The 72,089-nt window shown below is 45.7% G+C and overlaps 1 long non-coding RNA gene across 1 annotated transcript; it reads right to left on the reverse strand.

The window, feature by feature from the left end:
- Positions 1-9,432: 9,432 nt before the first annotated feature.
- Positions 9,433-29,245, reverse strand: LOC132386439 (uncharacterized). The gene is made up of 4 exons (XR_009509536.1): positions 29,194-29,245; positions 23,241-23,276; positions 20,858-20,890; positions 9,433-10,167 (listed from the first exon to the last, which is right to left on the reverse strand). It is a non-coding gene; the product is annotated as an uncharacterized LOC132386439 (long non-coding RNA).
- Between the last annotated feature and the right edge of the window lie 42,844 nt (positions 29,246-72,089).

Genomic DNA, 72,089 nt, shown 5'->3' on the forward strand with positions numbered 1-72,089 from the left:
AAAGTTGTGCCGAACACGTCATTACCTTCGAAATTACTACGGTTACCCATAGCCCTCCATTTTTTCTAATCTCCATGTACCTATCAAAAAATTATTAAAATAACCTATCGGATCCGCCTCCACCACCGTAGCCGGCATCCCATTCCACGCACTCACCACTCTCCGTGTACAAAAAAAACTTACACCTGACATATCCTCTGTACCTACTCCCAATCAGCTTAATTCTGGGGAGGAACGAATCTGATGGGAAAGGAAAATAGAAGAATCGGAAATAGTAGGAGACCCAACAGGAGGTGTTCAGCAGGCAACAAAACGTACGAGTCCAGAGTGGAGAATAGAAGAAGAGGGGAGGGGAACATTGTATGTTTACGGGAAGTAGAATTGTGGTTACCAGACGGAATATAAGTTGTTACTCCTCTTCCACCGTGCAGAAAGTGGAGAACCTGCTAGGGGTGGGGTGGGGGCAGGTGAAAGTTAAACATAATTTTATTGGCAGTATGCTTTTTGGAAATGACCACAAATGTACCCACAAATCCGCTGTTTTCACTAAATCTGTTCGCATCGCAAATCAGTTGCCACCCATATATCCCGAAGTAGCACTAAATCTGCGCAAACCCAAAATCGGTGCGCACCCCAAACCCGCTGACACGCCAGATGCATAATGGTTTATCCTAGACAAGCAAACATTTCAATCAATTCAGAAAATGACCGTCTCGAGGTTAGAAAGCCAAAATCCTTTTTCAGATCGGCGACACACCCAAATCTGCGTGTCATCCCAAATCAGTGTGCAGCCCCATTTTCAAGAGTACACTCCGAACTGGACACTGATCACTAAAATCCGCCCGCACCCCCAAATCTGAGCACATCCTCAAAGACGAGAGAACCCCACAGGCATATTAGATGACCCAGACGGATAATCATGGCAAACACAAAATGGCTGCCTTAACAGTAAAAACCACCACGTATCCCAAAGTCCCTACGGACGTAACAAGATCGATATGCGCTCACAAAAACGTGGGGACTCACATATTCGCTAACTACCCTAAATTTCCTATCCCTAAAAAGGTGCGCACCCTTATATCGGAGCACTCCCCTAAATCAGTTTGCAACCCTATCCGAGAGAATGCTCCTGAACATGCCCAGATCGATATGAACCACAAGACCGTGTAGAACCCGTAATCGACGATAAAAAATAAAATTGCGCAATCGCCAATTCAGTGCGAAAACGAAACCCACGGACTTGGCCACTTGTTCATCAGATGTCCCCGGAGTAACAATCAATAAAAGCAATTGGGAAAATGGCAGCCTCGACATTAATAATCGGCACGCAAATTTTGTTCTGTCAACTCACCAAATCTATGTGTGTCTCATGATTGAAAAGGCAACGCAAATCAGCGAACATCGTCGTCAACGTGCATCGTCGAATTGGTGCGCATCACCAAATCCCTGCGCAGCGCAAACACGCTGAAACCCCCACATTCATTTGTGGGGCTCGTTGTACACAAATTTTGTCTTCTTGTGTATGTCTGAAATTATTCTTTTGAGATAATCTAATTAGCGTGTGTGTGTGTCCACGGTTTGAAGTTGTGGGGATGTATTTGCATTTGGAGATGCACACGGGATTCTCATGTCTGCCGTTTGGAGGTGTGCTGAATCTCAAAGTTATTTCATTTAGATCACGTGAATAATGAATTTAATTGGAAATTTGACATGAAGTATTTTAAATGTTACTTCCTCTCGGATAATCTAATGTACAAGTGAGTTTCTCCGCGGTATGATATTTGCATGAATTTTACGGTGTGCTCCCAGTGGTGGTGCATATATTTGAGGTGTACATGGATTTGGGATTGTGTACATGTAAACACGGATATGGGGTGAGATAAAGATTTGGGCGTGTTGACGGATCAGAACTTGCACATGAAATTTGGGCTGTGTGCGGGTTTTAATGTTGAGGCATCCATTTTCTGAATTCTTGAAAGGATTCTAATCTGCAAGTCAGGAAGATAGCGGTTTTGGGGTGCGCACTGAATTGGGCCGCTCAGATATTGGGCAGTGTCTGAGAATAAGTGGTGCACACTGCTATGATGTGAATTTGAATTGAGAATACGCACGGATTTAAAATTCAATCCTCAATTATGGGGTAAGTACTGATTTTGGGTCTTCGCAGATTTTGGGGTTGGCGGCAAATATGCATAAGGATTTGGGGATACGCGCAAATTTTGGATTTTATGGTCAATTACGGGGGTGTAATTAGATGTTGTGATGTTCGTATATTCCGGGAGTGATTTGTTGAGCGATCAACAGTTGCGATCGTGTTTTGGGGTGCGTGCGAATTTTAAACGTCGAAACAGCCATTTTCTGAAATGTTGGATATGAATGCTGCCTTGGAATAATCTATCATATATGTGGTGTGTCGGCGTGTTTTGAGTGCGCACTGATTTGGTGATGTGCACAGGTTTTGTGAATTCATGGCGGGCAGTTTGGATTTATCAAGGCAAAGCCTCTGCTAAAGTGTATTCCGATAATCGGGTGCGCTGGGCTACTTTACAGAGTAATGGTCTAATCCTTTATCAATACTGTAAAATACTTTAAATTCACATTTAAAGGTACTGCGCTGTGCTTTTAGAAATTGCTGCAAGTTTGAAGGGAATGCGAGAAAAGAACCGCCGGTGAGATTTAAGGAAGAAACTCATACATCACTCGAACTTTAGTCTCAAACATGGCCATGCACACGTATTTGGAGATACACACAGATTTGGGTGTGTTGGCGGATCAGGATTTGCACCAGAATGTGTTGAATGCGGATTGTTAACGTCGAGGCTGCCAATTTCTCAACTGTTTCGAATGTATCTTGCTCGGAAGAATCTCAAGGCCATGTGGGGGTGTCAGCGGGTTTAGGGTGCGCGCTGCATTGGGCATTGCGCGGAAATTAGGCGTGTCACCGAAAATGGGTTGTACGGGGTCTCGGGGTGCACATGGATGCACACGGATTTTAGGGCTTCTTCTTGAATATGGGGATGAGCTCGTATTTGGGGATAGCATATTTGGGGGCTTGTAGGTGAATATGGAGTCGCCACATTTCTGTCGGTGTATCTGGGAGTTCATAAGGATTTGGGTTGATCTGTGTGTGTCGGTGGTTTTGATGATGTACCCACGACCTTTGAGATGATTGGGGCTTTTAGTATCAAGGCAGCCATTTTATGTTGAAATAATTCCTCGTCTGGGTCATCGAATGTGCGTCCTTACATGAGGAAGTGCGCAGATTTTGGGACTCACACGCATTTTCGAGATACTTTCATACTACAGCTGAGTATGAGTTTGACCATCCTTGACCATGATGATAATGTTATTGTCTCCGGAGCCTTAACACGGACGAGTATGATCATGTAACAGCATGTCCCGGTCATTCATAGGAATGCATTCCTAAGACACCCATATTTTAACTTGCTCCGCTGTCCATGGAATTCAACTGGAGATTAACTTAATGCCTTGAGTCGGCTGAATGCGATTAGCTGGATCAAAGGCACGAGTATATGCAGTGTTGAATGCTGTACATTAATGCCCCATATAACTGAATACCTAACAAAACGTGGGGCGGGGGGTGGGCGGGATTAGTCCAAATGCTGGAGAAGGTGCCATGCAGCATCTTTGGAAAAGAACGCAGTCGACGTCTTGGGCCAAATCCCCTCAGCAGGACTGGAGGGGAAAAAAAGCAGAGGACTAGATTTGAAAGATGGTGTGAGGGGAAAGAGAAACTCCAGACGACAGCTGAAACTTGGAAGTGGATGGATGAAGCAAAGTGCTAGGAAGCTGATTGCTGAACGAGACAGAAGGCTATGGAGGAAAGAAAAAAATGGGATAAGGGGAGCAGGACCATAGGGAGGCTATGGCAGGCAAGGAGATATTAAGTGAGTGTAACAAAGGGTTGAAAAATGGTGAAGTAGAGGTTTGACAAAGCAATGTTCATGCCATCAGTTTGGAAGCTAACCAAACGGATTATAGGCTGTTGTTCCTCGCACCTAAGTGTGGCCTTATCGTGGCACTGGAGGAACTCATGAATGGACATATCGGAATGGGAATGGGAAGTGGAATTAAAATGGGTGACCACTTGGAGATACCGCCTGTTCGGCGGATGGAGTGCAGATGCACAAACCCCCAATCAGTTTGCATCCCTTTAACGGAGAGGATACACCTAAGTCTGGGCAATTTCCAATTAAGTTTGCATCTCAAACCCATGTGCATCCCAAATACGCACACATCCTTGAAAAAGAGCACACCGAATATACACGTGTGCATCAAACCTGCTGGGAAACTCATAATCACAAAAAATAATCATTTCGATTGGTGTACATGATGGCTTCGTAACTTATTGTGCTTCGCAAATTTGTAGGTAACGTCCTAAATCTATTATGAAAGTATGAGTAAATGATGCAAAATTTAGACAAGTCACAACTCCAAATCCGAAGACACCAAAACTCTGTGAGATCTCAGAAATCCGAAAACATCCCCATAAATCTGCGCAATCCCCAAATCAGTGCGCACCTAAAACACGCTGACACTTCCCAATGCATAATGGAGTATTTCAGAGCAGGAAACATTTCAACCAGTTGAGAAATTTTCTGACTCGACATTAAAAAATCTTCACAAATACCCCAAAATTGTTTACAGATTGGCAGGCACAATGTGTATTTGCTTCGCACCACAAACCCCTGTGTACCCCTAAACTCAACAGTACAAAACTAAATCTGCACAGATCACGAAAACCCGAGTGAACCCCCAAATCTTCGCCGATCTCTAAATAAGAGCGCACCCCAAAATGCAGGTACACCTCAAACCAGACATTGGATGATCCAGGCACGGGATGGTTACAAACACGAGATGGCTGCCTTGACAGCAAAAATCCCGAATCATCTCAAAATCCATGAGGAGACCGCCGAATCCGTAGACATATCAAGATCACGCCAAATCCGCCTGAAGCCCCAGATATACCCACAAAAACATGGATATGGATTGCTCACGTACTTGGGGATAACATGTTTGGGATGTGTGTATGGGTGCATTGATTAATGTAATTGTGTAAAATGTAAATTGACGAAAACATGAAGATAATCACAAATGATGATTCAGTGCCAGATTCATGGACGAAATTTGTAAAGTGTATGAAACTTACGTTCTCACACTGTAGAAGAGACAGACAGGTAGAGGATGAATTATGTCACCAGACTGCCCATTACTTCGCAGCCTGAAATTTTTCTTCACAACTTTCGTCCACCCTCAGGCAGCTTTGACATGCGCACACAATTCTTTTACATCAGCAAAATCACGCACGCAATACTCAGCAGAGATGTTCCTTTTCTCACTGTGTGTTGCCTTGGACCTCCCATTTCTGTAGATTTTCTTCAGTTTGTGCAACAGTAGAATCGTCATTTGACCGTTGTCACCCGACCTTGTTCTCTTTTTCCTATCTCTATTGGTGTGTGTGTGTGTGTGTGTGTGTGTGTGTGTGTGTGTGTTTCTCAGAAGAGACAACTTAAATGTTTTTCCGCATATTCTGTTCTTGCTTGAATATTGCCCGCCATTGTTCCGCACGCCACCTGTTCTGCCGCTGACGGGGGCGCCATGGGAGTGTACGAATCCCGCCAACAGATTTACTAATTTGATCCAACCGCTGCTAAGGCAGCGGTAAAAAAAAAAAAAATGAGTCTGAGGAGGATGAATACCGGGCTTTAGATTTCCTCTGTCACTTCAGATTTCGGAATTAGTATCGGCATCATGTTGACTTCATTTTGCAATGTAAGATCCTCTTCTGTCTCTGGATGACATGCGCCCTCTCTTGGCAATTTCACTAGAGGGATGGGGAGGAGAAGAATTTCATTTTAGCCAGAACTTGGTGAAATTGTGGAATTCATTGTCATAATCAACAATGGAGGCCAGTTAATCGAGTATATTTAAGTCTGACTTTGATAGATTGTAGGACGTGAAGTGAAACGGGGGAAGGCATGAGACTGCGGCTGAGAGGGAAAATGAATTAGCCATGATGAAAAGGCGAAACAGACACGCTGGGTCAATTGGCTTAGTTCTGCTTCTCTATCTTATGGACTTATCTGCGGAAACCTCTAAACCCTGAGCTACGGGAGGTGGTGGTAATCGGAACGGTCTGTGGGGAAGAGTTCAAGTGGAGACAGCTGAATATTTAAATGGTAGGGAACTGATGCCAGTGGGGTCCCGGAATACACAAGGAGGGTTGATCAGGTTTGATTATCCAGGGCAGCGTTTAGGGTTCAAGTGGTATCTTCTGCTGTGATCTACTGCAAGCCTTGGGAGAACCTTGCAAGGACTCAGTATCAGGGTACTGGGAATCACAAGCTGCCGGTCTCCTCCACGTCCCTCACTGCATTAATGGGCAGGATGAACAATGAATCTCCCAAAACCGCAAACCCTCCCTGCACATTGAATGATCACACCGCCGAATTTCCATCACTTCCTCGGGGAAGAAATAACAACTGCAGAAATCTCAGCCAACTCCATAACGGGCACCAGCATCTCCAGTAGAGAAGGCATCTGCCAACCGCGATGATCAGAAAGGCGGCATCCATCATGAAGGATTTCCTACTTTGGAAGCTGCAGTCAAAGAGGAGTAAATGGAGCCTGGAGACCCACATTCCAAGTTTCGGGCTTTAATCATCTGTGTGGACAATGAACCCATATACACTACCTCACTATTTATCATCTTTATAAGATCTAAATATTTAATTGAACTACTTATTTAATATTCAGACCTAACTATGTAGTTTAATGACTTGCTGTTGTATAACAATAGACTTTCCAACATGAGCCGGTGTTTTGAAACCTGGTTCTGATTCTGATCTTCCCACCGTTATACAAACTTCACTCCCTCCCTTGAACCTCTCTGACCGATCTCTACGAACCACACCAACCTGCATAATCACCTTCATAATCACCATCACACCCCCTACCCAACGTCAGCCACACGCACGCCCCCCACCACCAGCGATCACCACCACAGTCAGCTCCAAGGCCTCCTTCCACCGGAAACCACACGCCGTCTCTTCCCTGGACCCCCGCAGATCGGACTTTTCAAACTCCTGTGACCCCACCATAGTCACCTCCAAGCTCCCACTTCTCCTGTTACTGAACAAGTTTCCGAGCTTTCACACTGACTTGACCCGTTCTCTCCGTGAACACTCATTTACCTCATTTATTGTAGGAAGCGTGGTGAAGAGGACTGCGGTGTTGAAAGGGGATTAAAACGCCAGAGCAGCAGAGTCGAGATTCCGTGGGTACTTAGAAACACCCGAATGGTGTGTTCCCTCCCAGGTGCAAGGGTCAAGTTTACTCAGGTAAAGTCTAGGGCATTGACGTGGAAGTGTAGGCAGTCAGATATCTTGATACATGTCAACACCAATAATCAAAGTAAGGAGGTCTGAAGAGAGTGTAGGATGATGTGAAAAAAGGCAGAACAGGACATCAACGATTGTTACCTCTGGAAACCTCCCTGAACCGTACGGAGGATGAGAAGAGAATAATTTGGCATGCTAATACGTGGCTGAGGAACTTCTGCGGGGCGCACGGATTCAGATTACTGGTCAGTGGGACCACTTCTTGGGAGAACACAGCCTCAAGTTCGAAGGAAGGAGACGAAAAGGAATTTATTCTACCAGAGTATGATGAAACTGTGGAAGTTATTGCCAAAGTCAGCTGTGCAGACGAGGAGCTTTGCTCAGGTTTGAATTCACATTTTCACAGAGAATGGTGGGGCTGCTTGGTGGGTTCGAGTGACATCCTCTGCTGAGACCTACTGTGAGTCTAGGAGCCCAGGCCGGACCGGGATATCGGTGTACTGAGGGTCACAGTCTATGTCTTACGACCGCGCCCCTCGCTGTGAGAACGGGCGGTGAAACTCCCAAAACAAAAACTCCGCCCTGAACCTTCAATGATCACCCGGCCGAACTTCCATCACTTCCTAGAAAATAATAAAAACAGCTGCAGACATCTCAGCCGAGTGCATCACGGGAAACAGCCTCTCTGGCATCGAACGCATCTTCGAAAATTGATGATTAGAAACGGGACATCTATCATTAAGGGTGTTCAATCCTGAACATACCCTCTTCTCATTGCCACCGTCAATGAGGAGTTGACAGAGTCTGAAGGACCACATCCCCAGATTCAGGGACAGTTTATTTCTCTCCAGCACCAGATTTCCTACTGGAGAATGCACCCCTCTGCACTACCTCACTATTTACCCTCTGTTTACGAACTACATATTTACCTTAAAACACTTATTTTAGGAAAACATTTCAGGAATTATTTTACTGAACTGCTGCCGGAAAACAATAAATTCCAGACATAGGACTGCGATACTAAGGCTCGTTCGGATTCTGATCTCCGCACATTCAGCCACATGCCACTCTCCGCAATATCCACCTCCAACTCCCCTCCATTACCCATCGTCAACTCCACGCCACTCTCCCCCTGACCCTTAGCTGATCGGTCTCTCCAAACGCCATCACCGCCATACCCACCTCCATCCATCCCACCGACAACCTCACGCCTCTTCCTCCCTGGACGCTCGCTAAACGTCTCTCAAAAGCCCCCAATGATCTCCAATCACTCCATAGTCACCACTATCACCCCCTCATCACACAACCTTTACTAATCACATTTCCGAGCATTCACCCTTAATTTTGACCCAACCCTTTTCTCTTCCCGAGCAGTCATTTATTTCCACCTCCCGCCCTTACTCTCAGCCTGCTTCTCCTTGTCCCGCAGTGAATGTTCGTCTCTCCACAATTAACATTAATGTCCCTGAGTCCCACGCACCCACCGGCCCCGTCCTCCATCCCTGGTGTTACTGTCTCTAAGTGAGACTGGTTCGGTGATTGACCCCGTGGTGATTTGCATCCTTGGGACTGGAAGAGAAGGAGTGTGAGAAAGCCTTCTGCCCCAGAATAGGGGAGACCCTGTCTGTCAACCGACTAATATTCAGCGAAACTCTGCCCAGCTCAGCCATCGCTACAGACCAGAATACTTGCACTGTAGGTGACATCATCATAGCAGGAATTTGTTTAGCCCATCGGCCTTTGAGAGAAATCCCGCTGGTGACATTCTCTGCGTTGGTGTGTCTATGCATTTCCCCACTCACACACTGCCACACCCCAAGCGGCTTCACCAGCAGCTGGCAGCTGCCTCAGAGTGACTAGGCGTTGGGAGGGAAGCGGGATGGGCTGCTTCAGGCCACTGCATTGTCTGCTCTGGGAGCAGGCGACTCTATGCACTCGGTAGAGCTTCACAGACCTTCCCAAATGTTTGCCGGTACCGAATACAGCGAGTTTCTGTCAAGAGACGGAGACCAGTTTAATGCAAACAGCGTCAGCTTTATTGAGTCATGCAGCTGGATGGAGTAACGGTTGTACTACGGCGGGGCAGCGATCAGCGGCATAGTGTACAGTCAGTTCCGATACCAGAGAAAGTGAACACCGGAAATCTTTAACCCTTTCCCATAATCAGAGCACAGGAGAATCAGTGTAGTTGCATAGACACAGAAGCAGATCACATCGAACACCCGCTGCCCGTTCTGCCCAGTGTGTGCACCGCTCCAGCGCCGACACGCGGGCGGTGAGACAGAAGTGACCTGTGGCCCCCATCTTCCCCAGTGCGTTCCCCGAAGAAACCCAAACATCCCTTAAAACCCCAAGCGTCAACCTGCGTGACTCGATGTTTTTAATGTATTCCGGATCTCACTCTTGCACCACCAATGCAAAAGACACCGGGGCAGGACACATCTGTCTGTTCCCGACATGGGCACAGTTTTCTCAGGACTGCTTCCCTTATCAACGCGGTGCGATGTTCCTGGGTCAGTGGAGGACCATGGTGGCCGGAAGTCCTCGAAATGGTCTCCTAATCTAGCCACATTGCGGTTACTGTGAGAGTGGGTTATGATCCGTCACGTGTTGTTTACAGGGTGCCGAGGCCAGGCTGGGTGAACAGGCCATTTCTGTGATTACTGAACAGCGGTATGGGAACAGATTGTTAGCAGAGAGCGTGCTGAAAGCGGTGATTGATACGAAGCAAGGCGGGCGATCCGGGGCTCGTCCTCACATGAGTGGGCAATCCATTTCGCCAGTGGCAACGAACCAGACCTCGTTACTGAAAGGTGAAACAGAGAGAGGTGAGGGGAAAGTTCCTCAGTGCAACCGCTGTCCCTTTATTGATGGGATTGTTTTGGTCAGCAGAGAACCGATCTCAGAAAGAGGCAGTGCTTGGCCGGGTGAGTGTGGAGAGCCGGCGGCACAGATGCGCTGGGCAACGCATTCCTACAGTTAGAGAGCATGGAATCTGCGATCAGACAGGGTTAAAATATCGCTAGGAAGGAGATTAACTACCCAGGTGTTTTCCACTTATATTGGGAACTGAAGGATTACGTGTGTCATGACAGGACAGATCAGGAATAACAGAGAAAATATGGGCCTGGTATCGGAGAGGTAGGAAAGGTCATTAGTGAATACTTTCTCTCAGTATTCACGAGTGAGAAAGACCTTGACAAATGTGTCAAACTAGAACAGGCTGATAAGCCTGAACAGGTCGACGTTTAGTAGGATGAGTGCACGCAGCATAAGCAATAAAATGGACGATCTGAAAATTCAGCTGCAGATGGGCAAATATGACGTTATGGCTATCTCTGAAATTGGCTAAGGGATGGCTGCCATCGGGATATACGGCATATCGGAAAGATAGGTTAGTATGCTGAGGGGGTTCTGTGGCTCTGTGTGTAAGAAATAATATTAAATAATTGTAAAGCGGTGACATAGGATTGGCAGGTGTAGAGTCTCCACGGGTTGAGTTAAGAAATGGCAAGGGTAAAAGATTCCAATGGCAGTTATATACAGGCCTCCAAACAGCAGCCGGGGTGTCGGTTCACAAATTACAGCAGGAGATGGAAGATCCGTGTCAGAAAGGCAATGCCATCATAATCATTGAAATATTAACATGGGAGCGGATTGAGAAAGCCAGGTCAGTACTGGTGGAAGATCCGTGTCAGAAAGGCAATTTCATGATAATCATTGGGAATATTAACATGGAAGCGTATTGAGAAAACCAGGTCAGTACTGGTGGACTCAAGAGAGAGAATTTGTAGAATGTTTAAGGGCTGATTTTCGTTAGAACGGCTTGCTATTGAACCCACTAGCGGATCGGCTGTGCTGGTTTGGGTGTTGTACAATGATCGGAAGAGGTAAGAGAGCTCAAGGTTAAGGAACACTGAGGAAACAGAGATCACATTATTATCAAGTTCGTGTTGATATTTGAGAGTGATAAGTAAAATCCAATGTGTCGGTATGTCAGTGGAATAAAGGAAATTACAATGGCATGGGTGGGAATCTGGCCGAAGTTGACTGGAAAGGGACATTTGCAGGAAAGAAAAATAATGATACATTTTCAAAGGGGAGAAGGACACTACCGTGGCTGACAAGTGAAGTCAAAACCGAAGGAAAAGCCAAAGAGGGGGCATAAATGGAAGCCACAGCTAGTGGGGAGATAGAACATTGATGAGCTTGTAAATACTTGCGGAAGTAAACAAAGAAGGTCATTTGGAACCAAAAGAGGAATTACAAGAGGATGCTGCTGACTAATATCAATGAAGATACTAAAAGCTGTTTTAAGTACATTATGGATAAAAGAGAGTCGAGGGTAGATTTCGGATTAATAGAAAATGACGCGGGATATATCACAATAAGAGATGCAGAGATGACAGAGGAACTGAAGGCGTGTTTTGCATTAGTGTTCACAGTGGAAGACGTCTGCAGTATACGGGACATTCAACAATGACAGGGAAGTGAAGAATGTGCAGTGAAAATTGCGAATGAGAAGGTACTCAGGACGTCTAATGATCGGAGTGTGGATACAGCTCCTGGAATGATGGATTGTACCCTTGATGTTCTGACGGAAGAAACTGGAGAGAATACGGAGGCGTTAACGATGATCTTTCAAGAAGCAATAGTTTCTGGCATGGTAGCAGATGACTGGAAAATTTCAAATGTTACTCCATTATGTAGTAAGTGTGGGAGGTAGCAGAAAGGAAACAACAGACCTGTTTGTCAGACATCAGTATTTGGGAAGTTGTTGGAATTGATGTAGGAGGTTAGATTACGGAGTACCTGGAGCACATGACAAGATAGGGTCAAATCAGCACGGTTTCCTGAAAGGAAGATTCTGCCTGTCAAACCTAGCACAATTCTTTGTGAAAATTACAAACAGGGTAGACAACGGAGATGCAGTAGACGTGCTTTACTTGGATTTTCAGAAGGACTTTGACAAGGTGCCGCACATGAGTCTGCTTAGCATGATAAGAGCCGATGGAATTATAGGGAATTTACCAGCCTGGGTGGAGAATTGCTGGTCGGCAGAGAACAGAGTGTGGGTATAAAGGGAATCTATTCTGGCTGGCTGCCGGTTACCAGTGGAGTTCCAGAGGTGTCGCTGTTGGAACCGGTCATTTGGACGATGCATGTCAATGACTTGAACTGAGGTACGAATGGGTTTGTGGCTGAATTTGCCGATGATGCAAATATAAGTAGAAGAGCGGGTAGTGTTGAGGAAACAGAGAGCCTGCAGAGAGACGTATGTAGTTTGGGGGAATGGGCAAATAATTTTCAAATGAAATACAATGTTGGAAAGTTTATGGTCTTGCACTTCGATGGAAGAAATAAACGGGCAGATTATTATTTAGATCGGGATAGAATTCAAAATGCAGAGATGCAAGGGAACTGGGAGTCCTTGTGCAGGATACCCTAAAGGTTAACCTCCAGTTTGAGTCCGATGATAAACAAGGAGAATGTTGTGTTGACATTCATTTATCGTGGTACAGAATCATAAAATCATAGAAAACCTAGAGCACAATACAGGTCCTTCGGCCCACAAAGCTCTGCCGAAGGTGTCCTTACCTTAGAGCCAACCAGGCTTGCCCATAGACTATTTTTGAAGCTCCATACATCTACCCAGGAGTTTCTTAAAAGACCCTACCGTTTCCATCTCCACCACCGCCGCCTGCAGCCTATTCCACACATTCACCACTCTTCCATGAAAACCGACCCCTGACATCTCCTCTGTAGCTACTTACAAGCACGCTAAAGCTATGCTCTCTCGTACTACCCGTTCCAACCCTGGGAATAATTCTCTGACTATCTACATGATCAATTTATCTCATTATCCTGTACACACCTAACTCGCCATCTCTCATCTTCTTTCGCTGCAAGGGGAAAACGCCGAGTTCACTCAGTCGACCCTCATAAGCCATACCCCCAATGAAGGGAATATCCTCGTAAATCTCCTCAGTGCCCTTTCTATGGTTTCCACGTCCTTCCTGTAGTGAGGCGACTGGAATTGAGCACTGTACTCCAAGTGGGGTCTCAACATGCTCCTACATAGTTGCAACATAACCTCTCTGCTCTTAAACTCAGTGCTGCGGTTGATGACGGCCAATACACTGCATGTCTTCTTAATCACAGTCAACCTGCGTAGCAGCATTGAGTGACATATGGACTTGGACCCTAAGATCCTTCTAATCCTTCATCCTGACACGAGTCTTACCGTTAATGTTATATTCTGCCACTATGTTTGACCTACCAACATTAGATTATCTGCGAAACCTCACACTTATCTGGATTGAACTCCATCTCCCAATTCTCAGCCCAGAATTGCATCCTATCAATATCCCGCTGTAAACTCTGAAAGCCCTGCACACTATCCACAACGCCCCAAACCTTCGTATCAACAGCAAATTTACTAACCCATTCCTCCACTTCCCCATCCACGTCATTTATACAAATCAGGAAGAGTAGAGGTCCCAGTACAGATCCCTAAAGCACACCACTGTTCACCGACCTCCATGCAGAATATGACCCCACTACAACCACAATTCGTCTTCTGTGGGAAGCCGGTCCTGGATCCCATGCCTGCTTATTTTCTCACTACATCCACTGCTCCAATGTGTTTAGTCACATCCTCAAAAAATTCAATCAGGCTCGTGAGACACAACCTCCCCTTGACAAAGCTATTCGGACTATTCCTAATGATATTACACCTCTCAAAATATTCATACATCCTGCCTGTCAGGATCTTCTCCATCAACCTACCAACAGCTGGGGTGAGACTCACTGGTCTATAATTTCCTGGACTTTCTCTACTCCCTTTCTTGAATAAAAGAACAACACACGCAAACCTCCAATCGTCCGGAACGTCTCCCGTCTCCATTGATAATGCGAAGTTCATCCCAAGAGGCGCATCAATCTCTTCTTTCGCTTATCACAGTAGCCTGGGGTTCAGAATTCTTCCGTACATTTCCCTGAGAACATCTGTCTCCAATTATGCTTCCATTTCCCTGCCTGAGAGCCTCGTATTTCCCCTTAGTTCAATTAGTCGTTTCCCTAACTTGTCAGTTCCTGTTCTTCTACAATGCTATGGTAAAGGAGATAGAATTGTGAACACTATCTCCAAAATGCTCTCCCACCGAGATAACTGACAACTGACCAGATTCATATCCCAATATCAGATCACGTACAGCCTCTCCTCTTGTAGGCTTATCTGCATAATGTGTCACGAACCCTTCCTCAACACACCAAGCAGACTCCATCCCTTCTAAATCCTTCACTCTGGGGAGATGCCAATCAATATTTGGGAAACTGCAATCTCTCACCATAACACCACTGCTATAATTGCACAGCACCTCACATAGAATATAAGAGCAGGGATGTGATTTTGAGGCTCTATAAGGAACGCGTGAGAATTTACTTGGAGTATTGTCTGCTGTTCTGGACTCATTATTTTAGAAAGGATATACTGACATTGGAGAAGGTGCAGAGAAGATTCACAAGAACGAATCCAGCAATGAAAGTGTTACCGTATGAGGAACATCTGGCAGCTCTGGGCTGTATTCACTGGAGTTCAGGAGAATGAGGTGGGATCTCATAGAAAAGTTTCGAACATTATAAGCCGCGCATAGATCAGATATGGCAAGTTATATGCCATGGTAAGGGAACCTAGGAAAATATGGCATAATTTCAGGATTGAAGGACCTCCTTTTGGAATTAACATACCGGCAATTTACTTCAGTCAGAGGGTGATATATCTGTGCAATTTGTTGCCACAAGCGGCTGTGGAGGCCAAGTCATTGGGTGTATTTAAGGCAGAGATAGATAGATTCTGGATTTGCCAGGACATCAAAGGGGATGGGGTAAAATCAGGGGAGAGGGGATGACTGGGAGAATTGGATCAGCTTATGATTGAATGGCGTAGCAGGCTCGATGTGCCGAATCTCTCTTATATATTCTGGTCTCATGAGCTGAATTCATTCTAAAACTTGAGGGCAGTTAATCCCTGGTGCCGAAGGAGATGTACTCCAGATTTCTACGGGAAGCACGTGAAGGATATTGCGCGCTTTTGGCGATGGACTTTGCGTTCCGACTACCCTCTTCAGTCGTACCGGGGGATAGTAAGCTGCAAATGTTTTCCGTTTTTTCAAATAATCTAATGATACACGATAATGTATCATAATGATACGAGAATGATACAGCAGTAAAGTCCCTCACGAGAGACTCATCCAGAAAGTTATAAGGCATGGGATAAGTGGAACCTTGGCTGCTTGGATTAAAAAATTGCTTAAAGGATGAAAGCAGAAGGTAGTTGTGGAAGGAAAGTATTCTGCCTGGAGGTCGGTGACTAGTGGAGTGCCTGAGCGATTAGCCCTGGGATCCATACTATTTGTGATTTTTATAAATGAACTGGAAATAGAGGCGGAAGGATGGGTGAGTAAGTTTACGGATGACAAAAAGATTGGAAGGGTTGTGTTTGGAACTGTAGGTTGTAGAAGTTTACAAGAGGATATAGACAGGCTGCAGAGTTCGGTAGAAAAATGGCAGGTAGATGGTGATGAGCTAACGGACAAATCAGCCATTATCTTATTAAATGGTGGGGCAGGCTTGATGTGCCGGATGGCCTAATCCTGTTCCTATTTCTTATGTTCTTATGTTTATTTCAAGAGGACTCGAATTAAACGTTACATAATGCATGCAGGCTGTTAGGAAGTTTCTTGATTGGTGAGGGAGCTAACGGTTTTTGTGCGAAGGAAAGAGATTGGGGTTGAGGAACGAATCACCTAAGAAAGAAAGCAGGAAGAGCTCGATGGAACGAATAGTCCAATTCCGCTCCTCTATCCTGTGGCTCAGTAGTCTTATTCCATGCATTTTGACCATCGGTCCTTCACACAAAGCCTTACAAAAGTGCCTTTCGAAGCTATCGACCGTGTTATGTTCATTAAAAATCTTTGATACCTCGTTAAAAAATGAAAACCATCTAATGAAATGAGAATGAAAGGCCTCTTCCTCACACATTCACCCAAGGCACCTTTAGAAATAAACCGCCTGCAGGCAAGATGGGCGTTGCAGAGACTTTCGCTATGCAGGTGAACACATCACAAAGTTGACACCAACTAACTGGACACAGATACACTGTACAGATACACAGATACACAGTAGGCGCTGCCTACTCACTCCGAGAATGGACGAGGTCCGATCTGCTCTCCAGGGCGCTCAGTGAGTATTCCACCCCGACCCCCGTGACACTATGTGCTCCTTCCCGCTCTGTAACCGTGAAACAACGGCTTCGTAGGACATGACCGATGTGTGATTTCATTACCGAAAGGGGCGTGGTGATGACCAGAGCGGGAATATGGTGAAAAATACAAAACTAGATTGGACGGGAGGTAGAGAAGGGGGGAGTGGTATTCCTGGTCAGGGATAGTATCACGGCTACAGAAAGGGAGGACATTGCAGTAGGATTGTCCCAGAGTCCGTCAAGGTGGAAGTCAGAAATAGGAAGGGTGCTGGCAGTAGTCTCTCGGCCCCCAAATAGCCCTCGGGACACCGAGGAGCAGATTAGCAGGCAGAGTTTAGAATGGTGCAGGAAATGCAGGGTGGTAGTTATGGGTAATTTCAACTTCCCTCATATTGACTGGCACCTCCTGAATGCAAGGGAGATAGATGGGGATGAATTTGTCAGGTGTGTTCAAGAAGGATTCCTGACACAGTATGTGGACTGGCCGACGAGAGGAGAAGCTATACAGGATCTAGCTCTGGGTAATGAACCTTGTCAGGTGACAGGACTCTTGGTGTGGGAGCATTTTGGTAAGAGTGACCACAACTCCCTTAGCTTCAGCATATCTATGGAAAGGGATAAAATCAGACGAAATGTAAAAGTGCTTAACGGGGGAAGGGCTAGCTTTGAAAGAAGGAGGCAGGAACTAGCGAGAGTAAGTTGGAAGTAGATTTTCAAATGGGAAAGCACAGAAGTAATGTGGGAGAAGTTTAGTGACAACTTGAGCTGGGGTCAGGATAGATTTGTCCCACTGAGGCAAGGAAAAAATAATAGGAAAAGGGAGCCGTTGCTGACGAAACATGTGAGGCAACTCGTCAAGAGGGAAAAAGAAGCATATGTTAGATATAAGAATCAGGAAGTAGCAGGGGCTCATGGGAAACATAGGGTAGCCAGGAAGGAGCTAAAGAAACGACTTAGGGGAGCTCGAAGGGGGCATGAGAAGGCCTTGGCATGTCGGATTAAGGAGAAACCAAGGCGCTCTATGCGTATCTGAAAGATAGAAGGATGACGCGAACGAAGGTGGGACCGCTAAAGGATAAAAGAGGGCAACATGTGCCTTGAGGGGGAGGATGTTGGGGAGGTCCTAAATGAATACTTTGCTTCAGTATTCACAAGTGAAAAGTATCTTGATCAGGATGAGGTCGAAGTAGAGCGGGCTTGTGTGTTGGACAGTGTGGAGATTAGGAAAGAAGTGCTGGATCTTCTTAAAAATCATTAATATTGATAAATCGTCAGGGCCGGATATGATTCACCCCTGCTTGTTGTGGGAATTGAGAGGAGAGATCGCAGGAACATTAGAGAAGATCTTTGAATCCTCTATGGCTGCAGGGGAAGTGCCGGAGGACTGGAGAATGGCAATTGTAGCTAACTTGTTTAAAAAAGGTAATAGGGAGAATCCTGGCAACTATAGACCGGTGAGTCTTACGTGGGTTGTATGCAAACTACTGGAAAGGATTCGTAAGGTTAGGATCTACGAGCATTTGGAGAGGCACAGTCTACTCACATGGCTTTGTGAAGGGAAGATCGTACCTTACGAGCCTGATTGAGGTTTTTGAAGAGGTGACAATATAAATTGATAAGTGCAGGCAGTGGATGTGGTCTACATTGACTTTAGCAAAGCACTTGACAAGGTCCCTCATGAGAGACTATTCCAAAAAGTCATGAGGCATGGGATACGTGGAACCTTGGCTGTTTGGATAAAAAAAAGGCTTTAAGGAAGAAAACAGAAGATAGTTGTGGAAGGAAAGTATTCTGCCTGGAGGTCGGTGACTAGTGGAGTGCCGCAGGGATCTGTCCTGGGACCTCTGCTATTTGTGATTATTATAAAGGTCCAGGATGCAGAGGCGGATGGATGGGTGAGTAAGTTTGCGGATGACAGGAAGATTGGAGGAGTTTAGGATGGAGCTGTAGGTTGTCGAAGGCTACGAGAGGATATAGACAGGCTGCAGAGTTGGGCAGAAAAATGGCATATGGAGTTCAATCCGGATAACTGTGAGATGATGCATTTTGGAAGGACAAACCAGAAGACTGTGTACAGGATTAATAATCAGTTACCTAAGAGCGTGGATCTTCAAAGGGATTTTGGGGTTCAAATCCATACATCCCTCAAGTTCGCTGCACAGGTTGATAGGGTAGTTTAGAAGGCCTATGGGATGCTAGACTTCATTAACAAGGGGATTGTTCAAAAGTAGAGAGGTCACGTTGTAACTCTCAAATTTCTTTTGAGACCGCCCTTAGAGTATTGTGTTCAATTCTTATCACCTCATTATAGGAAGGATGTGGAAGCGATGGAGAGAGTGCAGAGGAGATTTGCCAGGATTTTGCCTGGTTTGGAGAACAAGTCATATGAAGCAAGCTTATAAGAGATAGGACTTTTCACTTTGGAGCATAGAAGAATGACCGGGGACTTGATAGAAGTCTACAAGGTTTAGAGAGGCATAAATAGGGTGGATAGTCAGTACCTGTTTCCCAGGGGACCAATAGCATACACTAGAGTGCATTGGTACAAAATTAAGGGAGTGATGTTTCGGGGAGACATCGGGGGTAAGTTTTCTACACAGTGGGTTGTGAGTTCCTGCAATGACTCGCCAGGGACGGTGGTGGAGTCTAAAATATTAGAGGTATTTAAAAGCCTTTTGGGCAGGCAATGGAATAAAGAAAAAATAAAGAGTTATGGGGAAGTGTGGGGGGGGGGTTAGTACTTTTTTAAGGAATATGTCGTTCGGCACCATGAAGGGCTGAAGGGTCGGTACTGTGCTATAGTTTTCTATGGTTCTAAAGGTTATATCATTGTGTCCAAACTGCTGCAGTAGATATGTACGCATTTGAAGTAATATAGTCTGAATAGAGATAGTCAGCATGGTCTTGCCAAGTGCAGGTCCTGTCTCAAGAATGTGATTAAATTCGTTCGGGTGCTGCGAACCAGGTTGCAGGTTTATACGATGATGGTGGATACATACATTTTATCAAGAGGTTTGATAAGATTCCTCATTGTTGTCCCATTCAGAAAGTCATGTGACAGGGAATCCAGAGAATCTTGTCTGTGTAGGTAGGGAACTGCCTTGCCCAAGACAGAGTGTGGTAGCAGTTGGAGATTATTCCACCTGGAGTTCAGTGAGATTCTGTGTTCCGTAGAGATCTAATCTGAGACTCCTGGTCTTTCTGAATTTTACAAATTATTTTGATGAGGAAATGAATAGACATAGATATCAGGCAAAATATGGATGCTAATGGATAATGTTGTGGGTTGTCGCAAGTTACAGTTGAGCATTGATGGATGCAGAGCTGGGTTGAGAAATGGCTAGTTAAGTTGAGTATGGGGAAGAGAGAAGAATTGCACTTTGAAAGGTCGAATTAGAATGCAGAATGCATGGATTATGACAGGCTAATTGAAAATATTGAGGAGAAGAAGATCTTTTAGCCTTCAATTAATCTTTAATGTTTCCGCGCCATTTAATAGGGTAGTTAAGGATGTGTATGAATGGTTTGGGATAAATCGGCCGGGGAGTAAGTTCAGTAGCCACGAGGTACTGTTGCAGCTCTATAAAACTCTGGTTAAACCACATTTTGAATTTTGTACTACACTGTAGAGTGGAAAAAATTGACAAAGGGTGGGGATTTTAAAGCGATTTAGGGCTATGTATAGGGGCAGCCAGCGGTGCATTATTACCCTTAGTGGTGAGTGTGTGAAACGGAATAGCAATGGTGGTGGTCTAAACACACACATTTGGGTCATTTCAGAGACTGTCTTAGCACACGGATAACGGAGAAATAGACGGCTCTGTAGGAGAGCAAGTTTAGAGTCGGTAAAACATCACGGACCAAAGGGCCATCAAAAAGCGTTCCTGTTGAATGTTTTCTTATCTATGTACGTGATAAACTAGGATGGCCCGCACAGTTTATAATAGGGAAGATCATGCCTGGGCAACGTTTCAGGAGCTCAAGGTAGGGACAGGGGTGACTGACCACACCAGGTTCGTGGACTCATTAAAGAGCGAAAGGAAGCTGTTAAAAACCGTTCCTTCCCTTGAAGGAGCAGAGTGAGGAGAAATTTGTTTCTCTTTCTCGCCGCCGTAGCGCTCCCCACCCCACCCCACCCCCCACCGCCCAGACCGTGTATGAGCCCAGCCCTGGTACTGTAAAGTCTCTGATTCATCAACAAGCACAATCACGGACACAACATGCCACTTACCCTGCCGGCATCGAGCTGAAGTCATACGATACCCTGATGGAGATGGTGGAAAAATAAGAAAAAGTAATTAATGGCCCGAAAGTTAACAATCCACAATCCACATCTCACTCACACTCAACACTGATCCCTTCCTGATGTGCTCAGAGGCAGCACCGGGACACGTTGGATCTCCGGATTTAACATCAAGTTCAACTCTTCAACGGAACTCCTTTCCTTAGTTTACTCCAAACCAGAGAACCCTGCTGCAGTTCACTGTGGGCGCTGGCCCAGCTTACCTCCCTTCTCACATACACATACGATGCAGCAGTTACACCGTTTCACGCTTCGGAGGAGCAACTTGAAGAGAGATGCTTCCGGAATAGGTAGCGTGCGATCACAATGATTGGTTTGCACTACAGGGTCTGCAATAGCTGCTAGAATATCAATGAACAGCCAGGTAATGAACGCAACACCTGTGTAAAATTAAAGTTTTGATCTCATTGGAAATTTCAACTTCCCCAATACAAAAATGTACATTCTCAATGCAAGGCGAGTAGATGGGGAGAATATATTAATTGAATGCTTTATTCAATGAATATGTGCACCGTCCAACGAGAGGAGGTGCCCGACTGAAAAAGCAAACATGAGTAAAGCTCCTTAAATTCGGATCAAACGGAGCAATTCAGGAGTCTAACGAAGCCAGTAATGTACGGAAAAAAAGAATGAGGAAAACCAAGAGGGGACATGAGAGGTCCCTGGCAAGCAGGATTAGGATGTGTTTAATTAAGCAACGTTCTATGCAAATGTCAGGATCAAATGAATAACTATGGACAGTGTATGATTATTGAATTTTTGGCAGTGCGCGAGGCTAGGTTTGCTTTAGTGCGGAAAATGTGAGTGACGTATTCACTGAGTATTTTGTTTCCGTATTTATCTAGGTAAAAGACATGGAGGAGCAGCAGATCGGTGCTCAGTGTATAAATACGTTAGGTGTTTTGAACAAAATTAGGAGAAAGTCCTCGGGCCTCGGAATGAATTTTCAGGTGAATAAGTCCCCAGGTCATGATGGGAGTTCCATAGGTTTGTGAGGGAAGCAAGAGACAGGATTGCACGATCCTTGGAAAAATATCCTCTCTAGCCACATGCGAGATGCCAGAAGACAGGCGAATGGCTAAAGTTTTACATCTTCATGAAAAGCGAAAAAAGGGAAATCCTGGAAACTACTTACCAGTGAGTCTCAGGTTAGTTCCATTCCAGTGAGATATTAATTATTGAATGGCCTTATTGAACCTGTAGTTTTAATTAGTGAAACACAGCAAGGATCTGTACTGGGACCTCTTCTGTTTGTGGTGTGAATAAATAACCGGGATGTAGATGTCGACAGGTGTGTTAGTAGGTTTGTTGATGATATCCAGAATTGATGGAGTTGTGGATAGTGTAGAAGGACTTGCAGAGCATCCAGAGCAACGTAGATCAGTTGCAGATATAATCAAAAAAATTGTAGAAGCAGTTCAACCCAGATAAATGTGGGATGTTGCACATTGGTAGGGAAAATGCAAGGAAAAAGTACACTCCAAGAGCAAAGACCCTTAACTGTGTTGAGTTCAGAGAGACCTTGGTGTCCAAGTTTAGAGCTCGTCGGTAACAGGTACACAGGTCGATAAAGCGATTAAGGATGTTTAAGCAATGTTCGCTTTTATTAGTTGAGGAATTAGTATAGTTGCGAGTAGGTTATATTGCAAGTTTATAAATATCCGGTTCGGCTGCATCTAGATATTGCATACAGTTTTAGTCTTGCTACCATGGAAAGGATTTTGAGGCTTCGGGCAGGGTGCAGAAGAGGATTACCAGGATGCTGCCTGGTTCAGAGGCCATGTGCTAACTTGAGAGATACAACAACTTTTGTTGCTTTCTTTGGAGCGGAGGGGGCTGAGTAGAAATTATGAGAGCCATAGATGGAATTCACAGTATCTTTTTCCCAGGGCAGAAATATCTAATATCAGAAGTTGTAGGTTGAGAGGGGTTAGGTTCGAGGGTGATGTGAGGGGTAACTTTTTAACCCAGAAATTGGTGAATCCTTGGACTGTACGGTCTGGTGAGGTGGTAGAGGCAAATAAATCAGAGGTTTGAAGTGACGCTTAGATATGAAGCTCCATGATTGTGAGTAACGTGGAAGATTATGGAGATTGTGTAAGTTGGAGGGATTTGGTTTAGGATAGGTTTTATTCACTCTTCATTTCGGCACCATATTGTTGGCCGAGAGGCCTGTTGCAATACTGAACTCTTCTCTGTTCTATGTTCTATCTCTGCCACCCTTCCAGCAGCATGAAAGCACACCCGATGTTGCGACGCCTTTGGTTCATTTAACTCCTCCTTACAGACGCAGCTTTCGCATTCCACTTACCCGCCAATGGAGACTTCTGCTCCCCAGAAGGTTCGCCTATTTGAAAGACGTGAAGAAGTTAACACAAATGGTTCAGTGAAAAACGCTCAGAGATAAAGTGCAGTGTTCACTCAGCCTTCTCTCAGTGCACGGTGCGGGTTGAGGTGCTGCCTTTAAATGGGACGGTACAGAAGGTCCATATTTTATGGAGACTCAGCAATAAATAGAGGCTTAGGGAATGCGGGAATTGTCCGGCCGAGCGCATTGTAAATATTTTCGTACAACTGTACGTATATTACTATTACGCATTCTTTATTTACATAATTCATTAGGGGTCATATATAGGAGGTGCATAAATGGCATACGTGATATGTAAGTGCCTCACTAATAGAAAACTAAGTAGACAAGTTACCCGTACACCTCCGCATTTCATTTGATTATTTTCTAGAGTTAGTAAACATAACAGCACTGGATAGGAAGGCATCAATGTTGTGGGCAGAGAAGGGTAGTGTTACCCTGGGTAGATCTTCTGATTCTCATAAAAAAGGACAAAAGTGTGAGCTCAATTCCGTGTTGCATCTGCAGGGAGTGGAAGTGTTGGCTTGAATGATTAGGGGACACCACAGCTGCGCAATATGTGCAGTCCAGAGGGGCCACAACATATCCAAAAAGACCACAGTATTACGTAAGAAAACAATCGTTAGGCCCCAGGAATATTGGGTAAATTGAAAATTATGATGAAGAGGTTGGAATGGAGAACAGGGAAAATTATTATGGAGTGAAATGTGTACTCAGCAGCTGCTTTCATTCAACAAGACGCCAGTAATATGCTCGAAATGCACGGGATATCGGAATCAAAGCGAGTATTACGGCCATCACAAAAGAACAGTTGGTGGGAAGATTGAACAGTCTGGAAGTGAGGAAATTACCTGGGTCAGGCTTCAGGAAGGCACAGCGGAATACATCGTCGAGGCATTGTTAGGAAAAGTATCAGAAGATTATAAATGATGAATGTGACTCTGCGCTTTTGACCAGGGGAGCAGGGAAGACGGCAGTCGCTTCGTGGGCAGTTATCCGACCTTGGCTACGCTGAGCTGTTTGAGAGTACTTCAAGTCTCACTTGAGGAAGTGAGAGCGCTGCGCTGGTTCCGCCGGGATCTACTCCATGTGATATTTATAAAAGATTTAGATGAGTAGGTGGAACGGTGAGTTGGGACACTTGATAATGGTACAACGGTTGGTTCGTGGATAGTGCCCACGAAGACCCGGCAGGACATCTGAAAATTTTGACAAACTTCTATAAGTGTGTATTTAGAGTATCTCAACTGGCTGCATTACACCTTGCTGTGTATAGACTGATGCCCTTGAACGGAATATCATTGAAAACGTAGTGGACACCAGCCAGTTCATCACGAATATTACCCCACCTTCAACCGCGGAAAACTTCTGGATGGAGGCTGACGCAGAAATTCAGCATCCATCATCGAGGATCCCTGCAAGTCTGCTCATGCTGTATTCCCGCTGCTGTTCTCAGAATCTATGGACACTCCCAATGACTCTGTATCCGATAATCTCCATATCCATATTTTTTGCTTACTCAGCTGTTATTATACCGATTTCTTATTTTCCATTTTGGCTTTCCTCGTGTTGTTCATTCCGTTCAGTGGTCGCTTATCTGTCTGTTGGCTGTAACATTACGAGAAGATTAGAAGAGCACAGGGCCGTAAGGTACAGGCGTAGAATGCGCCCATTTGGTCCATTGAGTCTGTTGCATCATTTTATCACAGCTGATCCATTTTGGGTTCCCTTTCGGCCACTATCTCCTGTCTTCTCACGTATCCCTTCAGGTCCTGACTAATCAGCATTCAGTGTTGCTGTGTCTGAAATATACTAAATAACTCGGCACAACAGCTGCCTGTGGCAACTAAGTCCACAGATTTACTCTTTCTAAAGGACACCCCTCTATACTACTGTTTCTTCTTGTCTTAGATTCCGGCACAATTGGACGTAAACCTTCAAATGATCTCTATCGAAAAGCTTTCAACCTTCCATGGGTTTGAATTCGGACACCCTTCCTCTTCTGACCTCCAGTGAGTAGAGGACGAGAGCAATCAGATGTTTCCCAGTGGCCACAAATTTTAATTCCACGTCCCATTCTCATTCTGATATGTCTATCCATGGGCTCCTCTACTGTCAAGATGAAGCCACACTCAGGTTGGAGGAACAACTCCTTATATACCGGCTGAGTAACCTCCAACATGATGGCATGAACATTGACTACTCCAACTTCCGTTAATGCCCTCCTCCCCTTCTTACCCCATCCCTGGCATATTTAGTTGTTTCTTTTTCTCTCTCTTTCTGTCTCTCTCTGTCCATCAATTTGCTTGTTCTCCATCTCCCTCTGGTGCACCACTCCTCCTTTCTTTCTTTCTTCCGAGGCCTCCGTTCCATGATCGTTTTCCTTCTCCAGCTCTGTACCACTTTCGCCAATCACCTTTCCATCTCTCAGCTTTTCCCCACCCCCTCCGGTCTTTTCCTTTCATTTCGCATTTTCCCTTCCTCCCACCGCTTTCAAATCTCTTTGTAACTTTCCTTTCAGCTAGTCCTGACGAAGGGTCTCGGCCCGAAACGTCGACAGTGCTTCTCCTTTTAGATGCTGCCTGGCCTGCTGTGTTCCACCGGCATTTTGTGTGTGTTGTTTGAATTTCCAGCATCTGCAGATTTCCTCCTGTTTGCTTTTTACATGACAGTCCTTCCAATCCAGGACATATTTTCCTCAACCTCCTTTGAATTCTCGAAATTGTCAGCACATACATCCTTAGAAGAAAGGCCCGAAACTGAGTACAAACTCCAAGTGAGTCCTCTTCAATGTTTTAGAAATCCTCAATATTACGTCCTTGCTTTCTTCTATGCTATTTCTCTTGAAATAGTTACTGACATTGTACTTTCCTTCCGCACCTGCGATTCGGCAAGGAAACTTGACTTTATATTCTTGCTCAAGGACACCCGAAATCCTTTACACCTCAGATCTTTGATTTTGTTTCTGCTGTTGGAAAGTATCCTACCTATTTATTTCTTCTGCCAAGTTACTTAACCATCAACTTCCTGACAAGTATTCTATCTGTCACTTGTTTGTGCATTCGTTTCATCTGTCTAAGTCTTTACTTAGTCCATTAATCTCCTCTAAACTGTCTGAAAGTCTACATATTTTGTATCATCTGCAAACTTGGCCACAAAGGTATCAGTTTATTATCCAATTCATGACACGAAACTTTAAAAGAAGCTCTCCAAGCACTGATCCGTGAGGACCAACCATAGTCATTGGCAGACAAACAAAAAAGGTTCCCTTTATTCGCACAATTTGCCTTCTGCCTATCCATGCTAGTATATTTTCTGTAATACCATCGGCACTTCAGTTGTTAAGCAGTCTCACGAGCGGTACCTTTTTGAAGGCATACTAAAAGTCCATGTATTTATCATCCCCCTCTGGCTATGTTGCTTCTTATTTTCTCAAAAAAAAAACAAACAAAATAAAACAACAGATTTTCAAACAGGAGGTTCCCTTGAGGATATCTTGCTGATCAGGAGCTATTTTATCATGGGCCTGCAAGTTCGCCGAACTACATCCTTACCAACCGCTGATGTCGGGTTAACCTGTCTATAATTTATTTAAATGTACGCCTCTCTCTTCTTGAGGAGTTACGTGTCATTTGCAATTTGCCATTCCACCGCAAGCATGTCTGAGGATTTATTTCGGAACCAGGACAATTAGTGCCTCCACAATCTCTTCAGTTCCTCTTCAGAAACCTAGAATGTATGCCATCCCGAACAGCTGACATCCGCATTACAACTTTCCAAGAAATTTCTTCTTTGAAATGGCAACTTCTCACTTTTCTGCCCGCTGTGACTCTCTACCCCCGAAGCTTTACACAGTAACGTGTGATGCAAAATACTTGTTCAGTTAGTCCGCCTTTGCCCTGTCCCCCATTACTAAGTCTGCAGCTTTGTTTCCAAAAGTCCGATATCCACACCAGTCACTCTTGTACACAGTATGCATCTGAGTAAACCTTTGACATCGTATTTAATATTATTGGGTAGTTCGTCTTCGCGTTCCAAATTTTCCTTTTCAATTAGTACTTATTTCTCCTCTGCTGGTTTTTAAATGTTTCCCTGTCTTCTAATTTCCCATTAATGTTTGCTCTACGATAAGACCTCGTTTTGAATTTTGTGTTGCTTTTGACGCCTCTTGACAGACATGGATGTGACTCATTTACTTTACAATGCTTCTCCCTCTGAAGGGTGTATATAACACACGCCTTTTTTTTTCGGAAAATCGGAAATTCGGAATTTTTTTTTCGGAAATGCCAGCCATTGCAGCTCTGCCTTGAAAGCTGCCGGTGCAGTTTTCCATTTAATTTTAGCCAACTCCTCTCTCATGCCACTGCAATTTCATTTCCTTCATGGTAATGATGACACATATCACTCTAGCTTCCCCGTCTCAAATGTCAGTGTGAATACATCTTAACGTAACTGGGAAGAAAATAACTTTTGGTAACGTGCATTATATTCTTGGCTAGTATGCCACCCAAATTCATCTCTTCCCTTTTCATCACTTTTAGTTGCCTTTTGCTGGATATTTTAAAAACAGCGGAATCATCCAATGTACCGCTCACTTTTGCTACCTTGTATGTCCTTTCCTTTTTGTAATGCAATCCTTACCGCCATTTGTCAGCCACGGTTGATTAGCCGTGCAACTTGATAACATTTTCCTCTGCGGTCCACATCTGTCCTGTGCCTTGGAAAATTAAAACCAGAAACATCATCTCTGATTTCCCGTCAAGTCAGCTAATATCTTCCTCCAATTCACCTCAGTAAGCTCCTTTCTCATGGGCCTTTATATCCCCTTAATTCATTGCGATACTGATTCATGTGAGTTACACTGGTCCCTCTCAAATTGTAGTATAAATTCAATTATATTATGAGCACTCTCTCCTGAAGTTTGTTTTTTTTCCCTACCTTAATCTCCCTCATAAGGCCTGGTTTATTACACAACAACTAATCTAATATTGCCTTTCCCCGAGTAACCTACAGCTGCTTAAAAATGCCATCTCTTAGGCGATCGACAAATACCCTTCGTTGCTATCCCACAACAACCTTTTGCACCAATCACCTTACATGTTAAAGACCCTCATTTACACTTCTAATACTCATTTTCTAGCTCATTTTGCATTCTCAATACACGGCTAATATTTTGATTTCCGTAAATGCATCCCAAACAGCTTTTGTTTATACTCTTTCGGTTTCATAACTCCGCCTACAAAGATTCAACGGTCCAGGACTCTTTGCAACCTCTTTCTAAAGATGCATTACCAACCGATACAAACAGATCCATAACACGGCCTAATACTCCCTGGTTGTCCTTTCAACACAGAGTATATCTTTTGATGTTCATCTCCCAGCTATTGTGTTCTTTCAGCCACGACCAATCCCAAATTTCGGCACAAGTTCATCCACGTTATTCTGAATGGCACGCGCATTTAAATGCAGCACCTTCCGTCCTGCATTCTTCGCCCTTTGGAACTTTGCCTCAGTGCCTGAATTTAACTCTTTGTTATGTCTGCATTTGTACCAACCATTGACATCTCCTTCCTTACGTTAATGCTACAAACAGCATCTACATATAAACCCGTGTGCGCATCCTCAGCAAGACATCCTGTTTCCCGTTCCACAGCCATCTTAGTTTACACAACTTCCAACGGCTCTGGTAAATCTGAGAAAGTCAATTGTTTTCTCTAGATTCTCAGAAATGCTTCAACAAGTTGCCGCCCATGAAGAAGCTCAGGGAGCAAAGTGCGCTTGGTGTTACTGAAGCGCACCCGACCTTATCCGTCAGTTTGAGCAGCCACCCGATACAGCGGAACTGTGGCTTGATTGATCGCCCCGCCCAGAGTCACAGAGTCCGATTTCAACTTACTCGCCACTGGTAAGGGCTCCCGCAGACGTGCGTATGCTACGTTTTCTGAGCCTGTGGGGAAACATAGAAATGATTATATCTCCGTGATCTGGAATCCGTAATCCGCTTCCCCTGTCATCAAACCATCCCCTTTTGGCCATTTCCCGGTCCTGCTACCCACGGCAACCTGCATTTCTGATTCGCTGCCAAATTTTTCCAGCATGTCTGCCTGAAAAGGGATCCGTTTGAAGCATGCGAAGTAAACAGAGGACGAGAGGACCTGACAACCGGACGGGATGCTCAGCGAGGCACAACTGCGACGGACAGTGAGCAGAGGGGGGAGCCGAGAGTGGGGCCAGAGCTCGGGTAAGTTATTAAGCAGGGCGGCAGGCTGAGTACATGAGCTGGGTTGAAGGGCTGTCTGTGGATGACCATGCAAAACCTCGGCAGCGTTCTTTGTTCACAGGAGACAGTAGCTGTGTGATTGTCAAGTAACGTAACGGGAATGCACAGCAAGGACAGAGTTCACCTGTGTCAGTTTCCCCACAGTATAACCATATAACAATCACAGCACGAAAACAGGCCATCTCGGCCCTTCTCGTCAATGCCGACGCTTACACTCACCTAGACCTACTGGCCCGCACTCAGCCCATAACCCTCCATCCCTTTCCTATCCATAATCCGATCCAATTTTGCTTTAAATGACAATACCGAACCTGCCTCTACCACTTCTACTGGAAGCTCATCCCACACAGCTACCACTCTCTGAGTAAAGAAATTCCCCCTCGTGTTACCCGTAAACCTTTGCCCCCTAACTCTCACCTTATGTCCTCTTGTTTGTATCTCCCCTGCTCTCAATGGAAAGAGCCTATCTACGTCAACTCGATCTATCCCCCTCATTATTGTAAGTACCTCTATCAAGCCCCTCTCAACATCTAACGCTCAGAAGAATAAATACGTAACTTTTTCAACCTTTCCCTGTAACTTAGGTGCTGAAACCAAGTAACATTCTAGAAAATCTTCTCTGTACTCTCTCTATTTTGTTGATATATTTCCTGTAATTCGGTGACCAGAACTGTAACACAATAATAAGAAGAGGACAGCCAAACACGACAGGCACACGGTCACCGGGTCTCTGGCACTAAGGGTTTTGCAGTGGCTCAGAAGAGCAGATTGGTGAAGCTGACTGCAGTGTGATAGAAGACTCCACAGTCAGAGGAACAGAGACGAGATTCTGTGGGCACTATTGCGATATCCGGATGATAAGTTATCTGTCCATTCGCGGGTAAGTGATGTCTCAGTTAGGGTCCAAGAGAGAAACGATGTCTTAAGAGTAGATAAGCACAAATGGCTTATTAAGACGAATAGACAGAATGGAGAGGCAGCGCCTCTTCCCCAGGGCACCATTGCTCAATACAATAGGACATGGCTTCAAGGTAAGGGGAGGGAAGTTCAAGGGGGATATTAGAGGAAGGTATTTTACTCAGAGAGTGGTTGGTGCGTGGAGTGAACTGCCTGAGTGAGTTGTGGAGGCAGATACACTAGTCAAATTTAAGAGACTACCAGACAGGTATATTGAGGAGTTTAAGATGGAGGGTTATAGGGGAGGCATGGTTTAAATTTCGGCACAACATTGTGGTCCGAAGAACCTGAACAGTGCTGTATCGTTCTATGTTTCTATGGCATAAAGAGACACAATAACGAAGTCCTGCAGAGAGAGTTTAGGGGGGCTCGATAGAAAGTTGACAAACTGGACCTACAGGACAGTATCCTCTCGATTGCTGTACCACATGGACAAGCCGAACCAGGGGTGCGTGAAAAGTGCTGGCTGATGAGCAGGATTTTCGAGATCTTGAATATAGAGATTCGCGGTATATTTTCTGAATTTATGGAGCGATCGATCAATAAGCAAGTATACATAAACAGAAATAACTTTCAGACAGGAACGCAAGTAAGTTTAAAACAATATGCAGACTTTTGAGCAAGTTTTCTTCGAATTGGCCATTCGATGTCGTAGTGCATTAAAAGAGCTGTTTTTTTATGCAACCCTCGCTTCGCCTAGCGGCGTAATATAATGGGTGATAAACCCCGGCCCGGGAAAACGTAAGGAATCACGTTTGGGTGGATGCTGTGCGATGGGTGCCCTGTTACAGAACAGTGCCCGAAATAACAAACAGTGCACAATATGCCATTAAACGATTGAGCTTTATAACTGTTAGTTTGACTATCTGGTTAGTAGAGAAACGAAATAAAGGAAAAATAAACAATCTTATTAGACTGTCAGTGCGCAAAGTTGAAGCTCAGTCACAGGCCGATCGTTTAACATTAACTCCTTCCGATCGTCGCTACCATTTGGACCCTTGCTCCCAGTCCACCCCGTCCGGCGGTCTACCAAATATCTCCGTTCGTGCCTTCCCCCCTCATGTCCCTGCATCGCTGGCAAAAGCAGGGCGAAATAAACTCCTACCAGATTCACAACAGAGTGCAACAAAATCCCGAATGGTTAACCAGCATACAAAGGTCATAGAACCATACAAAATTACAGAACAGAAACAGATCACGTGCCAATTCTTGGCTGTGCCGAACCATTTTTCTGCCTAGTCCCAACTACCTGCACCTGGACCATATCCCTCCATGCACCTCTTATCCATGTACCTGTCCAAGTTTTTCTGCAATGTTAAAAGTGAGCCTGCATTCACTACTTCAACTGGCAGCTCATTCCACAATTCCACCACTCTCAGTTTGAAGAAGCCCCCCCATGTTACCTTTTAAATTTTCTCCCTTCACCCTTAACCCATTTCCTCTGTTTTCTTTCTCCCCTAGCATGTGAAAAAAGCCTGTTTGCATTCACTCTATCTATACCCAATATAATTTCATATACCTCTCTCAAATCTGCCCTCTTTCTTCTGCGTTCCAGGGAATGAAGCCCTAACCCAGTCAAACTTTATCTGTAACTCAGTTTCTCAAGTCCCGGCAGCATCCTTGTAATCCTTCACTGCACTGCTTTATCCTTATGGATATCCTTCCTGTAATTTGGTGACCAGAATTGCAAAAGATACTCCCAATTCGGCCTCACCAATGCCTTATGCAACCTCACCATAACATTCCAACTCCTATACTCAATACTTTGATTTATAAAGGACAACGTACCAAAAGCTCTTTTTACGACCCTATCTACCTGTGACGCCAATTTTAAGGAATTTTTACCTGTATTCCCTGATCGCTCTATCCTGCTGTCCTCCTCACTGCCCTACCATTGTATGTTCTACCTTGGTTTGTCATTCCAAAGTGCAATACCTCAAACTTGTCTGTATTAAACTCAATCTGCTATTTCTCAGCCCATTTTATGGCTGGTTCAAATTCCTCTGCAAGCTTCCAGATCATTGATATAGATGACTAATAACAATGGACCCAGCACTGATCCCTGTGGCATACCACTAGTCACAGGCCTCCACTCATAGTAGCAATCCTCCACTACCACTCTCTTGCTTCTCCCAATGAGCCAATGTCTAATCCAATTCATCATCTCACCATGTGTACCTAGCGACAAGAAATATTGAAAATTAACCTCCTATGCGGGACCTAGTCAAAAGCCTTAATGAAGTCCATGCAGACAACATCCACTGCCTTCCCTTCATCCACTTTCTTGGTAACCTCCTCGAAAAAGTCAAATAGATTTGTGAAACATGTCCCACCACGCACAAAGCCAATTAACCCCTCAATCACACTTAGAACCATAGAACATTACAGTACGGAAACAGGCCGTTAGGCCCTTCGTGGCTTTGCTGAACCATTTTCTGCCTAGCCACAATAACCTGCACCGAGACCATTTCCCTCCATACCCCTCTCATCCATGTACCTATCCAAGTTTTTCTTAAATGTTAAAAGTGAGCCTGCTTTCACCACTTCAACTGGCAGCTCATTCCACCCCACTACTGTGTGTGAAGAAGCTTCCCATAATGATCCCTTTAAACTTTTCCCTTTTCACCCTTAACTTATGTCCTCTGTTATTTTCTCCCAAGCCTCAGTGGAAAAAAGTCTGCTTGGATTCACTCTATCTGTACCCATCATAAATTTAGTCTCCCCTCATTCTTCTACACTCCACGGAATAAAGACCTGGCCTATTCAACCTTTCTCTTTAACTCATCTTCTCAAATCCTGGCAACATCCGTGTAAACCTTCTCTGCACTCTTTCAACCTTATTAATATCCTTCCTGTAATTAGGTGACCAAAACATCACAGAATACTCCAAATTCGAACTCACCAATGACTTATGCAACCTCACCATAACATTCCAAATATTATACTCAATTTTTTGGTTTATTCAGGCCAATGTGCAAAAAGCTCCCTTTACGACCCTGTCAATCTGTGACGTCTCTTTTAGGGAATTATGTATCTGTATTCACAGATCCCCCTGTTCTACTGCACTCCTCAGTTACCTTGTATGTTCTATCTTGGTTTGTCCTTCCAAAGTGCAATACCTCACACTTAGTCTGCATTAACCTCCATCTGACATTTGTCAGCCCATTCCTCCAACTGGTCAAAATCCCCCTGCAAGCTTTGAAAACCTTCCTCACTTTCCACTACACCTCCAATCGTTGTATGATCAGCAAATTTGCGGATCCAATTTGATCTGGATGACAAATAACAATGGACCCAGTACTGATCCCTGTGGCACACCAATAGTCACAGGCCTCCACTCAGAGAGGCAATCCTCCAATACCACTCTCTGGCTTCTCCCATTGAGTCAATATGTAATCCAATTTACTACCTCACCATGTATACCTATCGACTGAATCTTCCTAACTAACCAAGACAACATCCATTTCTTTCCCTTCATCCGCTTTCCTAGTAACCCCCTTGAAAAATTCTAATAGATTGGTTAAGCATGACCTACCACACACAAAGCCGTGTTGACTCTCCCTATTAAGTCCCTGTCTATCCGAATGCTTGTACATCTATCACTTAGTAACCCTTCCAATAATTTACCTACTACCAACAACAAACTTACTGGCCTAACATTTCCGGGAATAACTTTAGAGAATTTGATAAACAGCAGAACAACATGAGCTATCCTCCAATCCACCGACACCTCACCCGTAGTACCGACATTTTAAATTTCTCTGCCAGGGCACCTGCAATTATAACACGAGTCACCTTTAGGGTCCGAGGGAAAAACCTGTCAGGTCCTGGGGAGTTATGAACTCTGATTTCCCTCAGGATAGCAAGCACCTCCTCCTCTTCAATCTGTATAGGTTCTATGACGTCCCTACTTTTTTTGCCTGGTTTACATTGACTTCATGTCAGTTTCCTTAAGAAATACAGACGCGCAAATAAAAGACCATTTAAGATCTTCCCCATTCCTTTTGGTTACACATATAGCAAACCACTCCCATCTTCAAGAGGACTAATTTTATCCCTTACTATCCTTTTGTTCTTCATAATTCTGGAGAAGCTCTTTGGATTATCCTTCACTTTGACAACCAAAGCTACCTCATGTCTTCTTTTAACTCTCCTGATTTCTTTCTTAAGTGTTCTTTTTTCTGCACTGTTTATATTCCTCAAGCGCCTGATTTGCTTTCTGTTCCCCATACATGTCATACACTTCTCTTCTTCTTAATCTTAGATTTAATATCCCTAGAGAACAAAGGTTGCTGTTCCTTATTCAGTTTGCCTTTATCCCTCTCGGGAACATACAAGCTCTGCACTCTCAAAATTTCTCCTTTGAAGGTCTCCTTTTTACCAACGACATCTTTGCCAGAAAATAACCTGTCACGCTTGTTAGATCCTTTCTACAAATTTGTCCTTTTTCCAGTTTAGAACATCAACCCGAGGACCAGATCTATCTTTACCAATGATCAAGTTAAACTAATGGTGTTATGATCACTGGATCCATAGTCTTCCCCCTACACACACTTCCATCACCTGCCCTAACTCATTTCCTAATAGGAGATCTAATATTCTATCCACTCTAGTTGGTACCTCTATATATCATTTTAGAAAACTTCACTGAACACATTTTACCAACACTAACCCATCTAACTCTTTAACAGTATGGGTGTCCCAATCAATATGTGGAAAATTAACACCCCCTGCTATAACAACTTTATGTTTCCTGCAGTTGTCTGCTATCTCTCTGTAGATTTTCTCCTCCAATTCTAGCTGAATATCGGGTGGTCTATAATAGAACTCCATTAATGTGGCCATAACTTTCTTGTTTCTCAGCACCACCCATATGACCTCGGTAGACAAGCTCTCTAATCAGTCCTGCCTGAGCACTGCTGTAACATTTTCCCTGACAAGCAATGCCACAACTTCCACCCTTCATTCTTCTGCCAATTATCACGTCGGAAACTTCGGAACTCTGGAACATTAAGCTGCCATTTCTGTCCCTCCTGTAGCCAAGTTTCGCTAATAGCTACAATGTCGTAATTCCATGTGTCAATCCATGCCCTCAGCTCCCCACAATACGACTCGCATTGAAGTAGACAGACCTCAGAACATTATTATCACCACACATAACGCTTCTATTTGTGACTTTGCATGAACTTTTAACATCATGTATTTTCACCCCGCTCCAATATCTGGTCTGGCACTCTGGTTCCCATCCCCTTGAAATTGCAGTTTAAACCCTCCCCAATAGAACTAACAAACCTCCCTGCAAGGATATTCGCCCCCCTGTACTTTAGGTGTAACATGTCTCTCTTGTACAGTCCCATCTGCCCCAGAGGAGGTCCCAAATGATCCTGAAATATGAAACCTTGCCCCTTACACCAGTTTCACAACTACGTGTTCATCCACCAGATTATCATTTTCTTACCCTCACTGGCACGTGGCACAGGTACCAATCCTAAGATTACAACACTCGATGTCCTGCTTTTTTACCTTCCTACGAAGCTCTCTGTACTCTTCTCTTCAGAGTCAGCTCACTCTTTCTTGCTACGTGAGCGGTACCGATGTGTACCATGACATCTGGCTGATCACATTCCCATTTCAGAATGCCGTGCAGGCGATCAGAGACATCCCAGACCCTGGCACCCGCGAGGCAGCAAACCATCCTTCTCGGGGGTGGCGGCCGTCCTAACCTCTCCCGCCGTGGGCCCTGGAGTCGTCGTGCCTTTTGGCAAAGTCGTCTTACTGGGTGTAAGCTCAAAGTCGGGCTCTAGGTCAACCTGCACCTCCTGTCCCAGGGGCAACAGCCAAGTCCGATGGAAATTCTTGACAGGTCCTTTCCCCTCCTTTGGATTCAATCAGAAAACTTGTAGGTTTGGCATCAGACTCTCCACCACATAGGGTGTGGCCGCCCAGCGGTCAGCCAACTTGTGCTTTCCAGGCAGTCCCAAATTTCTCGGCAGGAGTTTGGAGAACTCTTGATCATGCCGCCTCTTCTTTCCTCGATTCTGCTTGGCGGCCGCGACCCCAGACAATTCATAAACCCTTTTCAGATCTCATAGCAGACATATTCTTCAAATAACTTTTCGGTGGTAAATCACCCTCGTCAGTCTCAAAACAAAATTGAATGGGCTACCTCGCCTCGGGCCCAAACATCAGATACTATAGCGAGTACTCAGTAGCTTCACTTTGTGTACAATTATAACTGTGAACCAGATGCCCAGTATGTTGACTCCGCACTCTCTTCTCGCTGTTCTCCAGGGTCCCGAGCATGTCTAGCAACGTCCGATTGAACCTTTCAGGCTGACGATCGCTGTGAGGGTGATACGTCGTGGTCCTAAACTTCTCGACTCCAAGCATTGCCAGTAACTCATAGATGAGTCTGCTCTCTAAGTCCCGTCCCTGGTCACTATGTATCCTCCTGGGAAAGCCACAATCAAAGAAATACTTCTCCCATAACACTTTTGCCACCGTCGTCGCGCTCTGGTCCTTGGTAGGAAAAGTCTGAGCATATCTGGTGTAGCGGTCCGTGATGACCAAGACATACGCCGTGTTGCTGGCATCGGGTGCTATTGACAGGAAATCCATGCACACCAGGACGAGCAGCCCTGCACTCTGCAATTGGGACAAAGAAGCTGCCGGCCTAGGCACTGTCTTCCGTCATATGCAGCGAATGCACGGCTCGATTTCAATCAGTCGGTCCGGGGATGACCTGACCTGGTATTAGATGTTTTCTTCAACTTGAAATGAGGCCATCCGTTCAGTAATGGAGGCACAGAAGCGTGCTTCGACTTCTTTGCCTGAGCCATGTCTTTCTTTTCGACCACTGTCCAAATAGTGCAATTGCCCGGTACATTTCGCTGAGCAGAACTCAAATCCGGCAGCTGATCCGTCTTCATCGCAGTCCGATGACAGTAAACTTGGCGAATGGCGTTATCAGAAGCTGTTCAGTTGATCCACCGCACGATCCTGCCTTTCTTTTCCTTCTGCCTTCACGGTGATGGCAAACTGACATGTGGCCTTCACTCCAGGTTCAGGAATGTTATCCCACTCTGCGTCCCTCATGCACCTTAAAAAAACTTTTGAACGTCATATGTGTGCGGTACATACGGCAATCGGATTTCCGCAAAATCCACCACCGGCGCCTATGTCAGCAGCTCCTTCTGCGACTGAAAGGGCTCCTCGCAGTTTACATCCAACCTCTGTGCAGAGGGCTCCTTTCAATGTTTCGCTCTCCCTTTCTTCCCCAACGGAGAGTAACCACACAGAAGCTGATTCAATGTGTGACTCACTTTGGAGTCGCCCTTCACGAATCTCCGATAATAACCACAGAACCCGAAGAACGAGCGCAGAGCGTTCACAGTCGGAGCCCTTGTCCAAATGGTCACCGCTTCATCTACGCCGGGTCTGTAGCTGTTCCATTCTGTGAGGTTGTGTCAGACACAGCTGCCAGACGCTTAGCAGAACTGGCACATGTCCAGGTAACGTTTTAACCCTTCAGCTTTCAGGCGGCCGAGATCCTTCAGTAGCCTCGCTTTATGTTCTTCCAATCTGAATCCAAATACTATGAGGTCATCGATATACAACAACACCTCAAGCAGGTTCATATCCCCCGCAGTCTTCTCCATGAACCGCTGGAAGTTTGCAAAGGCTCCCAATATGTCCTGGTGCATCATTTCGAACTGGAATAGTCCCAGGGAACATATAAATGACGGCATCAGTCATCGGGATCTGGTAATATCCACTACTCAAATCCAGCACACTGAACCACTTCGCACCTCTCAGACAGGCCAGCGCGTCGTCGACACTCGGGACGGTATACTGGTCACGGACGGTGCGGTGTTCAGAGTCCTGTAGTTCACACACATGCGTACCTTCCCGTTCTTGTTCTGGGCCACTGCTACTGGGGCGCCCTGGGGCTTCGGGAAACAGTGATGATCCCAGCTTCCTTCAGCTTACACAAATGCTGCCGCACGTCTTCCACGTCTGCAGTGGTCAGTCCCCGCGACCTCTCCATAAACGGTGTGTCCTCGGTCACCCGCAGAGTGTGTGCAGTCTCTTGCAACAACCAACATCATGCTCGCCAATGGAAAAGACACCTTTCCTCTTCAAAATCATCTCTACAAGACTCCTTTCCTTAACCCTGCGGCACCGGACATTCCCCCGAGTTGAATTTCAGCTCCGCCCACGCGTTTTCCAATAGACTCTCCCCGGCGAGCCTCACAGTGACACTCGACATTACCGTCATCGGGAATAAAATGTGCGAAGGAGATGCACAGATTGAAGGTGACCTCCCTATTCGTGGTGTTCCTGAAAGTCACTGCCATCCTGCTTGCCTGTACAAACGAGGTCTTCTGTAGTTCGGAACTCACCAATACCCAAGCAGCATATCCGGAATTCCCCTCGTGATCTTCCGGAACATCCACAAAGAGGGTTTCGCTCTCAGGCACTCCGGGAAATTTGGGGGTCCCCATCACCCTCTGTACTACCCGGGGCGGTACCACTATTAGCTTCGAGTGGCTGAACCACACAGTCCCTTGTTTAAATTAGGTATCCAGCCCAATGCTGCCACGCACTTTCACAAAAGCAGCTCGAAACATTGGGTCCACCAGAGGACCATACAAGTATTGAAACGCCGCCCTTCTCAACAGGTTCCGGACAAAACAGCACCAATGTATCAAGAACCTCAGACAATCCCACATCGGTCTCCAAGAATTCCAGTTTCACTGACAAATAAACGTCGTATCGATAATCACCAGCACTGAGACCCCAAATCTACAGTGCGTCGAATGGTGTCAAGGGTAAATGCGTTAGATACCGTTCGGCTTTATCGTAATTACACTCTGTCCACAGTGAGACACTGGAGCGTGGAAACACTAAGCCTTCAAGAATAGGATCTGTTGCTTTGGGGAATTCTTGTTACATTGCTGGGAATGTGTTCTGCAGAGACACCAGGCCGCCCACTCTCAGTGTCTCCTCTAGGTTTTCACTACGACTGTCCCTGCTGATGTACCCGGGGGCTCGCTCTCCTTCGGGCGTGACACCTGCATTGTGTACCCCTTCGGGAATCCGCCCTCGTCAGCTGCATCTAATGGGGGCGGGGTCACAACCGCTGATCACAAACGACGTATCTCCGATCTCAACTCTCCCATAATCTCATCAACGTCTCCCCGGGGTAGGGTATCTGTGGTCACTTCACCGCAGGGGACAACTACCGAGGATTGTACCCGGCTGACTCCGTCCTCCCGCGCTTCCGCCGCGTTCTCCTCTTTCCGGACCTCTCTGATCAGCTCAATAAAAGATGCAGGGCGCGTCTTTTGAGCCTTTCGGAGACGCCACGCCATCCGGTCATAGGATAGGGTGCCCCTGGCTATCTGGTCCGTTCTTAACACATCCAACTCACCCTCCAGAATGACCACTCTGCGCCGCAAGCAATTTAGCTGCCTCTGCAGACGAAAAATAAAATCAGAACGCTTCTCTCCCTTCTCCTGACGCATGTTTTGAAACCACACTTTGAGCTCCAGTGGGCCTCCAGTCGGACCAAAAGCATGGTACAGTGCTTGCTTGTAGATAATTGACAGCTGTCCTTACGGCATAATTTAACCTGACGGCTCCCACAACGTCAGCGTCCCTCCCATTCAATCGTTCAACCATTCATCATCCTGCACTGCCAGTCATTAATAACTGAGAGTACCTTCCGCCCTCATCTCAGGAGTGGGCGTTAATTCAGTGCATAGGCGGAACCTGCCACAGCTGGGTCTTTTAATTTGATTTCTGTATTTATTCTTCAGAGAATTAAGGGCGGATATTCTTACACTTCCCGTGGGACGTGGTCTATTTAAACATTCCGAATCCGAGCACACTTTCCTCGCACTCCTCAGAAAGGATAGAACCCGCCCCCAGCCACCTCAGCGGTGGTCTGCATTAAACCGACACCTGCGCCACTTATTCATCAAACCTCCACTGAGAATTGCAACCTTAAGGGTATTAACAGCGGAATTAACAAACCATCTGGAGTACGAAAATCTGCCCCACTAGTTCATTGCTCAGGGCAATCGGACGCTTCCAACGGAATCAATCCAAGACGAGCCCCCACACTTGTAAATCTCACTTCGCCTAGCAGCTTAATAGAGGGGCTGATAACCCCCGGCCTGGCCAAACTTAAGAACTCTCCTTTGGGTGGATGCTGCGGGGTCTGTCCCCTGTTACCAATCAGTACTCCGAAATAGCAAACAATACACAATATGCGTCTAAACAATTAAGCCTTATAACTCTTCCTTTGACTATCTGGTTAGTAGAGAAACGAAATTAAAAAAAAAGAAAAAAAAATATATATCGTATTAAACAGTCTGTGCGTCAAGTTGCTGCTCGCTCATCGGGCAACCGTTCAAAATCGAACTCCACCAATCGTCGCTATCCTTCGGACCCTCGCTCCGAATCTGCCCCGTCCGGAAGCCCACCAAAGAACATATAACAATCACAGCACGGATACAGGCCATCTCGGTCCTCCTAGTCCGTGCCGAACGCTTACTCTCACCTCGTCCCACTTACCTGCACTCAGCCCATAACCCTCCAATCCTTTCCTGTCCATATACTAATCCATTTTTTAATGACAAAATGGAACCTGCCTCTACCACTTCCACCAGGAGATCGTTCGACATAGCTGCCACTCACTGAGTAAAGAAATTCCCCCTCGTGTTACGCCTAAACTTTTGACCCCTATCTTTCAACTCAATGTTTTCTTTAATCTTCCCTACTCTCAATGGAAAAAAGAAACCTATCCACGTCCCCCTCAACCCTTTACTCTCCAAATAATAAAGACCTAACTTGTTCAACCTTTCTCTGTAACTTAGGTGCTGAAACCCAGGTAACATTCTAGTAAATCTTCGCTGTACTACCTCTATTTCGTTGACATCTTTCCGATAATTCGGTGACGAGAACTGTACACAATACCCCAGATTCGTCCTTACCAATGCCTTGTACAATGTATAGGAGTTGTACATCTCTACTCCTATACTCAATGCTCTGAAAAGGCCTGTTGTATTCATGATCTCTGTTTCCAGCCTGTCAGCCATTCCGTTATCATTTAATTGTATCTTTCCTGTAACATTATAGGAGGTTATCTAGTTAAGCAGCATTATTTTTGGCACCTTAACAAATGCATTCGGAAAATCAGTGTAAAATCTCTGTCATGACTCTGGTATGTAGTACATCTGGCTAAAGTGAATTACGCTACTTAAATCCCAGCAGTTTCCATGGCACCTGTTACTTTCTGATCGCAACTCGACTCACGCATGCTCCCGATCATTCACAGATCTCTGGTACTCCGCTGGTGTCTTCCACGATGAAGAATGATGCAGAGTACCTGTTGGACATCGGCGATTTCTTTGCCCCTATTACTTCCGCACCCGCATCATTTTTCAGTGTTCCAATATCAACTCTAAATTCCATTTTCTTTTATATAACTTTAAAAAAATTTAAAAACCGTCTTTTAGTATCCTGGCTATATCGTATTTTCTAGTTTACTCTTATATGTCAACATATCCCTTCACATAGCTTTTTATATTTTTTTAGAAACTAAGCATCCTAATCCTCCAACTGTCTTCTCACTTTTGTTTCCTTAACTGCCCTTTCTTTAGCTTTCATGCAGTCCTTATCGTCCATTAGCTGCCACCCTGGCCAGTTGTGAATCTCTCCTTCTGTGGTTCATATGTATCCTGCGTCTTCTGAGACACTACTATATTTTTTATTCATTTCATGTCCGCCGGTAAACGCTCCGGTATTCCCCTCCAATCCACCTGCTTAAGCACCTCTCTCATGCCCCACTACAAACCTTTATTCCTGTGCAATACTGCTACATGTGAGTTAAACTTCTTCCTCAGAAATTTAAGTATAATACAAACATAATACAATCACTGTGTCCTCGGGGTTCATTTCCCTTACGCTTCCGAATAAAACCTGAGTTGTTACAGTAAATCCAGTACAAAATAATTTTCCTTGAGTACGCCCGAGCACAAATATATTTGTTCTCTTTCAGGTTGCTAACTCCGCCTACAAATTATCCACTTTCTTTCTCACCTCTTTCTAAAGAATTAATGTCCTCTGATATCAACAGGGCCACACCACCGCATACGCCTTCCCGTCTGTCCTTTAAATACAAAGTATATTCATAGATGCTAAGCTTTCTACCGTGGCCTTGTTTCTGCCGCTACTTAATGACGCAGACGACGTCATAGCGACCAAATTCTGGTTGCACCACGAGTTCCCCTTCTTCTGTCCAAGAAAAGAACTTAAATTCTGCATTAATTTTTCAACTCGAATTTGAAGGCTGCCGGGATCAACATGGGGAAACTTCAATCCTGAATTCTTTGCCCATTGCACTTCGTCTCAGTGGTAGAATTTAACTCTGAGCTCTGTCGGCATTTTTAATCAATCATTGAATTTTCCTCCCTTACAAACATATTACACACATCCTGTACTTGTAACTATGCGGGCTCTACATCAATCGTATCATACTCAATCCCTGAGAACTGCCATATTCATTTTACCACGCCCAACAGCCCAAGTAAACCTGACCAAAAATAAAAGTCAATTGTTGTTTTCTGCGGCTTTCGGAAACCCTATAACAAGGTGACGCATATGAGATGGCTTAAAGAGCTAAATTACATGGTATTACGACAGCGCTCCTGACATTACCGTCATTTTGAGCACCCGCGCGATACAGCAGCACTATTGGTTAATTTTTCGTCCCGCGCATAGTCACTGTCTTCGATATCCATTTACCTGTCAAGGCGAGTAGGCACCGGAGGTGCAGTTGTGGTATCTTCGTCGGCCCTGTGGACAAAATAGAAATACTTATATCTCCGTAATCCGGAACTCATCTGCTTCCCGTCTCGTTAAACCACAACTTGAACCATTTCCCGATCCAAAGAGAGCGTCAGATTGTTCTGACGTCAGAACGTTAGTGCCAAAGTGAATGATTTTGACCCATGAGAAAAAAAAAAGGCAAAGAATCAGCGTACGTGCCAGCACAGCGGGGTGCTGAGCGACGCAGAACTGGGACGGCACGGGGCAGGGAGGAGGGATCAGAGCGGGGGCCGATCTCGGGTGAGTTATGAAACGGGGCGAGAGGCTGAGCACATGAACTGGGTTGACGTGCTGGATGTGGAGGTCACGTGAGGTCTCAGCAGCGCACTTTGTGCGATTCAGGCGGACATCAAAAGAACAAAATTGAAAGTACGCTTACAAAAACCATGGGCTATTGCAAATTGTGCTGGAGAGCTTTGAATGGAGTTCAGGGAAATGATGGATGGATGGATGAGCGGAATAGGTATTTTGCATCTGTCTTCACTGTGGAAGATACCAGTGATTTGACCAATTACTGTCGTGACGGGTCCAGTCAACGGAGAGGGATTCAACAGAAACAGCGGAAAATTCAAGTGCAGCTTAGAGGCAGTGCCATTTAGTGTGCTAAGTTTTAGCTTGCGCCTGTTTCAGATCCTCAGACTTAAGGGAGGTAACAACTTTATCATTCTGCTCGTACTTCTCCATTTCACATCTGGCAGTGCCAATTGCTCCGGAGACAGTGTTTTCTACTGAGTTTGCGATGTGGGAGGTCTACATGGCGTCAACCTTTATGGATAATCAAATCTGCACCTGCTGCACCGTGCTGCCGCTTTTGTGAGAACGTTTCAACGATCTGGAGAAGCAGTTGATTATCTTCAACTCATAAGAGAGAATAAAGAGGTGATAGATAAGAGCTGTCGGGAGCTGGTCATATCCTGGTTGCCTATAACTCCTGTCTGCTCCTCCTCACTTTTCTTGACAGGACGAAGGTCATCGAACTACCTGTCTCGTACCCTAATTCGGTCCCTAAGGAGAAGCAGCTCGACGCACCTGATGTGCACGTAGTCGTCCGGCAGGCTGGGTGTCTCCCGGATTTCCCATATCTCACACCCAGTACAGAACACCGGCCTCACAGACATATATCCTGTTTCTATTCCTCAGAGTTTGCATACCTCACTTCGACCCGTTATCCACGAATCCCGAATGAACCAATGCCCTACCGTTCTGCCTGCGATCACTTCTGTCGATGAACGCTCCTTTGATGACTGCTCCGCTTGGCAGCCTCCCTTTTCTGCCTGAATCTGTCCTCCTATTTAACTCACGATTTCCTTCCTACATGCGCTTTCCGGGCTCCCTTTACAAAGTAATACATACATGTTCTCTATTATCCTGACTTCTATATATTATTCACATGTGTATATATTCGCAGAATTTCCTAAATCCACCTACAAAGATTCCAAATGCTCTGACCCTAACATCTTTCTACAGATGTTATATCACCTGTTACCAACAGAGCCATCCCAACGCATATGCCTTCCTGCATGTGCCGTTGACAAAAAATGGATATCCTTAGATGTTAAGCTCCCACATTCGACCGTCTTTCAGCCGGTACCCAGTGACGCCCATGGCGTCAGTGTCTAATTGTTGGTCCATTCCATTCTAAATGCTGCACGCATCTAAATGCGGCAGGGTCAGTCCAGCATTCCTCGCCATTTGAAATTCACCTCTGCCGTAGAACTAATCTCTTTGCTCTGTCCGCCATGGTCCTTCTCTACAGGCATCTTACTCACATCATCTACTTATAAACTTGCTGGCTCTTCATCAAATGTATCATACTGGATCTCTTATCTCTGCAATTTTATCTTAACCACGCCCAACTGCTTTAGTAAATCGGACGTAAAGGAAAATTAATTATTGATTTATTAGATTTTCTGAAGGGTTTTCACAAAGTTCCACAGATGAGGCGGCTTAACGAGATAGGATGACATAGTGTTATCGGAACACACCCGTCCCTACCATTAGTTTGAACACCCTCTCGACACAGCAAAGCAATTAGTCTTCAATTTCCACTCACCCCTCAAGTTGAAAAACAGCCCACCCTGCAAATGGACTGTGTTGGTCAAGCCTGTGAACAAAATAGAAACAATTATATCCCTGTAATCTGGAACCTATCTGCTTCGCAGCTCATTAACCCAACCTTTGAACTTGTTCCCGGTCCTGTCACTGTGCACTTTTTTAAATTTTAACCAGAACGTTCCTACAGGTCATTTCGAAAAGGGCTGAGTCTGAAGAATGTGATGAGAACAACGAATGACTGGGCCTGTCAGCAAAGTTGGATGCATAGGGACGCAGAGCCGCGACCGCCCCGATGCAGAGAGGGAGCTCAAGGCTGGACCACATCTCGGCTGAGTTACTAAACAGGGTTAAAGCTGAGCACATGAAGTGGGCTGAAGAGCTGGCAATATATGATCACGTGAGATCTCAACAGCGCACTTTATACAATTAAGGTGGACAACAAAGGGACCCTGGAAAAACACACTTGATGATATGGAAAGAATAAGCGATGTTATAAGGCACAGTTACAAATAGAACGTGACGGTGGAGAGGTTTCAATGAGACTCAGGGAAATGATGGATAAGCGCAACAGGTTATTTGAATCTATCTTCACTGTGGAAGACACCAGTGATCTGGTGAACATCTCAAGGGAAAACTGTTGTGCGGACACCCACCGGCAGAGAGGGATTCAATGGGAATGCGGAAATTTCAAGCATGTGCGTCGCGGCAATGCACTTGTGTGTTTTAGGCTTTAGAGTGCGGTGGAAAACTATCGGCAACATTATCACCCGATCTTATTTCTCCATTCCTCGTCGGTTAGCGAGAATTGGTACAGCGGCAGTGTTTTTGCAATGTGGGAGGTCTAGACGTCGCCCACCCTCTCGGATAAACAAATCTGCTCCAGGTGCACCGAGCTGCAGCTTATGAGGGGACTTATTAAGGATGACAACGTGCCGCACGAAGCTGGTTAACGAGCTAGTTTCGCATAGTGTTACTGAAGCTTTCCCGACCCGTCCGTCGGATGGAGAAGCCACCCGATACGGCAACACTTTAATCGCCCCGTACATAGACCTAGTTTTCGATTCTACTTACAACGGCCCGTTACAACGTCGCGCAGGTGGAGATGTGTTGCATTTGCGTTTCCTGTGGGGAAAAATAGAAAAATCTTTCTCAGTAACGCGTAAACACCTCCCGGCTTCTTAAACCACTCTTTAGTCCATTTCCCCGTCCTGTCAGAGCGTACCACATTTCTCATTCGCTGTCCAGTCATTCGAGCAAGTTAATTTGAAAAGTGAGTTAGTTTGAAGAATATGAAATAAACAAAAGTTTAGAGGACCTGCCAGCAAAACGGAATGCCCAGCGATGCAGAACTGTGACGGTCAGTGAGCGGCGAGGGGAGCTGAGAGCTGGGCCAAAGCTCGGGTGAGTTATTAAACAGGGCAAAAGGCCGAGCACGTGAAATGAGTTGAAGATCTGGCCGTGGATAACGACGTGAAACCTCATGAGCGCACGGTGTACAATTAAGACGGACAACACAGGGATCATAGAAGAACAGATTTTTAGATAAGGAAACAATAAGCAAGAGTCTAGAAGGAACAATTGTAAATTGAACAACCATATGCAATAGTCTAGAAGGAACAATTAGAATTTGAACATTATGCTGGAGGGGTTTGAATAGGATTCAGGGACATGGTGGATGAGCACAATTAGTATTTACATTGACCATTGCTGCGGAAGACACCAGTAATTTGGCCAACATTCAAGGGCGATGAGGTGTGCGGCAACCAATCTACAGAGAGGGATTCGTCAGATAAGGCGGAAAATTCAATTGCATGTCTATAGGCCATGACTTTGAGTATGCCAGGCTTGAAAGTGCGCCAGTCTAAGATCGTCCGGTTTAGGCGACAGAAAAGTGTCTGGCTATTTTATCATTGAGTAATCGCCGGATTGCTGTACCACGTGGGCAATCCACGTGCGTGGAAAGAGCCAGTCCATAAGCAGGACGATCGAGAGTATGGTTTGGCTGCAGATCTTCTGAGTTCATGGAGTAACCAATCAGCAAGCGACTATGCGTAAACAGAGATATTTTTCAGTCAGGAACGCGCAGAAGATTTTAAAAAAAGTGAACAGAGTTTCCAGCGATTTATCTCTGAGTCGGCCATTCAAAATCGGGGTGCAGTAAAAGAGTTGTTTTTTCATTAGGCGGCGATCCAGATTTTGATGGAAAGTTTCTAATTTCTTTTGTCTGTTTTTCTTTTGCTTCTGAATTGAGGAGCGACCATTCTGAAAGTTGAATTCATTAGAAAGGGATGTACGAGACCTGTTTTGGGAGAGGGTTCGGCTCATCAGGCTTACGCGAGGTCAGGCTTTGGTGAGGCATGTAGTCTTATAAGTTGAACTCTCTGTACTTATTTGTCCATTCTTCATTCAATAGGGCATATTGTTTAGGTGAGAATCGCAACAGAAACAGTGTTCTGTACACGGGTGTGAAGTGGGAAGTCGGCCAGACGTCCAGCATTGCAACTGAATACAAAGGAACAAGAGCTGCAGATCGACGACCTTCGGAGAATGAGGACAAGATCGATCGCAATTGCTGGTCTGGAGCTCTAAAACAGTCAAACGCTCCTGATATGTTAACTCCATCAGTCCCGGAATTACTAGCATGTACTATCTCATTCCCATTAACTTTCTCCAATGACAACACGTCCTTTCTGAAGAAAGGGGCCCAAAACTGTTGAAAAACTGCAAGTGCGGCTAACCAGTGCTTTAAACAGGGTCGGCCCTTTGTCTTTGCTTTTGTATTCTATTCCTATTAAAATAAATGGCACCACTTCATTTCCTTTCAATACCCCAGACTTACACTGAAAGTTAACCATTTGGGAAATTTGTACGAGGTATCTTGATCTCTCTGCATGAATGTTTACGTTCCCCATTTAGATAAGGGTCCACATTATTGATCCTTTAACCAGAATGCGTTATCGTTCATTACCCAACACTGTTTAACATCTGTCACATTTTTTCAAAGTCGTTCACTTTGTATATGTCATGCTGCAATCTCTAAACTTCCTCAGAACTATCCATCCCTTTAGCCATCTTCGTATTATCCGCAAACATTACCACAAAGCCAACAGTTCCTTTATCTATGTCATGGACAGACAACGTGAAAAGCAGATGACCCAGTACTGAACATTGAGTAACACCACTAGTTACGGGAAGGCAATATGAAAAGGCCTATTTTAATCCTATTCTCTGCCTCCAGCCTGTCAGTGATTGTATATTTCCTGTAACGCTGTAGGATTTTATCTTGTTAAGCAGCCTCGTTTGTGGCACGTTCTCCAGCGTCTTCTGAAAATCTAAGAAAATGAAATCCACCACCTCTCCTATTATCACGCTGCTGGTTGCTTCCTTGAAAAAATCTACAGATTTTTCTGCAAGTGCTCCTTTCACAGAAACCATGCTGATTTTATTTTTCCATTATAAAAGACATGTACATGTTACACATAGCATCTAATTGTAAACCAGCTGACTCGTATTCAGCTGTATCATACTTGCTCACATTCCTCAGCCATATTACAGACAGACAGAGAGATAGACGGACAGACATACTTTATTGATCCCGAGGGGAACTGGGTTTTATTACAGCCGCACCAACCAACAATAGTGTAATATAAAACCATAAATAATTAAATAATAGTAACTTAGTAAGATACTCCGAGGGAGGAGTTGTTAAGTTCAGTGGCCACAGGAAGGAATGACTTCCTATGACGCTCAGTGTTATATCTCAGTTGAATAAGTCTCTAGCTGAATGTATCCCTGCGCCTAACCAGTACATTATGGAGTGGATGGGAGACATTGCCCAAAATAGCATGCGACATGGACAATCCTTAAGCCACTGCCAACAACCCTGGTAAATCTGAGAAAGTCAATTGATATTCATTCCTTAGATTTTCAGAAAGACGTTATCAAGGTACTGCACATGTGGTTCATTTTTAAATGTTTAATGCTTTCTGTTAGCGGCAGTCACCCCACTGCATATGCCTTCCTATTTGTCCTTATGATACAAAATACATCCGAAGATGCTAAGCTCTCAACTATGACTTTCTTTCAGACACGACTCGGTGATGCCCACGACGTCATCGCGAAAAATCTCTGATTGCACGATAAATTCGTCCACTTAATTCTGAATGCTGCGCGGATCTAAATGCGAAAGCTTCAGTCCTACATTCTTCGCCCATTGAATTTTGTCTCGATGGTAGAATTTAATTCTTTGCTTTGTCTGCATTTGTGACTAATCTTGATTCGCCCTCACGTACAGCATGTGACACGCATCCTCTACTTCTAAATTTGCTGACTCATCATCAGTTGTACCATACTCGATCCCTTATCTCTGTCATAATATTTTAAACGCACCCAACAGCTCTAGGAAATCCGAACGCAAAAACAAGCCAAATGTTGTTTTCTTAGACTGTCAGAAACGCTTTAACAAGGTGCTACGGTTGAAGCAATTTAAGGAGCTAATTAGCATGTCATTACCAGAGTGATCTCGACCATACCGTCAGATTGAGCACCCACGCGATACTCCAACACTTTTGTTTCATCTCTCACCTCGGGCACAGTCACAGCCTTCCATTTCCACTCACCTGCCACGGCGAGAAGCTCTTCGAGATGCAGTTGTCACGCGTCCGCCGGACCTGTAGGCAAAGTAGAAATGATTATATCTTCGTTATCCAGAACCCTTGAGCAGGTTAGTGCGAAAGCGAGTGAGTTTGCAGAATGTGAAGAAAACAAGGAAACAGTGGACCTGCCAGCAAAGCGCGTGTCACAGAGACGCAGAACTGCGGTGGGCACGGTGCAAAGAGACGATGTCAAAGCTCTGTCCGATCTCGGGTGAGTTACTAAACAGGCCAGAAGGCTAAGTTCATAGCTGTCGAGATCACGTGAAATCTCAGCGGAGAGCTTTGTGCGATTAAGTCGAACAGCAAAAGGACACAGAGACAACAGCTTTAAAGATATGGAAACAACAAACGACAGGTGAGACGGCTCAACTATACATTGTGCTGGAGACATTTGAATGCGAATCAGGAAAATAATGGATGGATGAGCGCAATAGGTATTTTGCATCTGTCTTCACTGTGGAAGACACCAGTAACTTGACCAGCATCTGAAACTAATGGGCTATGCGGCGACCAATCAACAGAGAGCGACTCAACCGAAATAGCGGAAAAATCACGTTCCGTTTTCGCGGAAATCCCTTTGGAGTGCGCCTGTCTAAGATCTTGAAGCTTGGGCGAGCTAAAAATATTTGTCAACTTTATCATTGTAGTATGTGGTAAGTCAGGGCGAGCACAGCTGTCCCCGATGACTACACGTGCAAAAGGTGCATCCAGCTGCAGCTCCTGACAAACCGTGTTAGGGATCTGCAGCTGGAGCTGAATGAACTTCGGATCATTCGAGAGCTACAGGCAGAAATAGACAGGTGGTTCAGGGAGATAGTCAACCCTAGGCGTCAGGAGGCAGGTAGTTGGGTGACTATCAGGAGAGGGAATGGGAATGGGCAGAATGAAGAGAGCACACCTGAACCGTTACCGTCAATAATAAGTATACCGCTTTGGATACTGTTGGTGGGGACGACCTATCAGGTACTAGTTGCAGTGGTTGCGTCTCTGGTATCGAGACTGGACCCTCAGCTCAGAAGGGAATGGGGGAGGGGGTGGAGAGGACAGCAGGACTGATAGTAGATTAGATAGATAGGGCGACAGATAGGAAGTTCTGTGGAAGAGATCGAGAATCCCGGATGGTCTGTTACATCCCTGGTGCCAGGGTCCGCGATGTCTCGGATCGAGTTCTCAGTATTCTCAAGAGGGAGGGTGAGTAGCCGGATGCTGTGGTCCATGTAGGGACCAATGCCGTTATGTTGGAAGAGTGAGGAGCTCCTGAAAGTTGAGTTTAAGGAGCTAGGTGCCAAGTTAAGGGATAGGACCTCCAGGATAGCAATCGCAGAATTGCTACCAGTGCCACGTGCAGGTGGGTTTAGAGATAGTAAGATACTGCAGATCAACACGTGACGGAAGACATGGTGCAGGAGGCGGGGCCTTAGAGTTGTAGATAATTGGGCAGTTTTCCACTGAAGGTGGGACCCGTTTTATATCTGAACTGGAGGGGGACAAATATTCTTGCAGGCAGGTTTGCTAGAGATGCTCCAGTGGATTTAAACTAGATCCCGGTGGTGGAGGGGGGGGGGGTGAGGGGAACCAAAGATTAGGAACAGATGTATGGGATAAGGAAGAAATAGAAGACGGTAAATTTCTTTCCACTGTTAGAGATAAACAAAGAGGAGGAGGCGGGGAATTTGTTAAATACATTTATTTTAATGCCAGAAGTATTGTAAGAAAGGTTTATGACCTTAGAGCATGGATTAATGCCCGGAAATTTGATGTTGTAGCTATTAGTGAAACATGGTTGCAGGCGAGGTGTGATTGGTAACTAAATATTCCTGGATTTTGCTGCTTCGGGCGTGATAGAATCGGTGGGACAAGAGGGGGCGGTGTTGCGTTGCTTGTCCGAGAAAATATTACAGGGGTGCTTTGGCAGGATAGATTAGAGGGCTCGACTAGGGAGGCTATTTGGTTGGAATTGAGGAATGGGAAAGGTGTAGTAACACTTATAGAGGTGTATTGTAGACCACCTAATGGGAAGCGAGAATTGGATCAAATTTGCAAGGAGATAGCAGATATTTGTAATAAGCACAGGTCTGTGATTGTAGCAGATTTTAATTTTCCACACATAGACTGCGAAGGCCATACTGTAAAAGGGCTGGATGGTTTGGAGTTTGTAAAATGTGTGCAGGATAGTTTTTTGCAGCAGTACGCAGAGGTACCGAATAGAGAAAGGGCAGTGTTGGATCTTCCCTTAGGGAACAAAATAGGTCAGGTGGTGGAAGTATGTATTGAGGATCACTTCGCGTCTAGTGAACTCAATGCCATTTAGTTTCAATATAGTTATCGGAAGGATAGGACTGGACCCAGGACAGAGATTTTTGATTGCAAAAAGGCTAACTTTGAGTAGATGCAAAAGGATTTAGAAGGAATGGATTGGGACAATTTGTTTTATGGGAAGGATGTAATAGATAAATAGAGGTCATTTAAAGGTGATGGTTTGAGGGTACAGAAGGTTTATATTCTTGTTAGGTTGAAAGGAAAGGTTAAATGTTTGAGAAAGCCATGCTTTTCAAGGGATATTGGAAACTTGGTTAGGGAAAAGAGAGATAAATACAATATATATATGGAGTAAATGAGGAGCTTGGGGAATATAAAGAATTTAAGAAGAAGCTTAAGAAAGAAATTAGAAATTGCTTTTGCAAGTAAGGTGAAAATAAATCCGAAGGGTTTCTACAGTTATATTAATAGCAAAGGGATAGGGAAGGATAACGTTGGTGCTTCAGAGAATCAGAGTGGACAGCTATGTGTGCAGGCAAAAGAGATGAGGGAGATTTTGAACAACTTCTTTTCTTCAGTATTCACTAAGCAGAAGGATATTGAATTCTGTAAGGTAAGAGAAACAAGTAGGGAAGTTGTGGAAAATATGACGATTAAAGAGAAGTACGTACTTGCGCTTTTATGGAATACTAAAGTTGATAAATCTACGGATCCCTCGGACCTTGAGGGAAGTTACTGTAGAATAGCGGAGGCTCTGACAGAAATATAAAAAATGTCATTAGAAACCGGTAAGGTGTCCGAGGATTGGCGTATGGTTCATGTGGTTCCATTGTTTAAAGAAGGTTCTAAGAGTAAACATAGCAATTATGAGCCTGTCAGTTTGGAGAAAGTCTAACATTGTGGAGATGCGAAGGGATTTAGAGAGAGTGGATCGGGTTAAGTTGTTTTATGGGAAGGATGCAATAGAGAAATGGAGGTCATTTAAGGGTGCAATTATGAGGGTACAGAATCTTTATGTTCCTGCTAGGTTGAAAGGAAAGGTTAAAGGTTTGAAAGCGCCATGGTTTTCAAGAGATATTAGAAACTTGGTTCGGAAAAAGAGGGATATCTACAATAGATATAGGCAGCATGGAGTAAAGGAGTTGCCGGAGGAATATAAAGAATGTAAAAGGAATCTTAAGAAAGAGATTCGAAAAGCTAAAAGAAGATAAGAGGTTGGTTTAGCAAATAGGGTGAAGGTGAATCCCAAAGGTTTCTACAGTTATTCTAAAAGCAAGAGGATAGTGAAAGATAAAACTGGCCCTTTAGAGAAAGAGTGGTCACCTATGTGTGGAGCCGAGGGAGATGGGAGAGATTCTGAGTGATTTCTTCTCTTCGGTATTCACTAAGGAGAAGGATATTAAATTGTGTAAGGTGTGGGAAATAAGTAAGGAGGTTATGGAATCTATGACAATTAAAGAAGTGGAATTACTGGCGCTTTTAAAAAATTTAAAAGTAGATAAATCTCCGGATTCTGACAGGATACTCCCCAGGAACTTGAGGGAAGTTTGTGTAGAGATAGCAGGAGCTCTGACGGAGATTTTTAAGATGTCATTAGAAACGGGGATTGTGCCGGAAGATTGGCGTATTGCTCATGTGGTTCCATTGTTTAGAAAGGGTTCTAGAAGTAAACCTAGCAATTATAGACATGTCAGTTTGACATCAGTGGTGGGTAAATTAATGTAAAGTATTCTTAGAGATAGTATTAATTATTATCTGGGTAGACAGGATCTGATTAGGAGTAGCCAGCATGGATTTGTGCGTGGAAGGTCATGTTTGACAAACCTTAATGAATTTTTTGAAGAAGTTACGAGGAATGTTGACGAGGGTAAGGCAGTGGATGTAGTCTATATGGACTTCAGCAAGGCCTTTGACAAAGTTCCACATGGAAGATTAGTTAAGAAGGTTCAGTCGTTAGGTATTAATGTTGGAGTAATAAAATGGATTCAACAGTGGCTAGATGGGATATGCCAGAGAGCAGTGGTGGATAATTGTTTATCGGGATGGAGGCCGGTGACTAGCGGGGTGCCTCAGGGATCTGTTTTGGGCCCAATGTTGTTTGTAATATACATAAATGATCTGGAAGATGAGGTGGTAAATTTGATTAGTAAGTATGCCGATGATACTAAGGTAGGAGGTGCTGTGGATAATGAGATGTGTTTTCAAAGTTTACAGTGAGGTTTATGCCCGTTAGAAGAATGGGCAGAACGTTGGCAGATGGAGTTTAATGCTGAGAAGTATGAGGTTCTATATTTTGGCAGGAATATTCCAAATAGAACATACAAGGTAAATGGTAGGGCATTGAGGAATGCAGTGGAACAGAGAGATCTACGAATAACTCCCTGAAGGTGGAGTCTCATGTAGATAGGGTGGTGAAGAACCCTTTTGGAACGCTGGCCTATATAAGTCAGAGCATTGAGTACAGAAGTTGGGATGTCACGTTGAAATTGTACAAGGAATTGGTAAGGCCAAATTTATAATATTGTATACAGTTCTGGTCACCGAATTATAGGAAATATATCAATAAATTAGAGAGAGTGCAGAAACGATTTACCAGGATGTTACCTGGGTTTCAGCACTTAATTTACAGAGAAATATTGAACAAGTTCGGTCCATTTTCATTGGAGCGTTGAAGGTTGGGGAGGGGGGGGGGGGGTTTGATCGAGGTATTTAAGATTTTGAGAGGGATAGATAGAGTTGACGTGAATAGACTGTTTCCATTGAGAGTAGGGGAGAATCAAACGAGAGGACATGTTTTGAGAGTTAGGGAGCAGAAGTTTAAGGGAAACACGAGGGGGTATTTCTTTACTCAGAGAGTGATAGCTGTGTGGAATGAGCTTCCTGTAGAAGTAGTAGAGGCCAGTTCAGTTGTGTCATTTAAGGTAAAATTGGATTGGTATATGGACAGGAAAGGAGTGGAGGGTTATGGGCTGAGTGCGGGTAGGTGGGACTAGGTGAGAGTTAGGCACGGACTAGGAGGGCCGAGATGGCCTGTTTCCGTGCTGTGATTGTTGTATGGTTAAATGGTTATTATCTTTCACTTTGGCAGCCAAAGCTACCTCATGTCTTCTTTTAACTCTCCTGATTTCTTTCTTAGGGTTCTTTTTACTGCACTGTTTATATTCCTCAAGCGCCTGATTTGCTCTCTGTTTCCCATACATGTCATACATCTCTCTTCTTCCTTATCTGAGATTCAATATCCCTAGAGAACAAAGGTTCCTGATCCTTGTTCATTTAGACTTTATACCTCTCAGGAACACACACACTCTGCATTCTCAAAATTTCTCCTTTGAAGGCCTACTTTTTACCAACGACATCTTTGCCAGAAAACAACCTGTCACAATCCACGCTTTTTAGATCCTTTCTCATTTCTTCAAATTTGTCCTTTTTCCAGTTTAGAACATCAACCCGAGGACCAGATCTATCTTTACCAATGATCAAGTTAAACTAATGTTGTTGTGATCACTGGAACCATAGTGTTCCCCTATACACACTTACGTCACCAGCGCTAACTCATTTCCTAATTGGAGATCTAATATTCTATCCACTCTAGTTGGTAACTCTATATATTTTTTTAGAAAACTTCCCTGAACACATTTTACCAACCCTAACCGATCTAACCCTTTAACATTATGGGAGTCCCAATCAATATGTGGAAAATTAAAATCCGCTGCTATCATAATTTTATGTTTACTACAGTTGCCTGCTATCTCTCTGCAGATTTGGTCATCCAATTCTCGCTGAATATCGGGTGGTCTATAATATAACTCCATTAATGAGGCCATAACTTTCTTGCTTCTCAGCATCACCCATATGCCGTCGGTAGACAAGCTCTCTAATCAGTCTTGCCTGAGCACTGTTGTAACATTTTCCCTGACAAGCAATGCCACAACGTCCACCCTTCATTCTTCTGCCAATTATCACGTCGGAAACTTCGGAGCTCTGGAACACTAAGCTGCCATTTCTGTCCCTCCTGTAGCCAAGTTTCGCTAATAGCTACAATGTCGTAATTCCATGTGTCAATCCATGCCCTCAGCTCCCATTGAAATAGACAAACCTCAGAGGATTATTACCACCACACACAACGCTTCTATTTGTGACTTGGGCAAGAACTTTTAACATCATGTATTTTCACCCCGCTCCAATATCTGGTCTGGCACTCTGGTTCCCATCCCCCTGCAATTCCAGTTTAAACCCTCCCCAATAGAACTAACGAACCTCCCTGCAAGGACATTCGTCCCCCTGTACTTCAGGTGTAACCTGCCTCTCTTGTCCAGGTCCCCCCTGCCCCAGAAGAGGTCCCAAATGATCCTGAAATCGGAAACTCTGCCCTCTACACCAGTTTCTCAGCTATGTGTTCATCCACCAGATTATCCTATTCTTACCCTCACTGGCACGTGGCACAGGTACCAATCCTAAGATTACTACCCTCGATGTCCTGCTATTTTAACTTGCTACGAATCTCTCTGTACTCTCTCTTCAGGGTCCCCTCACTCTTTCTTCCTACGTGAGCGGTACCGATGTGTACCATGTCATCTGGCTGATCACCCTCCCATTTCAGAATGACGTGCACGCGATCAGAGACATACTAGACCCTGGCAACTGTGAGGCAGCAAACCATCCTTCTCGGGGGTAGGGGCAGTCCTAACCTCTCCCGCTGTGGGCCCTGCAGTTGTCCTGCCTTTTGGCAATGTCCTCTTACTGGGTGTAAGTTCAAAGTCGGGCTGCAGGTCAACCTGCACCTCCTGTCCCAGGGCAACAGCCAAGTCCGGTGGAGAATCTTGACAAGCCCATTCTCCTCCTCTGATTTCAATCGGAAGACACTCCACCACATAGGGTGTGGCCGCACAGCGGTCAGCCAACTTGTGCTTTCCAGGCTGTCCCAAATTTCTCGGCAGGATTTGGGAGAAACTCATTTTTTTGATCATGCCGCCTCTTCTTTCCTCGATTCTGCTTGGCGGCCGCGACCCCAGACAATTCATAAGCCCTTGTCAGATCTCATAGCACACAAATACTTCAAATAAGCCTTCGGTGGTAAATCATCCTCGTCAGTCTCGGGCCCAAACATCAGATACTATAGCGAGTACTCAGTAGTTTCACTTCGTGTACAATTATAACTGTGAGCCAGATGCCCAGTATGTTGACTCCACACTCTCTTCTCGCTGATCTCCAGGGTCCCGAGCATGTCTAGCAACGTCCGATTAAACCGTTCAGGCTGACGATCGCTGTGAGGGTGATTCGTCGTGGTCCTAAACTTCTCGACTCCAAGCATTGCCAGTAACTCATAGATGAGTCTGCTCTCTAAGTCCCGTCCCTGGTCACTATGTATCCTCCTGGGAAAGCCACAATCAAAGAAATACTTCTCCCATAACACTTTTGCCACCGTAGTCTCGCACTTGTCCTGGGAAGGAAAAAAAACTGAACATATCTGGTGTAGCGGTCCTTGATGACCAAGACTTTCGCTGTTCTATTGACAGGAAATGCATACACACCAGGACGTGGAGCCCTGCACTCTTCAATTGGCACAAAGAAGCTGCCGGCCCAGGCACTGCCTTCCGCCGTATCGGCGAATGCACGGCTTGATTTCATTCATTCGGTCCGGGGATGACCTGACCTGGTGTGAGATGTTCTCTTCTATTCCAAATGACGCCATTCTTTCAGTAATGGAGGCACAGAAGCGTGCTTCGTATTCTCTGCCTGAGCCATATCTTTCTTTACGACTACTGTCCAATACCCGGTGTATTTCACTGAGCAGAACTCAATTCCGGCAGCTGATCTGTCTTCAGAGCAGTCAGATCACAGTATACTTTGCGGATGGCGTTATCAGAGCGTTCACAGTCTGAGCCCTTGCCTAAATGGTCACCGCTTCCATCTTCGCCGCGTCTGTAGCTGCTCCATTCCGTGAGGTTGTGTCAGACACAGCTACTAGACGTTTAGCAGAACTGGCACTTGTCCAGATAAAGTTTTAACCCTTCAGATTTCAGGCGGCCGAGATCCTTCAGTAGCCTCGCTTCATGTTCTTCCAATCTGAATCCAAATACAATGAGGTCATCGATATACAACAACATCTCAAGCCAGTTCATATGCCACGCAGTCTTCTCCATGAAGCGCTGGAAGTTTGCAAAGGCTCCCAGTATGCCCTGGGGCATCCTTTCGAACTGGAATAATCCCAGGGGACATATAAATGACGGCATCAGTCGTCGGGACTTTGTCATATCCACTACTCAAACCCAGCACACTAAACCACTTCGCATCTCTCAGACAGGCCGGCGCATCTTCGACACTCGGGACGGTAAACTGGTCACGGACGGTGCGGTGTTCAGAGTCCTATAGTTCACACACATACGTACCTTCCCGTTCTTCTTCTGGGCCACTGCTACTGGGGCGCCTTGGGGCTTCGGGAATCAGTGATGATCCCAGCTTCCTTAAGCTTACAGAAATGCTGCGGCACGTCTTCCACGTCTGCAGGGGCCAGTCGCCGCGACCTCTCTCTAAACGGCGTGACCTCGGTCACCCGCAGAGTGTGTGCAGTGCTGCTGGAACAACCCACATCACACTCGCCAATGGAAAAGACACCTTTCATTATCAACGACTTCTCTCCTAGACACCTTTCCTTCACCCGGCAGTACCGGGCATTCCCCCGAGCTGAATGACTCAGCGATCAACTCCCCTATCCATTTTCCAATAGTCCCTCCCCGGCGTGCCTCACAGTGACACTAGTCATTACCGTCACCGGGCATAAGATGCGCCAGGGACGTCACCAGCTTAAAGCTGACCTCCCTATTCGTAGAGTTCATGAAAATCACTGTCATACTGCTCGCCTGTACAAAGGAGGGCTTCTGGAGTTCGGACTGACCAGTACCCAAGCAGGAGATCCGGCTTTCCCCTCGTGATCTTCCCGAACATCCACAAAGAGAGTTTCGCCCTCTGGCACCCCGGGAGATGCGGGGGTCCCCATCACTCTCTGTACTTCCCCAGGCGGTACCACTATTAGCTTCGACTGGCTGAACCACACAGTCCCTTGCTTAAATTAGGTATCCAGCCCAATGCCGCCACACACTTCCTCAAAAACAGCTCGAAACACTGGGTCTACTGGAGGTGTGTTGGTCTGAACCAGTATTGAAACTCAGCTCTTCTCAACAGGTTCCGGACAAAGCAGAACCACTGTATCAAGAACCCCAGACACTATCACATCAGCCTACGAGAACTCCAGTTTCACTGACAAACAACCGTCCTATGGATGATCAACAGCACTGAGTCCTCAAATCTGCAGTGCGTCCAATGGTGTCAAGGGGAAGTGAGTCAGATACCGGTTGTAAAACGAACAGTACAGTAACATGACCTGTCCCGGTGTCGAGTATGGCTTTAGCGTAATTACCCTCATCCACAGAGACACACTGGAGCGTGGAACCAGTAAGCCTTCCAGAATAAGATCTTTTGGTTTGAGGAATTCTTGCTACATTGCCGGGAAGGTGTTCCGCAGAGACACCAGGCCGCCCCCTCTCAGTGTCTCCTCTAGGTTTTCCCTACGACTGTCCCTGCTGAGGTACCCAGGGGCTCTCTCTCCTTCTGGCGTGACACCTGCATTGTGTACCCCTTGGGGAATCCGCCCTCGTCAGCTGCATCTAATGGGGACGGGTTCACACCCGCTGATTACAGACGACGTATCTCAGTTCCCATCTCTCCCACAATCTCCTCCACGGCTCCCCGGGGTAGGGTATCTGTGGTCACTTCACCGCAGGGGACTACTAAAGAGGAGTGTACCCTGCTGACTGAGTCCTCCCGCGCCTCCGCCGCGTTCTCCTCCTTCTGTACCTCTGATCAGCTCAACAACAGATGCAGGGCGCGGCTTTTGAGCCTTTCGGAGACCCCACGCAATCAGGGCATAGGACTGGGTACCCCTGGCTATCTGGTCCATTCTTAACTCATCCAACTCACCCTTCCGAATGACCCCACTGCGCCGCAAACAATTTAGCTGCCTCTGCAGAAGTAAAATGAAATCAGAACGCTTCTCTCCCTTCTCCTGACGCATGTTTTGAAACCACACCTTGCTCCAATGGGCCTCCAGTCGGACCAAAAGCATGGTACAGTGCTTGCAGATAATTGACAGCTGTCGTTACGGCATAGTTTAACCTGATGGCTCTCACAACGTCAGCGCCCCTCCCATTCAATCATTCAACCATTCATCATCCTGCACTGCCACTCATTAATAACTGAGAGTCCCTTCCGCCCTCATCTCAGGAGTGTGCGTTAATTCAGTGCATAGGCGGAACCTGTCACAGCTGGGTCTTTTAATTTGATTTCTGCATTTATTCTTCAGAGAATTAAGGGCGGATATTCTTACACTTCCCGTGGGATGTGGTCTAGTTAAACATTCCGAATCCGACCACTCTTTCCTCGCACTCCTCAGAAAGGATAGAACCCGCCCCCAGCCACCTCAGCGCTGGTCTGCATTAAAACGACACCTGCGCCCGCTTTTTTATCAAACCTCCACTGAGAGTCGCAACATTAAGGGTATTAACAGTGGAATTAGCAATTCATCCGGAGTACGAATATCTGCCCTACTAGTTCATTGCTCAGGGCAATCACACGCATCCAACGGATTCAATCCAAGACGAGCCCACACACTTGTAAATCTCGCTTCGCCTAGCAGCTTAATAGAGGGGCTGATAACCCCCGGCCTGGCCAAACTTATTCACTCTCCTTTGGGTGGATGCTGCGGAATTTGTCCCCTGTTACCAACCAGTACCTCGAAATAACAAACAATACACAAGATACGTCTAAAAAATTATGCCTTATAACCCTTCCTTTGACTATCTGGTTAGTAGAGAAACGAAATTTAAATATATATATATAAATCGTATTAAACAGTCTGTGCGTCAAGTTGCAGCTCGCTGATTGGACAACCGTTCAAAATCGACCTCCTCCAATCGTCGCTATCATTTGGACCCTCGCTCCGAGTCTGCCCCATCCGGAATTCCACCATATAACATATAACATAAAAGAAATCACAGCACGGAAACAGGCCATCTCGGCCCTCCTAGTCCGTGCCGAACGCTTACTGTCACCTAGTCGCGCATACCTGCACTCAGCCCATAACCCTCCAATCATTCCCTGACCATATTCTAATCGATTTTATTAATAACAAAATGGAACCTGCCTCTACCACTTCCACCAGGAGATCGTTCCACACAGCTCCCACTCACTGAGTAAAGAAATTCCCCCTCGTGTTACGCCTAAACTTTTGTCGCCTAACTTTCAAATCAATGCTTTCTTTGAATCTTCCCTACTCTCAATGGAAAAAATAAACCGATCCACGTCCCCCTCAACCTTCTACGCTCTAAATAATAGAGACATAAGTTGTTCAACCTTACTCTGTAACTTAGGTGCTGAAACCCAGGTAACATTCTGTACTCTCTCTATTTTGTTGACATCTTTCCGATAATTCGGTGACCGGAACTGTGAACAATACTCCAAATTCGTCCTTACCAATGCCTTGTACAATGTATAGGAGTTTACATCCCTACTCCTATACTCAATGCTCTGAAAAGGCCTGTTATATTCATGATCTCTGTTTCTAGCCTGTCAGCCATTCCGTTATAATTTAATTGTATCTTTCCTGTAACATTATTGGAGATTATCTATTTAAGCAGCCTCATTTTTGGCACCTTAACAATCGCATTCGGAAAATCAGTGTAAAATCTGTCATGACCCTGGTATGTAGTATATCTGGCTAAAGTGAATACGCTTCTTAAATCCTTGCAGTTTCCATGGCACCTGTTACTTTCCGATAGCAACTCGACTCACGCATGCTCCCGATTATTCACAGATCTCTGGTACTCACTGGTGTCTTCCACGATGAAGAAAGATGTAGTATACCTGTTGGACATCGGCGATTTCTTTGCCGCTAATACTTCCGCACCCGCATCATTTTCCAGTGTTCCAATATCAACTCTAAATTCCATTCTTCTTTTATATAACTTTTTTAAAAAATTTAAAAACGTCCTTTACTATCCTGGCTATATCGTATTTGCTAGTTTACTTTTATATGTCAAAAAATCCCTTCACATAGCTTTTTATATTTTGTAAAATCAAAGCATCTTAATCCTCCAACTTTCTTCTCACTTTTGCTACCTTAACTGCCCTTTCTGTAGCTTACATGCAGTCATTATCGTCCATTTGCTGCCATCCTGGCCACTTGTGAATCTCTCCTTCTGTGATTCATATGTATCCTGCGTCTTCTGAGATACTACTATATTTTTTATTCATTTCAGGTCTGCCATTAAACGCTCCTATATTCCCCTGCAATCCAACTTGTCAAACACCTCTCTCATGCCCCATTACAACCCTTTATTCCATTGCAATACTGCTACATGTGCGTTAAACTTCTTCCTCTGAAATTGAAGTATACTACAATCATAATACAATCACTGTGTCCTCGGGGTTCAATTACCTTACGCTTCCGAGTAAAACCTGAGTTATTACAGAAAATAGAGTCCAAGATAACTTTCTTTGAGTAAGCCCGAGCACAAATATATTTTTTTTCTCTTACAGATTCCCAACTCCACCTACAAAGCATCCACTTTCTCTCTCACCTCTTTCTAAAGAATTAATGTCCTCTGATATCAACAGGGCCACACCACCGCATACGCCTTCCCGTCTGTCCTTTAAATACAAAGTATATTCATAGATGCTAAGCTCTCTACCGTGGCCTTCTTTCAGCCGCTACTCAATGACGCCCACGACGTTATAGCGACGAAATTCTGGTTGCACCACGAGTTCCTCTTCTTCTGTCCAGGAAAAGAACTTAAATTCTGCATTAATTTTTCAACTCGAATCTGAAGGCTGCCTGGATCTACATGGGGAACCTTCAATCCTGAATTCTTTGCCCATTGTACTTCGTCTGAGTGTTAGAATTTAACTCTGAGCTCTGTCGGCAATTGTAATCAATCATTGAATTGTCCTCCCTTACAGACATATTGCACACATCCTGTACTTGTAAATATGCGGGCTCTACATCAATCGTATCATACTCAATCCCTGAGAACTGCCATATTCATTTAACCACGCCCAACAGCTCCAGTAATCCTGACCAAAAATAAAAAGTCAATTGTTGTTTTCTTCGGTTTTCGGAAACCCTATAACAAGCTGACGCATATGAGATGGCTTAACGAGCTAAATTACATGGTATTACGACAGCGCTCCCGACACTAATGTCAGTTCGAGCACCCGCGCGATACAGCAGCACTTTTGGTTCATTTTTCTTCCCGCGCATAGTCACTTTCTTCGACATCCATTTACCTGTCAAGGCGAGTAGGCACCGGAGGTGCAGTTGTGGTATGTTCGTCGGTCCTGTGGACAAAATAGAAATACATATATCTCCGTAATCCGGAAATCATCTGATTCCCGTCTCGTTAAACCACAACTTGAACCATTTCCCGATCCTAAGAGAGTGTCACATTAGGGTCACCTCAGAAGATTATTACCAACACACACAACGATTCTATCTGTGACTTTGCATGAACTTTTAACATCATGTATTTTCACTCCGCTCCAATATCTGGTCTGGCACTCTGGTTCCCATCCCCCTGCAATTCCAGTTTAAACCCTCCCCAATAGAACTAACGAACCTCCCTGCAAGGACATTCGTCCCCCTGTACTTCAGGTGTAACCTGCCTCTCTTGTCCAGGTCCCCCCTGCCCCAGAAGAGGTCCCAAATGATCCTGAAATCGGAAACTCTGCCCTCTACACCAGTTTCCCAGCTATGTGTTCATCCACCAGATTATCCTATTCTTACCCTCACTGGCACGTGGCACAGGTACCAATCCTAAGATTACTACCCTCGATGTCCTGCTATTTTAACTTGCTACGAAGCTCTCTGTACTCTCTCTTCAGGGTCCCCTCACTCTTTCTTCCTACGTGAGCGGTACCGGTGTGTACCATGTCATCTGGCTGATCACCCTCCCATTTCAGAATGCCGTGCAGGAGATCAGAGACATCCCAGACCCTGGCACCCGCGAGGCAGCAAACCATCCTTCTCGGAGTTGGGGGCCGTCCTAACCTCTCCTGCTTTGGGCCCTGCAGTCGTCCTGCCTTTTGGCAAAGTCCACTTACTGGGTGTAAGCTCAAAGTCGGGCTCTAGGTCAACCTTTACCTCTTCTCCCACGGGCAACAGCCAAGTCCGGTGGACGATCCTGACAAGGCCATTCCCCTCCTCTGGTTTCAATCGGAACACTTGTAGGTTTGGCATCTGACTCTCCACCACATAGGGTGTGGCCGCCCAGCGGTCTGCCAACTTGTGCTTTCCAGGCAGTCCCAAATTTCTCGGCAGGAGTTTGGAGAACCTCACTTTTTGATCATGCCGCCTATTCTTTCCTCGATTCTGCTTGGCGGCCGCGACCCCAGCCAATTCACAAGCCCTTTTCAGATATCATACCTCACACATACTTCAAATAAGTCTTCGGTGGTATATCACCCTCGTCCGTCTCAAATCAAAATCAATGGGCTACCTCGCCTCGGGCCCAAACATCAGATACTATAGCGAGTACCCAGTAGTTTCACTTTGTGTACAATTATAACTGTGAACCAGATGCCCAGTATGTTGACTCCACACTCTCTTCTCGATGATCTCCAGGGTCCCGAGCATGTCAAGCAACGTCCGCTTAAACCGTTCAGGCTGACGATCGCTGTGAGGGTGATACGTCGTGGTCCTAAACTTCTCGACTCCAAGCATTGCCAGTAACTCGTAGATGAGACTGCTCTCTAAGTCCCGTCTCTGGTCACTATGTAGCCTCCTGGGAAAGCCACAATCAAATAAATACTTCTCCCATAACACTTTTGCCACCGTAGTTGCGCTCTGGTCCTTGGTAGGAAAGGTCTGAGCATATCTGGTGTAGAGGTCCGTGATGACCAAGGCATTCGCTGTTCGATTGACAGGAAATCCATTCACTCCAGGACGAGGAGCCCTGCACTCTGCAATTGGGACAAAGAAGCTGCCGGCCCAGGCACTGCCTTCCGCCGTATGCAGCGAATGCACGGCCTGATTTCAATCAGTCGGTCCGAGGATGACCTGACCTGGTATAAGATGTTTTCTTCAACTCCAAATGAGGCCATTCTTTCAGTAATGGAGGCACAGAAGCGTGCTTCGTCTTCTCTGCCTGAGCCATGTCTCTCTTTTCGACCACTGTCCAAATAGAGCCAATGCCCGGTACATTTCGCTGAGCAGAACTCAAATCCGGCAGCTGATCTGTCTTCAGAGCAGTCCGATGACAGGTATCTTGGCGGATGGCGTTATCAGAAGCTGTTCAGTTGATCCACCGCACGATCCTGCCTTTCTTTTCCCTCTGCCTTCACGGTGATGGCAAACTGACATGTGGCCTTCACTCCAGGTTCAGGAATGTCATCCCACTCTGCGTCCCTGTCCAGTCCCTCATGCATCTTAAAAAAACTCTTGACCGTCATATGTGTGCAGTACATACGGCAATCGGATTTCCGCAAAATCCACCACCGGCGCCTGTGTCAGCAGCTCCTTCAGCGACTGAAAGGGCTCCTCGCAGTTTACATTCAACCTCTGTGCAAAGGGCTCCTTTCAATGTTTCGCTCCCCCTTTCTTCTCCAAGGGAGGGTAACCACACAGAAGCTGATTCAATGAGTGACTCACTTTGGCGTCGCCCTTCACGATTCTCCGAGAATAACCACAGAACCCGAAGAACGAGCACAGAGCATTCACAGTCGGAGCCCTTGCCCAAATGGTCACCGCTTCACCTTCGCCGGGTCTGTAGCTGCTCCATTCCCTGAGGTTGTGTCAGACACAGCTGCTAGACGTTTAGCAGAACTGGCACTTGTCCAGGTAAAGTTTTAACCCTTCAGATTTCAGGCGGCCAAGAACATTCAGTAGTCTCGCTTCATGTTCTTCCAATCTGAATCCAAATACTATGAGGTCATCGATATACAACAACACCTCAAGCAAGTTCATATCCCCAGCAGTCTTCTCCATGAACCGCTGGATATTGGCAAGGGCTCCCAATATGCCCTGGGGCATCCTTTCGAACTGGAAGAATCCGAGAGGACATATAAATGACGGCATCAATCATCGGGATCTAGTAACATCCACTACTCAAATCCAGCACCTTAAACCACTTCGCACCTCTCAGACATTCCGGCGCGTCTTCGACACTCGGGACTGTATACAGGTCACGGACGGTGCGGTGTTCAGAACCCTATAGTTCACACACATGCGTACCTTCCCGTTCTTCTTCTGGGCCACTGCTACTGGGGCGCCTTGGGGCTTCGGTAATCCGTGATGACCCCAGCTTCCTTCAGCTTACAGAAGTGCTGCCGCACGTCTCCACGTCTGCAGGGGCCAGTCGCCGCGACCTCTCTCTAAACGGCGTGTCCTCTGTCACCCGCAGAGTGTGTGCAGTGCTCTTGGAACAACCCACATCACACTCGCCAATGGAAGAGATAACTTTCATACTCAACGTCTTCCCTACCAGACACCTTTCCTTAACCCGGCGGCACCGGACATTTCCCCGAGTTGAATACCTCAGCGATCAACTCCCCCAACCCATTTTCCAATAGTCCCTCCCCGGCGTGCCTCACAGTGACACTAGACATTACCGTCACCGGGTATAAAATACGCCAGGGAAGTCACCAGCTTAAATCTGACCTCCCTATACGTAGAGTTTCTGAAAATCACTGTCATACTGCTCGCCTGTACAAACGAGGGCTTCTGGAGTTCGGACCTCACCAATACCCAATCAGGAAATCCGGATTTCCCCTCGTGATCTTCCCGAGCATCCACAAAGAGGGTTTCGCCCTCTGGCACTCCGGGAGATGTGGGGGTCCCCATCACTCTCTGTACTTCCCCAGGCGGTACCACTATTAGATTCGACTGGCTGAACCACACAGTCCCTTGCTTAAATTACGTATCCAGCCCAATGCTACCACACACTTCCTGAAAAGCAGCACGGAACACTGGGTCTACTAGAGGTGTGTGGGTCTGTACCAGTATTGAAACACCGCTCTTCTCAACAGGTTCCGGACAAAGCAGAACCACTGTATCAAGAACCCCAGACACTACCACAGCAGCCTACGAGAACTCCAGTTTCACTGACAAATAACCGTCGTATGGATGATCAACAGCACTGAGTCCTCAAATCTCCAGTGCGTCCAATGGTGTCAAGGGTAAGTGCGTCAGATACCGGTTGAAAAACGAACAGTACAGTAACGTGACTTGCGACCCGTATGGCTTAAGTATGGCTTAAGTATGGAGTATGGCTTAAGCGTAATTACCCCCATTCACAGTGACACACTGGAGCGTGGAACCACTAAGCCTTCAAGAATAAGATCTTTTGGTTTGGGGAATTTTTGTTTCATTGCTGGGAATGTGTTCCGCAGAGACACCAGGCCGCCCCCTCTCAGTGTCTCCTTTAAGTTTTCCCTACGGCTGTCCCTGCTGAGGTACCCGGGGGCTCACGCTTCTTCTGGCGTGACACCTGCATTGTGTACCCCTTGGGGAATCCGCCCTCTTCAGCTGCATCTAATGGGGGAGGGGTCTCACCCGCTGATTACAGTCGACGTAACTCCGTTCACAACTCTACCACAATCACCTCAACGGCTCCCCGGGGTAGGGTATCTGTGGTCACCACCGCAGGGGACTACTAAAGAGGAGTGTACCCTGCTGACTGAGTCCTCCCGCGCTTCCGCCGCGTTCTCCTCTTTCCATATCACTCTGATCAGCTCAACAACAGATGCAGGGCGCGGCTTTTTAGCCTTTCGGAGACGCCACGCAATCAGTCATAGAACTGGGTGCCCCTGGCTATCTGGTCTATTCTTAACTCATCCAACTCACCCTCCCGAATGACCCCTCTACGCCGCAAGCAATTTTGCTGCCTCTGCAGAAGAAAAATAAAATCAGAACGCTTCTCTCCCTTCTCCTGACGCATGTTTTGAAACCACCCCTTGAGCTGCAGTGGGCCTCCAGTCGGACCAAAAGCATGGTCCAGTGCTTGCTTGCCGATAATTGAAAGCTGTCGTTACGGCATAATTTAACCTGACGGCTCTCACAACGTCAGCGTCCCTCCCATTCAATCATTCAACCATTCATCATCCTGCACTGCCACTCATTAATAACTGAGAGTCCCTTCCGCCCTCATCTCAGGAGTGGGCGTTAATTCAGTGCATAGGCGGAACTGCCACAGCTGGGTCTTTGAATTTGATTTCTCCATTTATTCTTCAGAGAATTAAGGCGGATATTCTTACACTTCACGTGGGACGTGGTCTAGTTAAACATTCCGAATCCGACCACTCTTTCCTCGCACTCCTCAAAAAGGATAGAACCCGCCCCCAACCACCACAGCGTTGGTCTGCATAAAAACGACACCTGCGCCCGCTTTTTTATCAAACCTCCACTGAGAGTCGCAACATTAAGGGTATTAACAGTGGAATTAACAATTAATTCGGAGTACGAATATCTGCCCACTCGTTCATTACTCAGGGTAATCACACGCATCCAACGGATTCAATCCAAGACGAGCCCCCACACTTGTAAATCGCGCTTCGCCTACCGTCAATTTGAGCACCCGCGCGATACAACAGCACTTTTGGTTCATTTTTCGTCCGGCGCATAGTCACTATCTTCGATATCCATTTACCTGTCAAGGGGAGTAGGCACCGGAGGTGCAGTTGTGTTTTGTTCGTCGGCCCTGTGGACAAAATAGAAATACTTATATCTCCGTAATCCGGAACTCATCTGATTCCCGTCTCGTTAAACCACAACTTGAAATATTTCCCGATCCTAACAGAGTGTCACATTAGGGTCACCTCAGAAGATTATTACCACCACACACAACGCTTCTCTCTGTGACTTTGCATGAACTTTTAACATCATGTAATTTCACCCCGCTCCAATATCCGGCCTGGCACTCTGGTTCCCATCCCCCTACAATTCTAGTTTATACCCTCCCCAATAGCACTAACTAACCTCCCTGCAAGGATATTCGTCCCCCTGTACTTCAGGTGTAACCCGTCTCTCTTGTACAGGTCCCTCCTGCCCCAGAAGAGGTCCCAAATGATCCTGAAATCTGAAACACTGCCCCCTACAACAGTTTCTCAGCTATGTGTTCATCCACCAGATTATCCTATTCTTACCCTCACTGGCACGTGGCACAGTTAGCAATCCTAAGATTACTACACTCGATGTCCTACTTTTTTCACTTGCTACGAAGCTCTCTGTACTCTCTGTTCAGGGTCCCCTCACTCTTTCTTCCTACGTGAGCGGTACCGATGTGTACCATGACATCTGGCCGAACACCCTCCCATTTCAGAATGCCGTGCACGGGATCAGTGATATCCCAGACCCTGGCACCCGCGAGGCAACAAACCATCCTTCTCGGGGGTGGGTGCCGTCCTAACCTCTCCTGTTGTTGGCCCTGGAGTCGTCCTGCCTTTTGGCAAAGTCCTCTTACTGGGTGTAAGCTCTAGGTTAACCTGCACCTCTTGTCGCAGGGGCAACAGCCAAGTCCGATGGACAATCTTGACAGGCCCATTCCTCTGCTCTGGTTTCATTCGGAAAACTTGTAGGTTTGGCATCAGATTCTCCACCACATAGGGTGTGGCCGCCCAGCGGTCAGCCAACTTGTGCTTTCCAGGTAGTTCCAAATTTCTCGGCAGGAGTTGGGAGAACCTCACTTTTTGATCATGCCGCCTCTTCTTTCCTCGATGCTGCTTGGCGGCCGCGACCCCAGACAATTCATAAGCCCCTTTCAGATCTCATAGCAGACACATACTTCAAATAACTCTTCGGTGGTAAATCACCCTCGTCAGTCTCAAAACAAAATTGCATGGGCTACCTCGCCTCGGGCCCAAACTTCAGATAATATAGCGAGTACCCAGTAGCTTCACTTTGTGTACAATTATAACTGTGAACCAGATGCCCAGTATGTTGTCTCCACCCTCTCTTGTCGATGATCTCCAGGGTCCCGAGCATGTCTAGCAATATCCGATTAAACCGTTCAGGCTGACGATCGCTGTGAGGGTGATACGTCGTGGTCCTAAACCTCTCGACTCCAAGCATTGCCAGTAACTCATAGATGAGTCTGCTCTCTAAGTCCCGTCCCTGATCACTATGTATCCTCCTGGGAAAACCACAAACAAATAAATACTTCTCCCATAACATGTTTGCCACCGTAGTCGCGCTCTGGTCCTTGGTAGGAAAAGTCTGAGCATATCTGGTGTAGAGGTCCGTGATGCCCAAGACATTCGCTGTTCTATTGACAGGAAATCCGTACACACCAGGACGAGGAGCCCTGCACTCTGCAACTGGGACAAAGAAGCTGCCGGCCTAGGCACTTTTTTCCGCCGTTTGCAGCGAATGCACGGCTTGATTTCATTCAGTCGGTCCTGACCTGGTGTGAGATGTTCTCTGCAACTCCAAATGAGGCCATTCCTTCAGTAATGGAGGCACAGAAGCGTGCTTCGTCTTCTCTGCCTGAGCCATGTCTCTCTTTTCGACCTCTGTCCAAATAGTGCCAATGCCCGGTACATTTCCCTGAGCAGAACTCAAATCCGGCAGCTGATCTGTCTTCAGAGCAGTCTGATGACAGTAATCTTGGCGAATGGCGTTATCAGAAGCTGTTCAGTTGATCCACCGCACGATCCTGCCTTTCTTTTCCCTCTGCCTTCACGCTGATGGCAAACTGACAGGCTTCACCCCAGTGTCAGGAATGCTCTCCCACTCTTCGTCCCTGTCCAGTCCCTCATGCACCTTAATAAAAAAAGTTTTGACCATCAAATGTGTGCGGTACATACGGCAATCGGTTTTCCGCAAAATCCAGCACCGGCGCCTGTGTCAGCAGCTCCTTCAGCGACTGAAAGGGCTCCTCGCAGTTTATATCCAACCTCTGTGCAGAGGGCTCCTTTCAATTTTTCGCTCTTCCTTTCATCCCCAAGGGAGGGTAACCACACAGAAGCTGATTCAATGTGTGACTCACTTTGGCGTCGCCCTTCACGAATCTCCGATAATAACCACAGAACTCGAAGAACGAGCGCAGAGAGTTCACAGTCGGAGCCCTTGCCCAATGATCACCGCTTCCATCTTCGCCGCGACTGTAGCTGCTCCATTCCGTGAGGTTGTGTCAGACACAGCCGCCAGACGCTTAGCAGAACTGGCACTTGTCCAGGTAATGTTTTAACCCTTCAGCTTTCAGGCGGCCAAGAACATTCAGTAGTCTCGCTTCATGTTCTTCCAATCTGAATCCAAATACTACGAGGTCATCGATATACAACAACACCTCAAGCAAGTTCATATTCCTAGCAGTCTTCTCCATGAACCGCCGGAAGTTTACAAGGGCTCCCAATATGCCCTGGGACATCCTTTCGAACTGGAAGAATCCCAGAGGACATATAAATGACGGCATCAGTCATCGGGATCTAGTAATATCCACTACTCAAATCCAGCACACTAATCCACTTCGCACCGCTCAGAGAGGCCGGCGCGTCTTCGACACTCGGGACTGCATACTGGTCACGGATGCTGCGGTTTTCAGAGTCCTATAGTTCACACACATGCGTACCTTCCCGTTCTTCTTCTGGGGCGCCTTGGGGCTTCGGAAATCAGTGATGATCCCAGCTTCCTTAAGCTTACAGAAA

Source organism: Hypanus sabinus, unplaced genomic scaffold, assembly GCF_030144855.1.
Source record: "Hypanus sabinus isolate sHypSab1 unplaced genomic scaffold, sHypSab1.hap1 scaffold_116, whole genome shotgun sequence".
NCBI lineage: Eukaryota > Metazoa > Chordata > Chondrichthyes > Myliobatiformes > Dasyatidae > Hypanus > Hypanus sabinus.